This window comes from Gossypium hirsutum, chromosome A04 (genome assembly GCF_007990345.1).
Source record: "Gossypium hirsutum isolate 1008001.06 chromosome A04, Gossypium_hirsutum_v2.1, whole genome shotgun sequence".
NCBI classification, from domain to species: domain Eukaryota; kingdom Viridiplantae; phylum Streptophyta; class Magnoliopsida; order Malvales; family Malvaceae; genus Gossypium; species Gossypium hirsutum.
This window is the reverse complement of record NC_053427.1, coordinates 6,014,913-6,087,001: the sequence shown is the minus strand read 5'-3', so window position 1 is coordinate 6,087,001 and position 72,089 is coordinate 6,014,913. Positions and strand designations below refer to the sequence as shown.

General features: G+C 33.4%; 4 protein-coding genes and 1 non-coding gene across 5 annotated transcripts; 1 reads left to right on the top strand and 4 right to left on the bottom strand.

Annotated features, from left to right (window-relative positions):
• Window positions 1-1,388: 1,388 nt before the first annotated feature.
• On the bottom strand, window positions 1,389-5,504 carry LOC107948633 (nuclear/nucleolar GTPase 2). The gene is made up of 11 exons (XM_016883257.2): window positions 5,174-5,504; window positions 4,732-4,865; window positions 4,469-4,598; window positions 4,202-4,362; window positions 3,779-3,880; window positions 3,556-3,660; window positions 3,115-3,243; window positions 2,643-2,783; window positions 2,452-2,552; window positions 2,094-2,151; window positions 1,389-1,996 (listed from the first exon to the last, which is right to left on the bottom strand). The coding sequence occupies exons 1-11, from the start codon at window positions 5,403-5,405 to the stop codon at window positions 1,622-1,624; spliced, it is 1,668 nt and encodes a 555-aa protein (XP_016738746.1). The 5' UTR covers window positions 5,406-5,504; the 3' UTR covers window positions 1,389-1,621.
• Window positions 5,505-18,448: 12,944 nt separating this feature from the next.
• On the bottom strand, window positions 18,449-19,861 carry LOC121227889 (uncharacterized). Its single transcript, XM_041110810.1, has 2 exons — window positions 19,567-19,861; window positions 18,449-19,476 (listed from the first exon to the last, which is right to left on the bottom strand). The coding sequence occupies exons 1-2, from the start codon at window positions 19,826-19,828 to the stop codon at window positions 19,265-19,267; spliced, it is 474 nt and encodes a 157-aa protein (XP_040966744.1). The 5' UTR covers window positions 19,829-19,861; the 3' UTR covers window positions 18,449-19,264.
• An 18,326-nt stretch (window positions 19,862-38,187) lies between these two features.
• LOC121228574 (small nucleolar RNA R71) lies at window positions 38,188-38,294 on the bottom strand. The gene has a single exon (XR_005926150.1). It is a non-coding gene; the product is annotated as a small nucleolar RNA R71 (small nucleolar RNA).
• A 2,175-nt stretch (window positions 38,295-40,469) lies between these two features.
• LOC107948634 (probable E3 ubiquitin-protein ligase HERC3) lies at window positions 40,470-45,810 on the top strand. The gene is made up of 6 exons (XM_016883258.2): window positions 40,470-41,441; window positions 42,089-42,298; window positions 43,316-43,426; window positions 44,045-44,413; window positions 44,499-44,606; window positions 45,211-45,810. Exons 1-6 carry the CDS (start codon window positions 41,100-41,102, stop codon window positions 45,550-45,552), a joined length of 1,482 nt encoding a protein of 493 aa, XP_016738747.1. The 5' UTR covers window positions 40,470-41,099; the 3' UTR covers window positions 45,553-45,810.
• A 3,934-nt stretch (window positions 45,811-49,744) lies between these two features.
• On the bottom strand, window positions 49,745-51,319 carry LOC121227888 (CBS domain-containing protein CBSX5). The gene is made up of 2 exons (XM_041110809.1): window positions 50,870-51,319; window positions 49,745-50,782 (listed from the first exon to the last, which is right to left on the bottom strand). The coding sequence occupies exons 1-2, from the start codon at window positions 51,187-51,189 to the stop codon at window positions 49,951-49,953; spliced, it is 1,152 nt and encodes a 383-aa protein (XP_040966743.1). The 5' UTR covers window positions 51,190-51,319; the 3' UTR covers window positions 49,745-49,950.
• Between the last annotated feature and the right edge of the window lie 20,770 nt (window positions 51,320-72,089).

The following is a 72,089-nucleotide window of genomic DNA, read 5'->3' as shown; positions in this document are numbered from 1 at the left end:
CAAGAATCCTTAGCTTCCAGATCACATAAGAAAAACAACCAACAATAACCTTTAATACTTAAAAGGAAAAAAACAAAAGAAGTAAAGAATTACTTTGAAGGAAGAGGAACCTCTCACGAACTTTTCTCACACACATATACATATATAATCCACTTCCGTTTAGTAGAACTTGACAAATATCCTGAAATTTCATAATATACCCTTCATAATGGCCTATAAAATCCGAAGGAAACATAAATGAAAATCTTTTCCATGTCATTTGTCCAATCAGTTTAGTTAGTTTATAACCAAATCTAGTTATTAAGACTTACCCTTCACGGTATTTAAACAAACTAAGCGTAATACACCTTTGACGGTTACTTATACAAAGCTTACTTTTCCCTTTTTTATTGTTAACTCTTTCATTTACTGAAGAACACGTCAAAGACTAAGTCCTAATATACTTCCTTGGGTGGATACTCAATTCACCCAAAATATTAATTTGCCAAATTTGGTGAACTAACTTCTGTAGTGCGCCAGAACAAACATCTTCTCATCTACGTGCCTAAAATTCAAGTTATCCAAATTTGGGGTGTGACATGCTGATTTACACGATTAGTTAGTTCAATTTGTGTACAAGCTAACAATTGCAAGTTTCAACAAAAATATAGTGGGAGTTGTTAGCATTTGGGAAACTAATGACTTAAAAGATGTAATGGTTTCTTATTGCTATAGATCAGATTGCTTTCTACGTTTTTTTTTAGATTGATTCTCTTCTTGTTCTCTGTTTTCTCTCTTTGCAAAAACACCAACACTCAATGTTTCAACAAACAATAGTCACTACTTCTGAGATTTTCTTTTTTTCTCTCTGAATTTAGCAATGGAACATAAATTAGAGGTTCTTTTCATCTCATTAATGGTTGTCTTTTTCTTTTTTTTCTTTTTTTTTTTTTGCTTCCTCGAATTAGGTTCTTTTACTTCGATGTCCAATTTAAGTTCATGTTCAGGAAGACAAGAATCAAGAAAATGTTCAGGAAGACAAGAATCCGGAGCAGGCCACCGTATTTGAACAGGTGAAGTAGAAACTAAGTTAGCTTTGAGTTAGCTTTGTTTTAGAAGCTCATTCATTGGCTATCTTGTACCCAGATTTTCATTTTCTCTAAAATACTGGCTTTCGGCCCTTTGCTTCTGACATTGTTTTTGACATATTCAAACAAGATTACAGGACAAGATAGCTCCCGAACATGGTACTTTAGCATACATTGTATATTGTTTAATGTTTACTTGGGTTGCTGAAATTCATGAGCAATAGCAAATTGAACCACAAAGTTCAGAGGACGATGAAGATAAGCGTTTAACACTTCAGGCCCTAATACGTACAAATATACAATCACAAATGGACGCTAGAGAATCGAACCATTCTCAATTACTTCATTTTTTTTATTGAGATAAAACAAATTGCTCATAATAAAATATTAAGAAATTTTCTTTTCTTGAATTACAACGAAAAAACATAAATTTAATTTAACTTGGTCAAATGTTTTTCATATTAAGAAGGGAAAAGAAAAACATATTCCAGTTAAAATGACCAAGCCCTAACTACCAAAAATCGAGCCTTCCATCTTTTTCCAAAACAAAATGTCTATGCTTCATCTGAGCTACTACCTTCAATCTCATCATCATCATCATCATCATCGCAGGCTCCATCTTCACCAACCATATCACTATCAGGTACCTGGTTGGTTGCGTCACCGGTGAGTTCATTGTCACTGAAGAGATCAGTTTTAACAGGTACACTTTTCTGCTGCTGGAACAACATTACATTTGCAATGGCTTTAAGTGCAGCGTCAGCCTGATTATTATCAGCCACGGCATCCTTGTCTATCCCATGCACAGTGGGTTCATCTGACGAATCATCAGCTTCTTGTTTCGGAGGAGGAACAAAGAAGGGTATTCTACCTCTCTGCCAGTCATGAAGGATCATCTTCGCACAAGTAGTCAAATCAGGTTCTCCACCCTACATACAAGCCATTTACAATGCGCGAAATTTAATCTTACTTTATATACTACAGTTATTACTAAATGAGGATTGAAACTTTAGATTAAAAACATACCTTCAAAAGTTTACCAGTTGATTGGCATAGCTGAACTAAGAAGTCATTTTCATCTTCCCTGATAACAGCAAAACAACAAACATAGCACAAATAAATTGCAACGTCATTGTTGTATGACTATCATCTTAACAGTAGTAAATGGGCACAACACTTAACGAAAATGCCCCAAGGTAGGCCGTCATACTTTTAGAAGGCTTTAAGACGCCTCAGATAAAAGAAAAAAGGTGGATAAAGCAATAGTTAACCTTTTTTTTCACCATATGTGATTAAACAAACTGCATTTAAATCAAATATCAAACAAACAACAATGGGCTCCATACTAAGAATCTATGGAACTAATGACTACAAAGTTACTCACCAGTCCTTTATCTTGTATGCCCTTTCCAAGTGCTCTTTTTTGACACGCTTTAAAACTTCTCCAATGTGTTCAGCAGCATCCTCTAGATTCGTGACGCGTACCTAGAAAAACCAAGAGTTTGATGCTAAGAATCCGTGACATGAATGTAGATGGAAGACACAAACAACAGCAATTAGATGCAAGGAACATACCACACCCTTCAGCACAATATCTGTTTCTGAGTCACTATTCTGGTAAACAACTCCAGGACAGTCAATTAAGTAAATCCTTTTAGTGAGTGTTATATACTGCCAAACCTTAGTCTCCCCTGGGATGGGAGCAACCTTACAGACCTTCAGAAAATTGAAGAAAACGAATTAAAAAAGCAGAGAGCATTATTTACTCCAATTACCAATTACAAACCATTGACATGAATGCCTGACAGATTAAAGTTCTTATTGTACCAAAATAGAAACATGATCAATGTTCTCGATTAAGGGGCAATGACAGCAAAAGGTCAGGTACAATACAAATCTAAAAATAAGGAACCTAAAATAAATGTATGCATAAGAACACGTGAATACAAAATACATTACATTTTAATATTACCATAATACCGAACTACCAGAACTTAAAGTATAGTGTGCACGAAACAAAGAACGAAAAAGGAGAAAGAAAACTTACATTTTTTGTGCGGAGTGTGTTGATAACTGAAGACTTGCCAACGTTAGGATAACCAATAAATCCAACAGATATTGCTTGCTTGTCACTTTTTAAGCGGGCAAATTGTCTTAGTACCGATAAAAGAGAACCCTACATTTGATGGAAACAGATTTTGATAGAAATTCTAAAACAAAAATCTAAACAATGAATAAACACAGGTAAACATCAAATCAACTAAATATACTGCAATGAACAAATTTCTAAGGAATTACAGGTAAGAATTTCATATTCTGATTAAAAATTGCAACATCATAACATAAAAAGCCACACATAAGTTGGAGGGGCCATAATGCCATAAATTAGCAGCATGAGACATAAATAAGGAAACAAAGGAGATGAAGGTGTAAACACTTTCTATCTATATCCTAAATGTAACAACAATATGAAATGAATTAGAGTTACCTTGCCAAAAGACTTGTTAACACTAGCATGGAATGCTAGAGTTGGATATTCTTTAGATAGAGCTCTAAGCCACCCCTTCGTAGCCCAAGCAGGAACAAGATCACACTGAAAATAGGTATTACCAGCATTTACAAGCAGTTTTGCAGAAAACATCATGGAGTAAAATATAATAATAACAATAACAACAATATTAGAGAAACTTCAACATGAAAATGCAACTTACCTTGTTTAACAGAAGAATCATGTGTTTATGACTGCAATGCTCTTTCAAATGCCTCTCTAAATGATGACATCTGGTGCCCTGTGGGTCCCTAGCATCCAAAACCTGTAATACAAAAGAAAATTAGAAAACGAAGGCTACTACTGTTTCCTCTTAAAAGAGGGGGCAGAAGTTATGTATTGCCTCACAAAGATACATTCAAAATTTTGAAAGGAACATATCTTTACGTCCAGGTCTATTTTAAAAGTGTTTGACATGTGCCTGACATATGTATGTAGGGAAATGAATTCGAGTAACGTAAGTAAAATTTCCTGAATTTTAGGTGATAAAAATAGTTCCAAAAATTCAACAGAAGTATCAAGGAAGAAGAGAAAGTGGGTAAAAGAATTGTTGTTTCTAAGCAACAGAAGATGGACATAGACTGACCTGGACAACAACATCTGATGAGTCTATTACTTTGTAGAGTTCACCCCATATTCGTTTACTTTGACCCTTCTCAAACATAGTGTGCCGAACTAAGTCACGGAACCCATCTGCCTCACCCGCTTCTGCAGAAGTAGAAGCACCATGCTTCTGCTCAAATGCATCTGCGGAGTTGATAAAACAAAATGTGAAACACATAGCTTAAACTACAGTAAGATGCACTTTAAGACTAAAATCCTCATAATAAAAATATTAAAAGTAATAATTTACCTTGAGAACCATCTGCTTTCTTAAGTAAAGACTCATAATCTACAGCTAGGAGCTTTGGGCGCTTCCTCTTTGTCTTAGGTCCAAATGCATTCTCGAAAGGCTCTGTGTCCAGAAGATGAGCTCTAGCTTGCTTCATATACATACATTTTAATCAACAGTACAATAGAATTAGAAGTATCGTTTTTTTTTCAGTTTTAACTTAAAAGTCATAGCAAATTCTGAAATCCAAATGCCAAAAGGGTTCACTTCCAAAGAATTCATACCTTAGCATGGTCCTTTAAGAGAGATAAGGGCAATTTCTTCTCCTTCAAAATGACATTGTAATTGCTTGACATCCGGCTTTGGAGCTCTTCTCGAAAAAATTCTAGCTCCTTTTGATTCACAACTCGAGTATTCCCTGCAAAAAAGAAAAGATATTTACACTAAGTAAGCTTCATACAATACCAAAAAAATAGTAATAAAAATAAAACCAAGCCCATTAAATGAAGTTAAGACTTCAGTTAAGGCTCTTTTCTGCATTGCTTTCTCATTCTTATTAGCTTTATTTGATTAACATGATCAAACAATATACAAAAGTTTTCAATTATTCAAAAACATAATTTTCTTATATTCCCAATTTCTAAGAAAAAAACCATATAAGTTAACAAAATTAACAGCTAAAGGGAACTAACTTAAATTAAAAAAAAAAAGTGAGCTTAAGCTTACCGAACCATCGGCGATCAGGTTGGATACGTGTATTCGGTAGGTCTTTAGACTGAAACTCATGACTCAAGATTTTCCCTTTAGCGTTACGCTTGGGCCGTGTGTTGTACATCTTAAGGCGGCGCACCGTGGCGGCGGTTCTTGAATTGTTCTTGCCATCGCTCCGGTTCACGTCTAGCGAGTGCTTAGGTTTACCCGACACGTTTACTTTCCTCTCCGTGTTCTTCTTCGCCATTTTACGATATACTTGAGGGTTTAGTGTGTTTGGCTGCCAAGAAAGTGTCGGAAAGTGGAAAAACGGAAGTATAAGATTTTCTAGGGTTTTGAGAGGCAACACGGAAATTAGACTTTTATATAGTTGGATCTTTTTTAATTGGGTCGGTTGGGTCGGGTTAATGATTCCTTGGGTAAATTCTATAAATAGTCACCCAACTATGAGCATATTTCTATTCTAGTCACTCAAGCTTAAAATTTTCTATTTTTGTCACTAAAGTTTGGACAAATATTTTGCACCTCAGGCTAGGTCAGAGCAAATTCAATTTGAATAATAAAAATCTTAAATTTAAATTTAATTATAATTAAATATATATTGAATGTTTTATTAATTTTTGAATAGTAAAATGGACTTTTTAGGCTAGTCAAGCTCGACCAAAAAGGGCTTGAGCTTGAAATTTTTTAGAATTGGGCTACAAATCAGCCCGACCTATGGAAACTTTTACTAACGTTATCGAAATTTCATATTTTGATCACTCCTCTATTAAATCATTGTCGAAATATTGGCATAACCTTTTTTTAATACTCAAATATTTACAAATCCTATCAATTAGGTCTTAAATATAATAAATTTAATCATCTATTTTACACATTCTATCAATTTAGTCTTGACTCTTAAAATTTAAAAATAAAGACTATTTAAAAGTTCAATTTTTTTATAAAAACCAGCTAAGATTATGCAAAAATACATTCAATGTAACACCCCTTACCCGTATCTGATGCTGGGACAAGGTACGAGGCATTACCAAACTTAAACAAAAATAGACATGTAAAACCGGGCCATAAAATTTCATCCAATCTAAAACCAATCAAATAAATTTAAATTGTCCCTATTATGGACTTACGAGGCCCAAAACATATATTATTGGCGGTTCGAGACCAAACCGAGAACATACTGAAATTTTAAGAAAATTTCTAGGTTTATGCCGCACACACTTGTGTGGAGGCATTGCACACACCCGTGTGCTTGGGGACACACCCATTGAGTTATTGGATTTATTTTCTATTTCGAACCTACAGGGGCTTTCACACGGCTTGGCACAAGCCCGTGTGGTTTTTAGCGAGCATTCTGTTTATGACGTCATCATACAATTTTAAGGCACACGGCCAAGCATACGCCCGTGATCAGAGGCCGTGTCTTCCACACGGTTGAGACACACGGCCGTGTCTCTTCCCGTGTGTTTACTACCATGCATTTTAACCTAAAATTCAAGGTGCAGGGGACACACAGCTGAACGACACGCCCGTAGGGCTGTCCATGTGTCACATACGGTCTAGACACACGCCCGTGTGTCTACCCGTGTGGACCACTTAGAGGTTATTCTCCAAGCCTTTAGTCACCCGTAAACAATCATTCACTCCCATATGTTCAATTGCGTACTCCATGATATACTTTGGACACTTAGACATGCGATGTTATAGTATCACTATGACTCTTTTTATACTAATCCATTAATATTCACACAACATTATCTTTTAGTCATTCCACACCAATTTCATGGTTCACCACATTCCTTATTATTAATCCATTACGTTTGTTGAATCATGCATTCATATACAAGCAGATAAACAACTATCTACCAAACAAACACATCGACAACACATATACATCTTAACATGCATGCAATGGTAACTTAGGGATACATCCCAATCATTAATATGGACCAACTCACATGGCCATATACAAAAGAATTGATGCCCAAATGAGCCATTATATTTGGCTACTTCAACATGACACATATACACAAAATAGACAAATTTCCTATACATGCCATGGCCAAAATAATTAAACCCTTTTATACCAAAATTTATTGAAAATAGTGTGATCCGAGCTCCAACATCCCTCGATCCTTCAAACTAGCTTGACGTATCTAAAGGGAAGGAAAAAGAGAGGAGAGTAAGCTATAAAGTTTAGTAAGTACACGTATAAATAATCTACATTTTTCAATTATTGATAATCTAAGCACACATACTTATACATTTTGATGCCTTTCATCATGTCATATATATATACATATACTTACCTCATTCACATGCACATGCTTATCCAAATACATATCTTTTCATGATATCATCATATACTAAGTTCCCATAGAGTTTTAGTACATACCTGTGCCATCTTACATAAATATGGCTTACTTAAATTTTATTTTCGAAATTCATATTACGTTACCCGTTCAACACTTGGAATACGAATCGGACACATGGAAGAAATGCACTGAAGTGCCTGAGCGTATTCTTGGCTACCTGACAGAATGTGCACCGAAGTGCCTCATATCACAGAATCACATGCCTCTCTCAACGGGGGCTACTCGTAGAGCTAAAGAGTATCCAAACACTACTCAGGATACCCAGCACCCGGACCCTAGCATGTATCACATATCAATTGAGCTCATGAAACACATAACTATCGTAATGACATGTCACTTGTATCCTCAACTATTCTTAAGGTTCAAACGGGATTTTAGACATCCAGACCTTTACCGAGTGTACTCGCATAATTGATTTCTTTCACACGGCCAACGTTTCATATTCATATAGCAAGGCATCAAAACATGTTATACTATTAACATAGCCAAATAAGCATACAAATATCAATAAATCATTTAATAATAATACTTAATGTATTTATTTGCATATGTACTTACCTCGATACAAAATATTAGAAATCGAGCCTAAACTTTGTAAACCGTATTCTTTCCCCGATCAGGGCCCGTATCTCGATTCTCTTGATCTATAATACCAAATTTAGCTCGTTTAATACACACATTACTCAAAACGATCCAAAATTCATACTTGGGTAAAATTACTATTTGACCCTCATACTTTAATATATTTACAATTTAGTCCCTAGGCTCGGATAATGCAATGTATGGGATTTCTTGGTTACCCAAGCCTAGCTGAACATTTTTCATGTTCATAACAACCCACATTTTCCTTCATTTCAGATTTTTCTACCCTTTTCTACGACTTTTACAAAATAATCCTTAAAGCCCTTTTCATGAAAAACTACTTAGTAAAAGTTGTTTACCATCCTTTAAACTCTCATATCCCTCTATAAATCATCAAAACATAAGCTTCTCATGCATGATTAAATTTCTAAACATGAACCCTAGCATTAAATATGGGTAGAAATAGAGAGAGCAAGTTACAAGGATTTCAAAAATACAAAGAACATTAAAAATAGGGCTTGGGAGCATTTACTATTGAGCTTGGAAAGCTTGAAAACCCTAGCTATGAAGAACCCTAAAATTTTGGCAGCAACATGGAGAAAATGAGCTGATTTTTTTGCTTCTTTTCCCATTTTATTTCATTAATATACCAAATGACTAAAATGCCCCTATTGCCTTTCTTTCAAAATTTTTCATACAAGCCTATTTTTGTCCAAAAACTTAAAATTTAGGTAAATTGCTCTTTAAGACCTCCTAATTAATAATCCAAAGCAATTTCATACAAATTAATTCTAGAACACAAATTTTGCAACTTATTCAATTTGGTCCCTAATTTCCAATTGGACACCTTATACTTAGAATTTCTTCATGAAACTTTAGCACATGTATATATTTATATTCTAAACCTTGTAACAATCATAAAATCAATATTTTAACATTGGATTTGTGGTCCCAAAACCACTATTTTGACTAGGCCCTATTTTGGGATGTTACATTTCTCCCCCCTTAAGGACTTTCGTCCTCGAAAGGCTTTCCAGTAAACAGGTTCGGATATTGACTTCTCATAGTCTCCTCTGGTTCCCAAGTGGCTTCTTAAGCCCAATGCCTATGCCATAATACCTTCACAAGGGTAATACTTTTGTTCATTAGTTTTTTAACTTCCCTGGCCAAAATCTTATCCAGTTCCTTACCGTAAGTCATGTCTGGTTGAATTTCAACCTCTGTCGGGTTAATCACATACGAGGGGTCTGATCTATATCTACGTAACATGGATACATGGAACACGTCATGGATCTTTTCCAACTCCACTGGCAAAGCTAAGGCAACCAATCCTATTCTTTTGGTAACCTCATAAGGCCCAATAAAACGAGGAGTTAATTTGCCTTTTCTACCGAATCTTAAAACCTTTTTCCAGGGTGATACCTTTAAGAATACCTTGTCACCCACTTGATACTTAATTTCTTTTCTTTTCAAATTCGCATACGATTTCTGTCTATCCGACGCCGCTTTCAAACAATCTTGAATCACCTTAACCTTATCCTTAGTTTCTTTGATCAAATCAACTCCGAAAATTTTACTTTCTTTAAGCTCTGTCCAATACAAAGGAGTTCGACATTTTCGGCCATATAATGCCCCATAAGGTGCCATCTTTAAACTGGACTGATAATTGTTATTATAAGCAAATTCGACCAAAGTTAGATAATTTTCCTAACTACCTTGAAACTCAAGAACACAACATCTAAGCATATCTTCAAGTGTCTGGATTATTCTCTCGGATTGTCCATCAGTCTGTGGATGAAAAGCAGTACTAAAATTTAGTTTCGTTTCCAAAGTCACTTGTTACTTTTCCAAAATCGCGACGTAAATCTCGAATCTCTATCCGAAATAATCGACAATGGCAGACCATGAAGCCTAACAATATCTGAAATATACAAATCGGCTAACTTATCTAGAGAATAATAGGCCAATTTAGTCAATCTGTCGACTATCACCCAAATAACATCTTTCTTTCTCAAAGTCACTGGTAACCTAGTCACGAAATCTATAGTGATTTGATCCCCTTTCCATTCAGGAACTATAATAGGCTGGAGAAGACTGGAGGGTACTTGATGTTCAACTTTAACTGTTGACAAATTAAACATCTTGTCACAAGTTCTGAGATATCTCTTTTCATGCCAATTTACCAATAAACTTTCTTCAAGTCATTGTACATCTTCGTACTTCCCGGATGGACTGACATACAACTGCTATGTGCCTCGTGTAAAATAGTCTGGATCAACTCGGTATCCTTTGGAACATAGATTCTTCCCCGAAATCTCAAGCATCCCTCAGAGTCAATCTGGAAGTTGGGTTCACTGGTTGATTCACACTGAACTTTCTTAGCTTGTAATTTTTCATCAGATTTTTTAGCTTCACAAATCTGACAGAGAAGAGTCAGCCTAGTTCTCAATTTAGCTAAAATGGAACGATCATTACGTAAGGTCATCTGTATATTCATTACCCTCAAAGCGAATAGAGATTTTCTGCTCAAAGCGTCGGCGACCACGTTCACTTTTCCCGGATGATAATCAATTATAAGCTCATAATCTTTCAATAATTCCAACCATCTCCGTTTTCTTAAATTCAAATATTTTTTAGTCATCAAGTACTTGAGGCTCTTATGATCGATGTAGACATGACATTTTTCCCCGAATAAATAATGACGCCAAATCTTCAAAGCAAACACTATGGCGTCCAATTCCAAATTATAAGTTGGATAATTCTTCTCACAAGGTTTCGGCTGTCTCGAAGCATAGGCTACAACTTTTCCTTCTTGCATAAGCACACATCCTAGTCTATTTAAGGACGCATCGCTGTAGATTACAAATTATTTCTCTGGTTCCAGTTGTACTAGCACTAGTGCCTCGATTAATAGCATTTTCAACTTTTCAAAGCTGTGTTGGCACTTTTCTATCCACTCAAACTTAACATCCTTTTGCAATAGCCTCGTCATAGGAGTGGCTATCATAGAAAATCCCTTTATAAACCTTCGGTAATAATCGATTAAGCTCAAAAATCTCCTAACTTCGGTTACATTCCTTGGAGGCTTCCATTCAAAAATGGAAAAAATCTTACTAGGATCAACCCGAATACCATCATTGGAAACAATGTGGCCTAAGAATCCAACTTCCAGAAGCCAAAACTCACTTTTACTAAACTTGGCATATAATTGCTTATCCCTCAAAGTCCGGAAAACGATCTTTAAATGTTCAGCATGTTCCGACTCATCTTTAGAGTAAATCAAATGTCATCTATAAACACCACAACAAACTTATCCAAGTACGGACGAAATATTCTATTCATTAAATCCATGAACACAGCCGAAGCATTCGTCAATCCGAAAGGCATAACCAAGAATTTGTAGTGACTATACCTTAACTGGCAGCTGGTAATAATCGGACCTCAAGTCTATCTTGGAAAACCATATGGCTCTTTTTAGTTGATCGAACAAATCATCAATTCTTGGCAATGGATATTTTTTCTTAGTCGTTACCTTATTGAGTTGCCAGTAATCAATACATAATCTCATAGATCCATCCTTCTTCTTTACGAATAACACGGAAGCACTCCAAAGCGAAAAACTGGGTCTTGCAAAACCTTTGTCAACCAATTATTGCAACTATAACTTTAATTCTTTTAACTCCGTTGGAGCCATTTTATATGGAGTGATAGAGATTGGTGCAGTTCCTGGCATTAACTCAATACCAAATTCAACTTCCTTAACCGGGGGTAAACCTGGCAATTCTTCTAGGAACACATCCGCAAACTCACATACAACAGGCACCGATTCGACTTTCAACTCAGATTCCTTTGTATTCAGCACATAAGCCAGATATGCTTTATATCAATTCCTCATACATTTCTGAGCGGTCATCAAAGAAATTACGATTGGTAAGCCATTAAGTTCATCTGATTCGACTCGAAGAACTTCACCATTTTCATGTCTCAATTCCATAACTTTCCATTTACAATCCACTATAGCACCATAAAGTGTCAACCAATCTATTCCCAAAATAACATCAAATTCATCAAATTGCAACAACATCAAGTCGGCCGAAAAATAAAGGCCTCTAATCATCAAAGGGAATTTCATGCATACTTTATCGACTAAGACATGCTTGCCTAATGGGTATGACACTCTAATCACCTGTAGACTTCACAGGTAAATTCATGCTAGATGTCAATTTCATGCATACATAAGAATGTGTAGAGTCTGGATCTATCAAAGCAATAACATCAGTGTCATAAAGAGAAAATATACCAATGATCACGTCAGGCGACGATACTTCTTCACGTGCTTATATGGCATAGGCCCTAGCCGGAGCTCTAGCCTCAAATCGTACTGCCGTCTCTCATGTCATATTTTTGCTGTCAGCTCCAGTACCGACACTTTTCGAGTGTCTCACCTTTGAATTTGAACCACTCTGTCTTGCATTTTGAAACCTCTCGCCCATCTCAGGACAATCCTTAATAAAGTGGTCTTGAGAACCACATCTATAACACGTTCCATCATTCTTCCTACATGAGCCCAGATGACATCTTCTGCAGTATTTGCACTCGGGTCGATGAGGTTTAGCGTCTCCTACACTAGCTATAGGTGTAGCCTGAGTCCTAAAACCCGAACTTTGCTTCTTACGATTTTCATGGGACTGTTCTATCGATGCATAAGAACTAGAATACACATCTTTAAATTTCTTAGACCGAGTTGGGGCCGATCTGCTCATCATTCTCTTTCGCTTATCTTTAGCTTCTAACTCATCTTTTTTCTTCTCCTTTGTCAATTCTTTAGCCTTACATGCTCATTCAACAAGTATTACAAATTCCTTTAGTTCAAGGATACCTACTAACACCCTGTTATCCTCATTAAGTTCGTCCTCAAACCTCCTACACATCTTAGCCTCAGTGGGCACAGACTCTCAGGCATACTTGTTAAGCTAGAAGAACTCTCGCTCATACTCGGTAACCGACATGCGACCCTACTTAAGTTTAAGAAATTCCTTATGTTTCTGGTCGATAAACCTTTGACTAATATACTTCTTCTGGAATTCCTCTTGAAAGAAGTTCCAAGTAAGTCAAAGTCTTCCACCAATGGTAGGTATCATCCTTTAACAATGAAATAGCACACTTCAAACACTCTTCAGGTGTACAAGACAGTTCCTCGAACACCTGAATAGAATTCTCGAGCCAAAAACCGGCTCTCTCAGCATCATCCTTAGTGTTAGCTCTAAACTCCTCTACTCCTTGTTTCTGAATCTTATCCATAGGAGTTTTAGAAAATCTCATAAAATCTATACCTCGAGGCATCATGAGTACAAGTTGAGGGTTCGGAAGGGGTGGAAGAGGTTGCGTTTGAGCAGTTGAGTTTGCACGGACGAACTCAACATACCAATCATTCATCATTTGGAAGAAGGCCTCTCTAGCCTCCCCCATTTGGCTTACAGTTTTGGGTCTACTCTCTTCAGGCACCGTCCCTTGAGCAGGGGTTGGTGCATTTCTTTCTACGTCATCTGCTACAGCTCGATCGGGATCTATTACTATATGAAAAACACAGTTTTAATACTGTTAGGAGTCGTCACACTATCATAATTTACGCATGGCATGTATAGCTAGACTCAGACACATGCTACGTAGTCCAAGAACTGGCTAAATTGTAGCTCTGATACCAATAAATGTAACACTCCTTACTCGTACCCGATGCTGGGACAGGGTATGAGGCATTACCAGACTTAAACAAAAATAGACATGCAAAATTGGGCCATAAAATTTCATCCAATCTAAAACCAATCAAATAAAGTTAAATTGTCCATATTATGGACCTACGATGCCCAAAACATATATTATTGGCAGTCCAGGACTAAACTGAGAACTTACGAAAATTCTAAGAAAATTTCTAGGTTTTAGCCTCACACGCTCGTGTGGAGGCATTGCACACGCCCATGTGCTTGGGGACACGCCCATTGAGTTATTGGATTTATTTTCCATTTTGAACATACAGGGGCTTTCACACGGCCGAGCACACGCCCGTGTCCCTCACGCGGCCTGGCACAAGCCCGTGTGGTAGCCCGTGTGATTTTTAGTGAGCATTCTATTTATGACGTCGTCATATTATTTTAAGGTACACGGCCAAGAACACGCCCATGATCAAAGGTCGTGTCCTTCATACGGTTGAGACACACGGTCGTGTCTCTTCCCGTATGTTTACTATCATGCATTTTAACCTAAAATTCAAGGTGCAGGGGACACACAGCTGAACGACACGCCCGTAGGGCTGTCCATGTGTCACACACGGTCTAGACACACGCCCGTATGTCTACCCGTGTGGACCACTTAGAGGTTATTCTCCAAGCCTTTAGTCACCCGTAAACAATCATGCACTCCCATATGTTCAATTGCGTACTCCATGATATACTTTGGACACTTAGACATGCGATGTTATAATATCACTATGACTCTTTTTATACTAATCCATTAATATTCACACAACATTATCTTTTAGTCATTCCACACCAATTTCATGGTTTACCACATTCCTTATTATTAATCCATTACGGTTGTTGAATCATGCATCCATATACAAGCAGATAAACAACTATCTACCAAACAAACACATCGACAACACATATACATCTTAACATGCATGCAATGGTAACTTAGGGATACATCCCAATCATTAATATGGACCAACTCACATGGCCATATACAAAAGAATTGATGCCCAAATGAGCCATTATATTTGGCTACTTCAACATGACACATATACACAAAATAGACAAATTTCCTATACATGCCATGGCCAAAATAATTAAACCCTTTTATACCAAAATTTCTTGAAAATAGTGTGATCCGAGCTCCAACATCCCCCGATCCTTCGAACTAGCTTGACGTATCTAAAGGGAAGGAAAAAGAGAGGAGAGTAAGCTATAAAGCTTAGTAAGTACACGTATAAATAATCTACATTTTTAAATTATTGATAATCTAAGCACACATACTTATACATTTTGATGCCTTTCATCATGTCATATATATATAAATAGATATATAATTACCTCCCATATTCACATGCACATGCTTATCCAAATATATATCTTTTCATGATATCATCATATACTAAGTTCTCATAAAGTTTTAGTACATAACTGTGCCATCTTGCATACATATGGCTTACTTAAATTTTATTTTTGAAATTCATATTACGTTACCTGTTAAACACTTGGAATACGAATCGGACACACAAAAGAAATGCATCGAACTGCCTAAGCGTAACCTTGACTACCTAACAGAATATGCACCGAAGTGCCTTATATCACAGAATCACATGCCGCTCTCAACGGGGGCTACTCTTAGAGCTAAAGAGTATCCGAACACTACTTAGGATACCCAGCACCCGGACCTAGCATATATCACATATCAATTGAGCTCATGAAGCACATAACTATTGTAGTGGCATGTCACTTGTATCCTCAACTATTCCTAAGGTTTAAACAGGATTTTAGACTTCCAGACCTTTACCGAGTGTACTCATATAATTGGTTTCTTTCACATGGCCAACATCTCATATTCATATAGCAAGGCATCAAAACATGTTATATTATCAACATAGCCAAATAAGCATACAAATATCAATAAATCATTTTATAATAATTAATGTATTTATTTGCATATGTACTTACCTCGATACAAAATATTAGAAATCGAGCCTAAACCTCGTAAAGCTTGATTCTTTTGATCTATAATATCAAATTTAGCTCGTTTAATACATACATTACTCAATACGATCCAAAATTCATACTTGGATAAAATTACTATTTTACCCTTATACTTTCATATATTTTCAATTTAGTCCCTAGGCTCGGATAATGCAATGTATGAGATTTCTTGGTTACCCAAGCCTAGCCGAACATTTTTCATGTTCAAAAAAGCCCACATTTTCCTTCATTTCACATTTTTCTACCATTTTCTATGACTTTTACAAAATAATCCTTAAAGTCCTTTTCATGAAAAACTACTTAGTAAAAGTTGTTTACCATCCTTTAAACTCTCATATCCCTCCATAAATCATCAAAACATAAGCTTTTCATGCATGGGTAAATTTCTAAACATGAACCCTAGCATGAAATATGGGTAGAAATAGAGAGAGCAAGTTACTAGGATTTCAAAAATACGAAGAACATTAAAAATGGGGCTTGGGAGTACTTACTATTGAGCTTGGAAAGCTTGAAAACCCTAGCTATAGAGAACCATAAAATTTCGGCAGCAACATGGAGAAAATGAGCTGATTTTTTTTGGCTTATTTTCCCATTTTATTTCATTAATATACCAAATGACCAAAATGCCCCTAATGCATTTCCTTCAAAATTTTCCATACAAGCCTATTTATGTCCAAAAACTTATAAATTGGGAAAATTTATCTTTAATACCTCCTAATTAATAATCCAAAGCAATTTCATACAAATTACTTCTAGAACACAAATTTTGCAACTTATTCAATTTGGTCCCTAATTTTCAATTGGACACCTTATACTTAGAATTTCTTCATGAAACTTTAGCAAATGTATATATTCATATTCTAAACCTTGTAACAATCATAAAATCAATATTTTAACGTTGGATTTGTGGTCCTGAAACCATTATTCTGACTAGGCCCTATTTTGGGAGGTTACATTCAAAATTATGAAAAAAAAATATTTAAATGAATATATATTTTCTCATTTCCTAATAGGAAATTTACTTATTAAAATAATAATTTTATAAATAAAACAATTAAATGGAAAAAAATAATGAAGAAGACTTAAATATATTTAACTTTTCCCTTTTTTTTTTCAAGATTAATGACCAATATGTTTAGGTTGGATTAAAAACTAAACTCGAGGATAAAAATGGTAAGAATCAATGCCTTTAGGTTGTTAACCAGAATAAGTTTGTTGCGTTTGAGGTTGTGTTTGAGGGGGGCATGACTGGAGATATATAGGTGAGAATGAGGTCTTGGAGACTCAATAGGTGAAAGATCATGTTGGCAACTCCATAATCAATTACTAATTCAAGATGGCATGATAGTGAAGGATATGGAAATCGAAGAGTTCGAAATAAAGGTTATTGGTGCCTGTGGTTGTGAGCAAAGGAAGTGCCCAGTGTTCAACAAATTTGGTGAGGACTAAGAAATAAGGTCAAATGTATGATGAATAAATTATTATTTAAAAAATGGAAATGTTGTTTGTGGGGATTTTTTTAAAATATTTTATTTTATTTATAAAATTAATATTTTAATAAATAAATTTCATGTTAGAAAAAAAAAGAAAATTGGGTTCTTATCTATCTATAATTTTTTATGTATTTTTATCGAAAAATGAAGTTCTAAATACTTTTAAATTTTTTACTTTTTCAGAATCAAGACTACATTGATAAATTGTGTAAAGTTGAGAATTAAATTTGCTGAATTTTTAGTATTGAGACCAAATTGATAGAATATATAAACATTAGAGGGATAAATTTGTTATTATGCTAATATAAAACACCACATCAACATTACATTAGTGATTTAATGAATGAGTGACCAAAATATTAAATTATGATAACATTAGGGACTAAAATAAAAAATTTTAAACCTAAGTGACTAAAACAAAAACATGCTAATAGTTGGGTGACTATTTATATAGTTTACCCTTTTTCTTTATGGGAAGGAAGGGTAAGTGAAAAAAGGGCATAATGAAAAATTTAGTCTTCAATATTTACATTTTTTGTCAATTTAGATCTTATTCTTTTTTTAGCTAAATTTGGTCATTGACCTTTCAAAAAGAGTCAATTCGTTTTTAATAAATATTTACTAAAACATTAAAATTTTTTTAACAATGTAAGCATCAAATGCAAAACTAGAAATTTGGTAACGGAGGCAAAAGTGAAAATTTAGTTTAAAATAGACTTAAATTAAATACTTTACAATTGAAAAGGGCTAAAACTGATATTTTACCACTTAGTTAAGGGGAGGGGGCAAGCCCACTTTTTGCCCCCTCTAGCCACACCCTTAGTTAACATGACAACTCGTATGGTAGTTCACGTGTTCTTCATAATAACATGACATTATTTATCTTATATATTATATCAACAAATAATTTAAAATTAGAAAATATTCAAAATAATAAAAAAAACCAAAAGTATGAAGTATATGCGGATTGTCATACGAGCTACCAGTATAAGAATTTAATGTTGTTGTCAGTATTTCCATTAAAAAAATTAACAATTCAACTTTTGGGTCAAACTTAACTAAAATAATAATAATGGTCAAATTGACAAAAGATGTGAACATTAAAAGCTAAATTTATCATTAAAAATTAGCTAAAGGGTACACTTTAACAAAAATATCTATTAACGAAAAATGCCCTCAATTAAACCCCTAAATTAAAAAAAAATTATATCAATTAAACCCCTTTATTGATGGTTTCCATCTTTTTCAATGATTATCATAAAGTACTCAGAAGTATTCTTGATGGTTGTAGGAGTCATGGTGCATAGCATATACAGAGTGGCAGCAAGGGATTCTAGCCAACATCCATTCTCTGCTTGTACAAGTCATCAACTTCAAGTCAACAATGTGCTGGTTGTCTTGATGGCTCACCTCAAATCTCTCATCACCATTCCATATCAGCCTACTGTGGGTGGATTGCTCTATATTTTTCTACAACTTCTCAAGAACCCTTAGTGCTATGTTTGTTCTCCATTTTGCTTCCCCGAGTCCTCTTAAGATGCATCATTTATATCACCAGTATTCTGATATCTTCCAACATTGTTATAATTGAATTGCACCTTGCATCCAAAAGCCACCCATTGAAAGTTTTTGCCAAGTTATTGTCTGCTCTTGTTGGTACCCTTGAAGTAGGCCTTAGACCAATGCTCAATTGGTGTTTCTAGAAGATCATTACTTCAATTATGACCCATTCTTCAACTCTTCATCCAATTGTTCAACAAATATTGCCCTAACACACTTCCAAAATTGGAATTTTCTATTTATCTCTTTCCATTTCTTGTGCCAATTTGTCTGGCACACATTCTATGCTCGAGTTCTGGGAAAAATTCATTGAGTATAGGCAGCAGACCTTACTATAGGCATATAACACAACTAAGTAAATTCATTTGGATGATCTAAATCCACCATCAGATTTTCTAAAAACCATTTCCATGACTGTTTGCCCTCCCCTTCAACTGCCCATGCCACAGGGAACATTTGATTGTTGCCATCCCTGCCAACAACAGCTAGTAGTTCCCTTTTGCAAACTGAGTTCAAGAAGCAACCATCAATCACAATGAATGGTTTGTAACCCTCCTTCCAACCTTGCAAAATAAAAAAAAATGTTACACCAACTAATGGTACATACATTCTTACTAAACCAAAAAATAGATTCAGCAAAGTAAATACCATACCTTGTTTCAAACCAGCTAAGCAGGCATACAACCTGTAAAATATTGCTTTGCCATCATTGTCTCTGTATACTTGAATTGAGACAGTGCTACCAGGGTTACTAGAAATCAATTCAACAGCATACCCCCACAGATTGACATATTTATCTATGTAAAACCCCTTCTTCTCCTTAAGAACCCCTTTCCGACCTCTCTGACATATGTTATAAGTAGCATAAACTCTTAATTCATTTTTGCAAATCTCCTTTAGCGTGGCCACTATCATTCTTGGATCGGCTAGGATTTTGTCCTTCAACACTTTTTGGATATACTTGCAAGAGATAATGTTGTTCTTATTACTCCTAACACACTCAAGGACATGATTGTAACTTTTAACCATATAGCAGTCATACTTATTGTCGAAGCTAGTAAATAACCTCCAAGGACAACCATCCCTACAACCAACCCTTGTCCTTTTAGGTTCATTCTTAAATGAACCTCAACTAAACCCCTTTTGCAATAGCATATTTTTTAACAGCCTCCTTGAATTACTCATTATCTTTAAATCTCAGACCTAATTCCCACAAAGGGATAACACAGTTAGGATCATATCTATGTCATAGTGATTTGTTCCCTAGTAAGCTCCACATAATTCATCATCAGATTGGTTATCACTATCCCCATATTCCCCCGGATCTTCACTGTCTATATAGTCACTTTCATGCCCCTCTAGCTTGCCCTCATTTTCCTTGATCATATCATCATCAACCATGTCCACTCCCACTTTTCTCTCTCCGTGAACACCTTCATTAGCATCATCCTCATTACTATCTCCACTATCACCTTCAGTATTATCCTCAAAAATTTGCTTTTCTTGTCTAACAACTTTCTTCCTAATGGCTTCTACTTTCTCATCCATATCACTGCCTACGTGTACATCAACTAAGAATGCCTCTTCTTTTGAACCAGCTTCACTACTAGAACCACAAATCTCTACACTTGCACCCTCACCAACAGCATCTAATCCAATACCAGCATCATCTACACCATCAGTAGTAACACTTACACCTTCACCAACGGTATCTACACCCTCAGTATCAACACTTAAACCTTGTTAAGAAATGGCTTACATGCAGCTAAGTCTGTTTTTTGGTGCATGCTTGTTGCAGCACGACAGCATGCTGACTTTGGTTATTTTTTTGTTACTTAGTTACATTTGAACTAAGTAAGATTTTTGTTGTGATTAGGTGCTGATTGACTTGATTAAATCAGCTTATCTATGTGTACAAATTTAGTTTTATGAGTTTCAAGATGTATTAGTGGTGTTAGGTAAGTATTAGGCGATAGTTTTTTTCTTTTCTCTCAAGCTGTTCGCTTGTATATATGTAAGCTTCAGTTGACATCTATGGATGAATTTTTTCAGCCATTTTTCTTCTCTGTTTTGGTCGAAAACAAGCACTTGTTCTTCTTTTGATTAAAAAAAACACCAACAAACCCTCCCCAACTGGTTCTGACTCTAAACCAACACCCCTTAAACCCTCAATAGGTTCTAAACCATTAATACCAACATCCATACCCTCAACAACCCCAATATTGCCCCCAATCAAGTTTTCACTACCCTCACTAACCTCTTTATTGTTATGACTCTGTTGGGTTATCTTGGGACTGTGGAACGTCAAGCATATGGTCAACATAAAGCTCTATAGAACACCTATTGTTTAACAGATCAATCACATCCCTAATTGTGTTTTCATCATGTATCAGCACTAAACCATCCCCATCAAACTTAGTCCCAAGATAATTGTATTAAACAAATAATTACACATATATCCAAAGCATACAATATTAGTCAACTCAAGAAAAAAACAAAACCATGGAAACTCACAAGAAGACAGAAAAAAAAAGTGATGTTCAATACTTTACTGCCTTTTTTTAATCCACCCAAAACAAAAAATCTACACATTTTCAGACATATCAGTACAGAGAAACATGATTTAGTACTTCATTAAACGTGAAAAGGGAATCTGGGGCCAACCAAGTAGGGACCATGACTAAACAGTAAAGCATGCAACCCTAAACCAATAGTGATTTTTTTTTTCAGAAATCCAGATTTAATGAATAAATTTAAGGTTTCAATTTTTTTTAAAAGGTTTCAATCTTTCATACATTTGTTTACTGAGTTAATTTTTTTAGATAATTATGTTTATTTTCTTTAAATTAAGAGTTATTTTTTAAATTTAATGTATTTTTTAAATATAATTATCTTATTGGATTATCTAAGTAATAAATTATATCTCATTAAAAATATTTTACATATGAAATTTCACATCATACCCGTTAACTTTTTAACTGTATTTTAACTAAACCTATTAGAAACAACATATTGAAAAAAAAAACAAAAGTTGATGGCAAAAAACGGCTCATAAATATAATTAAAGCTATTTTGATAAAATATACAAACAGTAGGCTAAATTTGTGATTAAGCCTCTTTTTTTTTTAATCTATTGATTCAATTTACTTTTACAACCATTAATTTGTTTTTTACTGTTTCAAACCCATAGGAATTAATCAGCCACTTACTTTTTTTTTCAATTTGGCTTACTTTGTTCTTAAAAATAAAAGAAAATGCCAAGTGAATAATCTAGTTGGAACTTTTTTCTTTTTAAAAAAAAATTGTTGGCACCCGTTAAATGACACGTTAAGTATGATTTAATGATAGTAAAGATTTAATTGATAAAATTTTTAATTTGGAAATTTAATTGAATGTGTTTTTAGTTAAAGGGTTTAATTAAAAAAAATTTCAAAAATTGAGGGATTTATATACTTTAGCTTTAAAAATAAAAATTTAGATTTACAAATAGTTTTATCAGATTCTTTAAAATAGAAATTTTTTTGTTCATTAAAAATACAAATACTTTATTTGTATCCCTTGTGCCTCCCAAAATTTGAAGTTTGTCCATGAACAACCCAACCATCAGATTCTTTGGAGTTGCTTTGGGTTACTTTGGTTTGATCAGATTCTGAAGCTTCAATCGGAAGTATTAATGGTAATGTTAATCAGCTTAAAAGTTAATATATAAATTAACTAATTCAACTATAATCAAAATTAGACAAATCCAAATAAATTAATTATGTGCTGAAAACAATGAGAGTAACACGAGGATAAACTTAAATTCATTGAAATTTGAAGGTTAGTTTGAAATTTGGGAGTTTTTGGCTAAAATATTAGGGTTAAAAAATGGGTTTGGAATTTGTGTTTGTGGAAATTATCGAGTAATTGAAAATCAAAAGGAGAACCCTAAATTTTGTGAACAATGCGGAGTTGAATTTGTTGATTCTTGGATATGAAGATATCAAATGAGATACATAAGGCTGGCATGTCCAGTAACTCATGTATGGCATTTGAAACGTTTTCTTAGTTATATCGCCAATATTTTAGGCAAACCTCTTAAAGAATTAGAGGGTCTAGTATATTGTGATGTATGATTTGATCAAAATTATTATTTTACAAATTAGGAATGAAAAATTGTCATCCCATTCAATCGAATTGGGATGCTCTGGATCTGACATGTCTCTTGGGAAGGGTAACAAGAAACTCAGAATTATGGGCATATTCAATACTCCCAAATAAAAAGGGAATTGGTTTATGGTTGAGTCAGTAAAAATAAATAACTAGGAATGAGAAAAAAATAGACCCATTTAAAATATGAGTCCAGCTCGGGCTTGAACATTTAATTCCCAAGCCGACTAGACCCATTTTATAGTTTGTAATATATTATATTATGTTATTTTTATATAATATTATGTAATTTATAACATAAAAGATTTAAATATATAGTTATATATAACACTTTAACGTAAACATTAAGAAAACATTAAGTTACCTATATATAAAATTGTAATAAATGAAAATTATATAAATTTTAAATTTTAAATTAAAAATAATATAATATATTATTTAAAAATTTTAAAAATAATATGGATGGACTCAAAATGGGCTTGGGTTAGCCATTTATAAATATGAACGAGCTTGGACAAAATTTTAGGTGTATATTTTGGGTCGCAGAGGACTTGGACAAGTATAGAGTATATTAATATCATGCTTAAATTTGGCCTGAATTCAATTCAGCCCAACCAATGAACACCTCTAAACGAGGAAAACTATATATATAGCATCAATATATGCGGTGCATTATTTAAAATTATTATCTCCAATTTTTGTTAAAAATTAAATTATATATTATATATACAAATATATCACAATTACGTTCATACAAATATATTTATATGCAAATATAAATTTTAAAATTATTAGATAGGTTCAAAAATTTGATTTAATAAATAAAAATTTTAAATGTAATTATAAAAAAAATTAAAATGATTAAGATAAAAAAAAGTTGGTTTAAGATATCAAAACTTTGTACCAACCAGTACAGATCAATAGAAACCGCTATTGATCAAAATAGACTGAAGCATTCTAAAATGGCTAAAACACCTGTGAATTTTGACCGAGACAAAACATTGACTATTTAGTACCAAATTGGGACTAAAACAATATGTATCAGTCGATATGATACCGACTACCATGATTACATACACTTTAAGAAGCAAAATACACATCTCCAAGGAAGAATAAAGTGAAAATACAATAGATCTTTCATTTTCTTACATTCTTTCTTTTACATAGTATTTAGTGCCTCATTGTAAGCTATATGTATAAGTTTTATTCTATCCTTTAGTGAGCTTACGTGTTGTAAATACTTACTTTGGAGAGGTTTTCTTTGTTTATTTCAGATCACCAGTTTGTAATTTGAAGGGTTTTTAATTTAGCCTTAAAAGCTAAGGTGATTTTACCTTAGTCATTATAAAAGATAGGAGGAGAGGTTTCTATCTAAGCGTTGAAAAAATAGGAAGTCGTAAAGGTTATATCTTATTATTGAAAGGTAACAATTTAATATAGTGAATTAGAAAAATCCTTGACAAATGCAAGTAAGGTAAAGGATGTAACCAATTGAGACCATTTTTCTTTTTAATAAATTAATTGTGTAAATCTTTTCTACCCTTTCACTCTTAACAAAAGAATTCACCTCCTATTAGTAAAATTTGATCCATCAAAGTCAACAACTCCTATGCTATAGACTATTTCAATGCCAAGCAACTAAATGCATTCTAATATATTGTTGGGGATAAACCCGATTAAACAACGAGCAAGAAAAATAATAAAGAAATTAAAAAGATCGAACCCAAAATTTACGTGAAAAAATTCCTCAAATGAGGATAAAAAACCACGAGAAAAATGAGATTTCACTATAATAAAAAAAACACAAGAGATAAAGAGAATTTAAAAAAAAATTGGAACACATGAGGAAAAACTCTATAAAACAAAGAACGAAATTCTCTCAATCTAAATATTTTCTGTTGTATCTAATCTAGAGTAACTATGTTTATTTATAGCCTAAAATTCATAGTACAATATGACTAGAATACTTTTAGATTAATCTGAGTTTAAATAGGGGACTGAAGTAGAGTTTAACTGGGAGAGGAAAAGTTGAAAACTTGGACCTGATGTCACGTAGTCGGGACATTGCTTCACTGCTCATCCGGATGTCAAGGCAGTCTTATCGTCGTGACGAGCTTTTATTTCTCGTCGGGACGATACCCACTGTTTGGGCCAAATAGAGTCATTCTCCCACATATACATATCAAAGGTATAGAAAGTGTTTACCAACAAGTGTTGGGTATAGTAGTAAGATATATTGTAATCTCAAGGAAGGACACATGTTCAAACCTTAGAAACATATTTTTGGGAGGGGCAACCATAAATCTTGAACATGGTGTGATTTGATAAAAGATCAAGAAATTGACGTTTATTTTATAATAAGATAATCTTTTGTAGTAATAACTATCATATATAAACTTAATAACAAATAATACCTAATTAAACTTGATTTAAATTACATATATTATGTATATGAGAGTGGATAATTAAACTTAATTTAAATTACATATATTATGTATATGAGAGTGAATAGTGATACATTAGAGTTTGATGGGACCAAAAATGAATAATTTTTTTGGAGACAAAATACAATTTTATTATTATACTAATTTATAATTTCTTAAAAAATTAAAGAGTCCATATAAGAAATTTTTCATTTTTTTGGAAAGAGGCGAAGGCCAATCTATCTTCCTCCTTTCAACCCCAGTGGATGGGAATAAAGCCAAGCATGAGCAAAAAATATAAAATAATTAAAACATTCCTATTAAAAAAAATACTCATATTATATACTATAAAATATTTATTATTAAATATTTATCAATTGTAATAATATTTATTATTAAAATAAAATCGTAATAATAAATGATTTATCAAAATAATAAATTTATTAATTATAATAATTATTTGTAATATTATTAAATATAAATAATTAAATATGTATGCTTAATAATGTTCTAACATTATAATATTTGAATATTAATATTTTAATATTTTAAAATTTAAAAAATTATAATAATATTAGACTTGATTCAAATTAATTTTTATATAAAATGAAATTATTCATAAAAGAAATTTTTTTATAAAAGATTGTTTATGCTTTTTAAAAGGGTGGCCTGATGGTTTACCCTTTATGCTGAAAAGTATTATGAAAAAGTGATTCAAAAAAGTGTTATTGAAAATTTTGATAATGTTTACTATTGTTATCCATAAATGTTTTTGGAGAGATAAAATATTTATTTTAGACATGATGTTATAAAGTAAAAGATTTAATAAATAGATAAAAATGTAAATTTATTGAAAATCACATTTTTCAGAAGCTAAAAAATTTGGCTTAAATTCCCAGTTTAAAACTAAGATTTGATTTGAAAAGTTGTTTATTTATTGAGGGCTAGTCTAGCATTAAGGTTAAAAAATGCGTCTGACAAATACTTTTAATAAGATAAATTTCAATTTTAGATATGATGTTATAAAATAGAAGATTTGAATGTTTAAGGAGAGGATAAAAATGTAACATTATTAGAAATCACTTTTCCAAAAATCAAAAGCTAAAAATTTTAGCTTATGGACTTGGGTTAAAATCTCAATGTTTAGTTTGAAAAACTGCATGTTTATTAAAATATTTTGATTTAAAATCAAGGTTTGAATACTTTTTTAGAAACTTTAAATATTTTTAATTTAAAATTATTGTTTAAATTCAAAAGTAATTTTGAACATTTTAATGATAAACAACGTGGTTACTTCCATCTTAAGAAACCAAATTATTTATTTTAAATAAATTTCATTGAGAATAAAGGCTTGGTGTGATTTCAAAAATTTAAAATTAGTAATTTTGGTTTTGTTCTTGCTTTTATTTTAATTGCTTATAAGAATCTATACTAGCAAATCGCAGTGGTCTTGGGTATATTACTATACTCGTTTTCAAGAATATATTTTTGTGAACACATACTTAAAACATAAGAAATTGTACCATAATTATGCTTGGATTGCATCCTAATGAAGTGGACAAAAGCTAACCAACCCTATGCCTTAGTATTAAACTAATCCAAGCTTGCACCGAATATACCGTAAATATAAGAAAACAATATGAGAGAGAGAGATTTTATGAAGCATCATCTTTTTAATTCATATATTAAAAAAATTGAGTAATCCATACATCACAATATGCCAAAAATTCTAGATTTACAGACTGTCTCATAATGCTAATGATTTGGAAAAGAATCTACTTGTTTATATGCAAATATTAAACTCAATTTTATACATTTCTGAAATATTTTATATCTTTTTGTGCACAACTTTTCTAAATTTCCATTCTCTTCTGCTGCTCCTGTTTTCCCCCTTCCTCATCTCTTTGAACGTAATTTTTCTATGTTTTCTATTTGTTAAAGTTTTTTTTATGTTTATGAAAAAGGAAAATGTGAAAGTTGAAACTAAAATAAAACTTGCTTCACATATTCTCACCCTATAATTACAAACCCTCATCGTCCATCACTGGTTTAACGAACTAATTTGGATCTCTCAATGACCTAGTCTACAAACTTGCCTCACTCGAAGACCTCGCCAGTCGTGACTTATGGCAGTCCACCCTCAATAAAGTTTCCCGAACCCATTCCCTTAATCTCCTAACCAACCCCCACAACCATCTTATCTATCTTACCTAGAACATTCTCGCCCTCTCAAAACTAAGTTGTTTCACAAATTCTTCAAACAAGCTCTAAACTTTCAATGACTAAAACAACCATCATACGAAACTTACCCTCAACTTTACCCAAACCAGTTTGGTTCCATGCTCCATTTCTCTCTTCAGTTCATCCATGCTCGGCTTCCAATCAAGCTTGCTTGGGAATATCTAAGAAGGTTTAGATTATTGTTTGTTGGATTTTATTTGTCAAAAAATAAAAGAAAAGGAAGAGAATAATCTACAATTCTACATTATTCTGTAAAAGTTTGGAAACGGAAAAAATTGTTTTGAATATAAAGATTTTAATTTATGTTTAGATTTGATTAATGATATGATTTTTTATATTGATTAGTTAGATCTAATTTTAGTTTCAAAATTAGGTTATATTCAAATTGAGATTTGATTAAGAATGATTGATATTCAGTTTTGAGGGAAATTCAATTTAGAAATCATTTGAAAGAAACAAAGACTTGGCTTATTTGGTGGCCAAAGATTATGTTTCTGTAATGAAAAATATGAGGCAAGGAAAATAAAAGGGAAGAAAAAAATGAAAATAAAGAAATAAAAAGAAACAAATTAAATTGTTCAAAAAAAAAAGTGTAGGGATTAATTTTAACAAATGAAAAACGTAGAAAAATTACGTTAAAAAAAATAGAGAATGGAGAAAAACAGAGGGAGAAGAAGAAGAGAACATAAAATAAAGGAAAGAAAAAGAAAAGTTCGAAGAACATAAAAGAAAAAAAATTTAAATTTCTCAAAACTGAAAAAAATATAGTGATCAAATGTATAATTTAACCTAAAATTTTTGTTTGAAATGATGATTTAACGTACCACGTCAGCTTACTGTTATATTGTTAACGACAATTAACGTTCAGTGACTAAAACGTAACATTTCAAACATAAGTAACTAAAATGAAACACGAGACAAACAAAAGTGACTATTTTAATAGTTTACCCTAAAAATAAATCGATATTGTTAATGTGTTGAAGTCATTTACTTCTCTCCCTTTCTCTTGATCCTTCTCATTATTTCCAGAAAAAATAAAGCTTATCATCATCCATCATTATCTAAACTTGTCCATTAATTAAAATAAAATATGTATAAAACGACTTGTATTAAGTTGACTTAGGAAAGGTATAAATAGGTTATAGACTTCTCATTATATGTATAAGAGTTAGAAAGGAAACAAGTAACTGAATTGTTAGCTTTCCTAAAGCTTTGGTATCATTGCTCCTTTAGACATCCAAGTTAGTTTTGTCTTATTTTCAATTTAACCTCTCCATTCTTTTGCCTAAGTTATTTATATTTGCTCCATTAATTGCTTCAACAAGTGGCCTCAAAGCTAGTTAATTGATGGTTCGAGACTGTTGCATATATCAACTAGCTTGATTATAGAAGAATTTCTCTTCAAGTTCACGATTAGGGATTGCTCATAAGAGGAGGTGCAATTTATTTTGTAGTTTGGGGTTGTAATACCTTTTTGGTCTAGGACCAAACATAATGAAGATAGCACAATATGTATAAATCCATAATAGCGGATTTTGGTGTTCATGCTAGCACAATCCAAAAGCTCAATGAGAGCAATTATAACATGTGGAGCTTTCAAATGAAGTTGTATTTGAAAAAGAAAGAACTGTAGAGCATAGTTGATGGAAATGAAGTTGAACCACCAACCAAAGCTAAGGCGATGTTCAATTTAACCATTACAATGGAAGACGAATACCTACAACATGTTCGAGATGCCAAGACTTCGAAGGAAACGTTGTAACACCCCCTACTACCCGTATCCGTAGCTGGAATAGGGTACGAGGTATTACCGGAACTTACAGAATCAATTTCCATTTACCCGAACCAAGTACTATTTATTTATCGAAAATTATTATTACGTCCCTCAGATGGGCTTCCAAAGCCCAAATTATGCATCGGGACCAGGCCGGAACCAAATCAGAATCACAGGGAATTTTTCGCAAAATCCCAAAATTATACTTACTTTAGCCATGCCAATAGCTAGGTTACAAACATCCATTTCCATGTAAACATTGGTATTTAGTATATACATGCTATTCTTTCAAAACAAGTCATTTTCATATACCAAAAGATATGGATTGATAGTGTGATAAGGCTCCGACTAATCTCCGACCTTCGAGCTCCTGAGCACTACAAAACAGGGAAAAGGAGAACGGGGTAAGCACATGGTGCTTAGTAAGTTCATGCAACAAGAATTATACTTACCATACTTATACATCCATCATTTAACAATACAAGCACACATCCACTTTACATAAACATATACCTATCACATGCAAATTCAACTTTTGTATTAGTTAAGCAACATAATATAAATTCAATACAAAGATATATGATTAATGAGCTCATCAAATTCCATAATTTTCATGTTCTTCCATTTCTCATATTTATCCCGTTAAATTTCTTGGAATTTCGGTGGATATTCAGTAGTACACTTTTACAATTCCAGGTTCGTCAATTCGTACACATATGGGTATACCCTTTTTCCAGAGAGCACACTCTCGCAAACCTCATTTCTTATAGCGGGATTACCAAACCAGGCTAAATCCCCTGTATCATATGCTCAAAAAGTATTGTCAGGATTACCAGTCCAGACTAAATCCCCTACAATGACAATTACTCTAATGAGCTTAATTTGGATTACCCGTCCAGGCTAAATCTATTTCACACATATTCTTAGGGAGGGCTATATCATTATGATCACCCGTCCGGGCTAGATCCTTTGTACCGTCAATTCCATTTTCAGTGATCCATCAAAGTCTATTTTATTCAACCGGAATTTATTTCCCCTTTTTATCGAGAATTATTAAATTCTCATCAAATATCATACAATGAACATCCAAACCATATTCACATCAATAAACATACATTCCAAGTATTTAAGAATATAATTCAAGTTACACAAACTTACCCGTAACAATTTGTAGTAGTTGTAGAGATATCAGGGACTATTCGGCAACTTTTTCCTTCCCTTGTTTATCTTCAATTTCTTGATCTATAATATAAAATTTTCCATTTATCAGTATCTAATTTTAATCTAATTTATTTCACAATTTATACCTCTTAATTTTTGAAATTGCATATTTACCCCAAATTTTATAGTTTTTACAATTTGGTCCCTACTCAATTAACCATCCAATTAAGCTGATTTTTCCTCAATTAACACTTTGGAAATCAGAATTTCAGCATCAAATCTTCATTTCAAAATTTTTCACAATTAAGTCCTAAAAATCAATTTCTACTAAAAACATTTAGTAAATCCATCTTTTGATAAAATTAAAACTTCAAATCCATGTTTATTCATCATAAACTTCTAGTACTCAACCATGGAAACTTTCAATTTCATCCATAAAATAAAAAACTAATGAATTTAATAGTAGGACCTAGTTGTAAAGGTCTTAAAAATATAAAAATTACAAGAAAAAGGCAAGAATTAACTTACTTGATGCAAAAATTATGAAATACCAAATTAAAGAACCCCTCCTATGGCGTTTTGGTTGATGAGAATGAAGAAAAATCAAAAGAAATCTAGATATTTCCACTTTAGTCTTAACTTTATTTAGTTAATTATGCAATATTCTAATTTTGCCCTTAAATCATCAATTTTCTTGCTGATTTCATGCCCTTGTCGTCCAGCCCAAACAAATTTGGGTCTAATTGCCTTTTAAATCCTTTCTCATTAGACATTTAAGCTATTTAATCATTCTAGCAACTTTTACACCTTTTTCAATTTAGTTCTTTTTATTTAATTGACTACCCAAACGTTAAAATTTTCTAATGAAATTTTAATACCACAATATCAACATTTCATAAATATTTATAAAAATATTCTTGACTCATTTTTACGAGATCGAGGTCTCGATACCTAGTTTTTACCCAATTTCTTCAATAATTTTTTTAATTTTTTAATTAACCACTAAATTAGTAAAATTTTTCTATCAATATTTTCATACGACTTTCCTATCATATTAATATTCATGCAATAATTTTTGAAATAAATATTATTTTTAAATCAAATTTGTGGTTACAAAACCACTGTTCCGATAACCCTGAATTTAGGCCATTACAAGTGTGGGATACTGTAGCAACATTGTTCATGTAACACCTCATATCTAACCCGATCACTGAGTTTGAGTTATGGAATACCACATTCATTGTCAGAGAAACTACAAATACAATTCCAATCAATTTAACACATTTATACAAGTTCTTGAGATTAATACATCAATACAACATAAAATATGATCCTATTAGGGGTTTATACGAGCTTATGAAAGCTCTTATGATAACCCAAGACCATTTGAAGACATAAATGCAAAGTTTTCAAAGTTTACCAAGTTGGCATCGCGACCTTGAAGGTGTTATGTCATGACATCAAGGATAGGAACTTAGCGTCGCGACTTCAATAGTGCAATGTCGCTACTTCGAAAATAGTAGGCTGACATCGCGACTTCAGTAGAGGACGTCGCAATTTTGAAGGCTAATGTTCCGACATCCAAAGGGTTTTGTCACAACATTGAAGGTAGATGTAATACCCTAATTTTTTTTTCTAAATTTTGAATTGCTAAATTGTGTCAAGTGATTTAATTCATTTCAATTGTTAAGTGCCTTGGATGTGTGCTTTAGGTCCTAAGTTTGATTCCCTTCTCTTTGGAAATTTTCCATTAATTTTGAAACTATGTCTGACTTGGTTCATAATGGTTATCCTTAATTTTTATAAGATTGCTATTAAGAATGAACTTGCTCATTCAATAGTAAGGTATCAGCTTACCCTTAGGTCTCGTGTTTGAATCTTGTATGTGTAAATTGAAATTAATTTTTGTTTCCTTTATGTTGTGCAGCCAGAACAGTAGTAGGTGGGTAAAATTCGAATTCTTAGCAACTAGATAAGTTAATAACAAATATGATATTAAGGGAGAAAAGGTCCCTAAAATCTCTCATCTTTTGTACCTTTCACTTCTCCACTTTTTCTGATTTTCCAAATTTTGTTTTTCTCATGTTAGTTCCTTGTTACAGCAAAAGAAATTTTTTTCTCTGTTGATCTCTTAGCCAATTTTTCCTCTATTCAACTTCTGAAATTCTACTTTTTCTCGCTATGATCCTACTTCTCCTTTTTCTTTTTTTTTCTTTCTTCTATCTTTTCTCCTTTTATTCGATTTCCATAGTTTGTCGAATTGTTGATTGTGTTCTTATTCTTCCTTCTTCCTTGTTGTTTCTAGTGTTACGTTCTCGGTAAGTAAGATTGTCTCTCATTCAATGTTTTTTTTTTGTTTAGATGTTTTGCTATTCTTTTTCAAGGTTGGTAAGTGTTGGTGAGTTAAGTGGATTTTTAATTGGATTTAATGTTGAATTTAAATGTTTTTGTGCTGATAGTAGTTTATTGTGGGGTGTACAACGATCCTTCGGCAAGTTAAGTACTATTTAAAGCTGTTGTTTTCCTTCGAGGGTAAGTGTTCAGATGTTCAAATTAAGGCTGGTTTCGTTTTGTTATAAGGACCGATTGCTCAGGTCATCATTGTATGTGTGTTAATTAATTGGTTCGTTTCGGATTTCATATGCAGATTCCATGTTTGTTACTGTTGAGATGTCGTACATGAAACATTCAAGTGTGTGATCGAACTCTATAAGTTTCAAATGTATCTTTATCACGAAAATTCGAAAACAGTGGAAAAAATGAATCTATCAACATCACAAGGCCGTGTGTTTGGCTGTGTGCCAGACTGTGTAAGCTACACGACCATGTTTCAAGCTATGTAAGTGGAAACACGATAATATATAGACTTTTTCAGCACCTTTTGAGTACTAATTCATACAGTTTCTAAGTAATTTTTGTTAAATTTCATACTTTAATTGTAAAATAATTAATTAACACTTGATTTATGAAACATGTTGAATTTTAATTATTTTTATAATAAATTTGTAGAATTTGATCTATTTTCGACAGTTTTGCACAAAGGGTGAAAAATTGGTTGAACAATCACCTTGAGAAGATTGGACCATCGAAGCACTTTTCGTATCAATTGACCTAAGAGTATGACTGATTAATTTCCAGCCATGGACAACCCGAATTATATTTTTTGAACACATTTAATAATTATTTTTGATCCAACACAAATTGGGTTAAAATTGAATTATAGTCTAATTTAGAGAAACGAGCCCAAATGTGCTAAGTGAAGATGACTGATCCACTAAGAAAATAGTAGCTCAAACTGTCCAAATTAGTTGACCCAATCATCTTATTTTAGCTTATTTTTACACTTGAAAATCAGTCCTTGAACTTTTCCTAAATGTCATTCAAACCCCTCCACTTTTCATGCATTCTATTTTTAGCCACAAGCTAAAAATAACAAATTCAAACTCAACCACTCCTTCCACTAGCATGGCCGACCATAGGATGAGAGCTTGATTGCTATTTTTAGCTAATTTTAGCCGACATCTTCCACTATAAAAAACCTGTAACACCCCAAACCTGGCCTAGACGTTATGGCCGAATCTGGCGGTGTCACATGAGAGTGTTTTTAGAAAATCTTAGTAAGTTAAAAATCGTTCAGCTCATTATCGTTACTTAAGTCGTGAAATCTCCAAACCGATTATTAGGTGAACACATTTCATTATCGCGGAAGCTAAAACATCATTAACTCATTAATCAATAGTTTAATAGTTTAAAATCCTGAAATAAACTTAAAAATAGTTCAAGTTCAAAGACATTTTAATCCCAGAAATTAATATTTAAAATAAATCAGACAAATAGAATGTTACTCAAAAATCCATAAATGTCCAACAGTGGTCACCATCGAGCCCTCCGTCGCACCGATCCATCTACTGCTGAGGACTACCTGACAGACAAGTAAACAAAGGGTTGAGTTTTCGCAAACTCAGTGTGTACATCCCCACAAACAGCATGCATACAAAAAGATAACAGAATACAGATAGTTCGACCTTAGCCATAGAGGTATCGCATGTATAACAAATCAGATATCAGAAAACATGCCCACCAACCCTACACACTATCTCCAACCAACCCAACACACCATGTGGGGATAGAATCAACCCACTCAACCCTACACACCAAACATGGGGATATAATCAACCCATCCAACCCTACACACCAAAAGGTACCGTAAAATAGTACATAATAGATATATGCAGCGTAGCTACCAGATAACAGGCTAATCGCCTCTCAGACTTCCTTCTCTTTACAACAATCCCAACCCAATGCAATGCAACATACATATCATGACATGCTTATATGCAGATATTAGATCTTATAAAAATCGTGGCAGAACAGATATACGGAATCAGACAGATACACATGCTTATAATAACATGCTTTTGCATATAATTTAGTAATCAATCAAAGTATGGGGTTTAAGTAACGCTTACAGCCTCTACAGTTAGGTCACAGTCGATTTAGGCGACCCGTGTAACCTTACAGAGCATTTCAAACAAATTGGGCTCACACGCCCGTGTGCCCTGCCCGTGTAGGCCCACACGCTCGTGTAGGTCACACGGCCCAACTTGGCTTTCCCTGTATGGATCACACGGCCTGGGCCAGATTCCCACACTCTTGTGTGGCCCACACGGCCCATTTGCCTGAGCCCGTACCTCGCACATAGCCTAAAGCCATCACACGCCCGTGTCCGTTGTGCTCGTGTGGCACGTGCATAGTCTGGCTCACCGAACACACGATTGTGTATTGTCACACGGCCTCCACACGAGCAATCCATACGCCCATGTGGCATCGACAGTAGCATTTTTAGCTTTCGTCAAAACGCGATTTCGAATCGATTGGAGTACACACACCTGGTTTGATTTCGCTGCTAATCCAACCACAAGCACTCCAAGACCTAAAATTGACAATACCGAACCCAAAATAAATCACTTAAATCGATATCCTTAAGTACTTCCAAATCCCGAAAGAGAGGTCTACTTACCTTCAATGAAGAACGATGTTTCCTTACTGTTTAGAACTCAATTATTTATCTATAGAGCATTGGATATTCCCTAAACAACAACCAAAATCCCTCTTAAACAATCTCTAAAGGAAATCACGAAACTTAATTAAAGTGATACTTACCGAAACGACAGAACGGCTAGTAATACGCCTAAGCTTATAAAAAAAAAGAAGAAAAACAAAGGGAAGGAGGAAAAAGAGAGGAATTTTCGGCAGTAAGGGGTTTTGCGAAAAAGAAAAGGGCAGAGAGTAAGAACTTTTGTTAAAAAGAAAGGAATAAGCCCTAATTATCCCTAAACCCCAATTCAAATTTTTGATAAAGCCCAACTCTTAGCCAAATCTAGCAGCAAAAATAATTCCAGTGCTACTACAGGGAATCAAACTCCAACCCCTAAGCGTAATCCCTTACCACTTAACCACTAGACCAGCAGGTCCATTCTGTTAGGTTTTTACCAACAATTCCTTATAAGCCCACTGACTTAAAGTCAGGCTCTATTCAAATAAAAACCCAAAATTTGGTCAAAGTTAAAGCTTGAACTTAGGACCTCCCAAACACACCTCAGAGCACATGACCACTTAAACCAACACGTTTAAAGCCAAAAATAACACAGACCTAGTTGTTCTGTTATTTCTATACTCAACAATTACAAAATTCAAAATTAAAGAAATTTGGGGCGTTACAATTCTACCCCTCCACTTCCTTATTTTTCATCCTTCACTTCACACATCTCTCTCTCACATCTTTTCTCTAATCTTTCTTTTTCTTTTCCCTTTTAGTTTCTTTCAAAGTTTTTCTTCCTTTGTCGATTTTCCCTCTTGAAAAAGAGATAGCATGCTCCTTGAAGAAGTAGCAATCAAGTGTTCATGAAGGCCTTAGATCAACAGAACGAGCAGAGAAGAGAGGAGCACACTAGTTTGGCTTCGAAAAATCACTGGGATTTGGTTTTCTAGTTTCTTTCCCTTAATCTTTTTAGTTTATGTTGTGATTATGATAATGTATATTTGTTATATTGATGTTCTTGCATTAATTAAAATGACTTAAATTTCATTCGTGTTAGATTAATTGCATTTTGTCCACTTGAATTATTAAAAATGTGTTTGAGTTGTTATTAGGCCTTAGTAAATTGTTCAATTAAATAAAATCATGCCTATGTTATGCTTGCATTTTAATTGTAAGGTAACAATTGAATTAATTATTAAATGGATTGAAATTATTATAATTAATTGACACAATGTTTAATTGGTGCATGTTTAATCTTCTAAGGTAGTTGAGGGTTAAATTAGTGATGATATTAAGCAATACTTTAGCCTTGCATAATTTGTAAGATTATTTTTATTAAATTGTTTCAATTTAAGAATATATTGTTACCTCACTTTATCTTATACTTGCTTGTGAAAATTTGATTAATTGTTTGAATTGACATAGAAATATGTTTAAGAGATTAATGGATTTAGTAAGTATGTGCATTAGTTAACAAGATACCAAGTTGCCGTGAAATTATTCGTAACAACATGAGTATAGTTTTAATTATTCTAAGTTAAAGAATGAAATTGATCCAGTACATTTATGTCATATTGATTAAACATTAGTTTTTAGAAATCGTGCATTGAAATTTTATTTTCTTAGTTAATCACTTAGTTAAATTAGTTTTATTTTTAGATCACCTTTTCGAAGCAACATATTTTTCATCACAAATTGTTTAATTTTACATTTCATAAATATTCACTTGCACAGTCCTTGTAGGTACGATAACTCGACATTACTTGTCACTTTATTCCTTGTTAATGATTGTGTACACTTGCACATTTCTATTGTCCTAAGTTTTTGGCGCCGTTGCCGGGACTGTTTTAAAAGACATTATTTGTGAAATTGTTAATTTTACATTTTGGTCTATTTTTCTGTTCAAATTTAATTTATTTATTTTTTCTTTGATTATTTCAGGTGTTTATGAGTATTGATAGAAGTATCGACTTACTCCCTATAGATCCTGAAATTGAAAGGACTTTTTGACAAAAAAGAAGAAAAACAGCTTAAAGAAGGACCGAAGAGATGAACTTCGAAAACCACAACCAATGAAATGGATGCTCAAAATCTTACCCTTGTTGCTGATGATAAGGATAGAGCTCTAAGACAGTATGTCATACCATTATTTCATGAGCTTAATCTGGGTATTAGGAAACCCGAAATTAAGGCACAACGGTTCGAGCTGAAGCTAGTTATGTTCCAGATGTTTCAAATAGTGGGACAATTCAGTGGAATGCCTACTGAAGATCCTCACCTTCACTTCAGATTGTTTATGGAGGTGAGTGATTCCTTCAAGTTAGCCGGAGTACACGAAGATGCACTAAGATTAAAGCTATTCCCATATTCACTAAGGAACAAAGCTTGAGCCTGGTTGAACTCATTGCCACCAGATTCCATTACCATATGGCAATAGCTAGTAGAATGCTTCCTTATGAAATATTTCCCACCTAATAAGAATGCTAAGTTGTGGAATGAAATCACTACTTTCCGACAGATGGATGACAAGTCCTTGTATAAGGCGTGGGAAATATTTAAAGAATTGTTACGAAAATGCCCTCATCATCTCACACGAGGATGGTAGTAAACGCTTCTACCAATGTTGCTCTCCTTTCTAAGTCTTATAATGAGACTTATAAAATCATTGAGAGAATTGCCAACAACAATTACCAATGGCCAACTAATTGAGCAACTTCAAGACGAGTTGTAGGAGTACATAAAGTAAATGCCCTCACATCACTTGTAGCTCAAGTATTTTCGATATCCTCAATGCTTAAAAAATTTACCACTAATGGGTTTAACAATGTTGCAGCTCAGCCGCCTAATCAATTCGAGAATATAGCCTGTGCCTATTGTGGGGAAGGGCACTTGTTCGAAGACTTCTTATCAAACCCAAAATCTATTTATTTCATGGGTAGCCAGAACCAGAATTGAAGAATTGAATTGAAGAACTTAGATAATTGAACTTGAGGTTCATCAAACACAAGCCAATTTTTCAACAAGATTTCAAACAAAAGAACTTGGAGAATTGAAGCACTTCTTAAGGCTTGAGATAGAACAGACCAAGAAAGGCCTATTCCTAAGTCAACAAAACTATATACAAGATCTCGTAACAAAATACAAGGTGTAGAATTGGAAGTCGATTTCAACACCAACGGAGACGAATGCCAAACTTTCTGTAGTTGAAGGAAAATAGTTAAATTAACGCTACTGAATATAACCTTTGCAGTTGGAATAGTTAGTCACTTTATGCAGAAGCCAAAAAAACCTCATTTAGAAGTTGTTTATCGAATAATGAGGTATGCCAAAGGCACACTTGACTACGGCTTATATTATAGGAGCAAGACGTGTGAATTAGTATGACACAGTGATGCAGATTAAGCTGGAAATCATGATATATAACTATCAACCATTAATTAGGCTTTCAATTTGGGATTCATTACCATCTCTTAATGTGACAAGAGACAACCTAACTTTTTTTTTCTCTCTCCTGATCCTTCTCATTGTCTCTAGAAAAAAAATCAAACTTATCATCATCCATCATTATTTAAACTTATCCATTAATTAAAACAATAATATATGTATAAACCGACTTGCATTATGCCGACTTAGGGAAGGTATAAATAAAAAATAATTATATGAAACTGGGATACCATATTAGTTGTATCCCTTTCCAACAATTTAATGTCATTTTAACATTTTCATTCTAAATTTTAACATATCATGTTTTATTTGATTTTTTTTCAAGATAATAATAATGAAATTTAAGATGAAAATGCCGTAAACTTTTCATTATATATACGTGAATTAGAAACAATTAAATGAATTGATAGCTTTCTTAAAGCTTTGGTATTATTGCTTCTTTAAACATTCGATCTAATTTTATCTTCTATTCAATTTAATCCCTCATTTCTTTTGCATAAATTATTTTATATTTGCTCCCTCAATTACTTCAACCGTTAAAAACCACATTAGACAACCACAAACTTTCACTACAAACTATAAAACCAACATAAAAAAAATTAAAAACATTATAAATAATGGAATTGTGGTTTCCACGTCGCAAGTTTTGAGGATTCACGTGTCAATCAATCTTCGGACAAAATAGAAGGGTAGAACGACAGGTAGTGGAAATCCACGACCAAACACAAAAAACGGACCAAAGCTTCCGATTCGTAGATTTTGTGCTGTAAACCAGAAGACAAATACCTAGCTGCATCGCTTTTGACGTTAGTTAGCCAATCCTCATTCGACACGTCATCTAAAAGAAAAACTTTCTCATCCGTGTTGAGATGTTATTGACTCTCTTCACATGGTTATCTTAGGATTGATTCTATCAAACAAATTTGTAAACTTTAATAATTTAGAGTTAATGATGCCATCCCCTTATGTATCAAGTTAAGAAACAGGCTTACAACTACGTTTTGTCTAATTTAAGAACATAAAATCATTTTTATAATCTTCCCACCAATTATAAGCATTACATAAGAAAAATTATATAGAGACAAAACTCATATAAAGTATATAAGTTTCAACTTTTATTTAAATAATATTTTAAATCAACTCGATTTAAATAAATTTGATTTAAATTTGTGACCCAATTCGACTAAATCAAATTTATTTGAGTTGTTATTATTATTTTTAAAATTAGACTGAATTAACTAATCGAGTAAATTGAACCAAGAATCAATTGAAGTATTAATCCAAAATAAAAGATTAAATTCGAATAAATCGAGTTGATTGATTAAACCAAAAACCGATAATGCATGGTTGTTGGACTATAGATTCAATGCGGAAAACCTTGGTTGGCAGTATCTTTTCCTTCATGCCTTCTTTACATCTCCTTTTTCATTTTTAAATTTAATTATTTTACAAATAACGTACTTTTCAGCTCAATTTTCCACTTCCAATTTTTCGGTGGAAAAAGAAAAAGAAAAAGCAAGAAAGGAAAAATCCTTCTTTTGGTAGTGATCGATCTTCACTGATTTCCTTAACTTATTTTTTTCTTTAATTGTTTCTTTCTTCAATCCAATCTCAAACTTTTGAAATTCTGGTAATCCTCTGTTTTTTAAATCCATTTTCTGCAGATTAATTTAAAAAAAATTCTGAATTTCTCATTCTCTTGACAACGAAAATCAACGGTGATCTAGTGATCCGATCCATCCCATCTGATGATTAGTTTCCAATCAAAGCATCAATCGCAATTGAATTTCTCAATTCTCCTTCCTTCCGATGCTTTCTTTATAATTTGTTTTAATTGCTTAAGATTTCGCCTCAAAATTTGATAAATTTTCTTTTTCTCTTGTTTCTTTTTCTTAGAAATCGAAACCCTAAATCCGTTACATTTCCAGTTAAAAGAAAATCAAAAAATTTTCAATGGCTGATCGGAGTAGGCTATTTTCGATTGACGATCTGCCGTCGCATCTAATTTTGGAAATTTTAACGTCCGGTAAACGGTTAAGTGCCGTTGACCTAGTGTCGCTGGAGCTGACTTCGAGAACATTCGGAGGGTGTCACGGTGTTTATCCCACGAAATGCAGGTCGCTGGTTGATTTAGCCGCGTTTCAATTGTGCATGACGAATGGGATATATATAGGGATGAGTTGTAGTAGTCAAAGGGACATTTTTGAACGGTGTGATGGAAATTGGAAGCGACTTTTGAGGTTTTTGCAATCAGTAGAGCAATCGTCGGACATGGTCCAAACCTCTGCAGGCAATGTAACTATTTCTTTTTTTTTTTAAATATATTAATTTTGATCATTTTGCTTTTAGAATTAATAATTTTTTGTACTTTTGCCTGTTAACTTGAGAAATGGCTGAGAATTTAGTTGGGATTTAGTTTCTGTTTGGTTTCTTATGGTTTGCTCTTTTTGGTGTGTTCGGATATAATAGAAATACTAGTTCTGAAGGAAGTTAAAGTTACATTACAGTTTTTTGAATATTAAAATGCCTGGTTTTTAGTTTTTTATGGAGAATTATGATTTAAATGGTTAGCATAGATGGTTTAAAGCAATTTCCGGGGCAACATAAAGGAAATAGCAGAAAGTAAGTGATAGAAGCAACAATTGTACAAATGCTTAAATTACAACTTAAGTTGAAATTTGGCTGAACTCTACCTGCTTTCACTGTGGATTATTCAGTATTAATTTGGTTGCATTTTTGCTGGCTTTAGTAATTAGTTGTTTGATGGTTCCTTATCATTCATTTTTTTGCTACACAAAGAGGTTCGTTTCTTTTTTTTCATGTCGATACTTGATTGCATCTTTCAAATCTCTTATGTTTCTGTCTCCATCTCTTATATATCTTATATTGCCATTAAATGAGTTCTGGTTGCTCAACACTTATTATCAAGTTTGATCTACCAGATGCAGATAACAACTGGAAGGTATCACACATTGCTAATTAGGAATTCATCAGTGTACTCTTGTGGTTCCAGTTTGTGTGGTGTCCTTGGACATGGTCCTGAAACAACACAGTGTGTAGCATTTACGAGGATTAACTTCCCTTCTCTAGCTAATGTGATCCAGGTGTCAGCCTCTCAGAATCATGCTGCATTTGTTTTGCAGTCTGGAGAGGTTTGTTGCTCACCTTTATTCAGTTTGCCATGTTTTTCAGTTGGCCAATAGCATACACAGGGTACATTTCATAAACGAGCCACATATATTCTTTCCCTGGCAGCTGATGTCAGTTCTTTGTAATTGCATATGGATGTTAGTGCTTGATGTGGTTTTGAATGTTTGATCCAGCCACAACCTCTGAGAAAGTCAAATATTACATGACTGGAAATGATGATAACATAATATACTGTGAATTTGTGATAACGTCAAATATTCTTAACAGCTCTGTTTTTTATTGCTTAAGATGGGCACCTTTTAGTTTATTCATTGCTGGATAGATCAATTCCTAGTATCTTGATTCGGCTGGATTTGGTAATAAGTTTATGAAAATGTGAACCCTAAGGGAAGGGTTCATAGCGGTTGCAACCTCTGTGTGGTCTTCATATATTAAATTCAGGCAGAAGCAAGCTGAACCTAGCCTAGAAAGCAGAATGTATAAATTTACAAGTCTGGTTTGGTTATATTTAGCTCTTTTAGAGTATGATAGCCATCTATGAGCCTGCACTGATGGCTCTGATGCCTGATTAGTTGAGCAGGCCTTTGGTTGAACTTGGTTTGCTCTGGTGAAAAGCTTGAAATTGGCATACTTGAGCCAAACTCCAAAGCTTTGTTGAATGAGCTCAAGTGAGTTTTAATCTGTCTTGGCATGATGAATTCAGGTGAGTTTTAATCTGGCTCAGGTGAGTTCTAATCTGCTTGGCATGATGAACCAAGCTCATGTTACTTGAGTGTTATACAGAACTATAAACCTATTTTCTCATATTAGAGATGCCTCAGTTGATTATGCTTTACTGATCCATGCCTTTCAATGTATATAAAGTTCCATAGTTTTGGCTAATTTTATATGTTTTTCACCCACTTTACTTTGTGGTCACAATTTTGTGAATTCATGCTTATTGTTTCAACATTTAAGGATGTAGGTGATCAGTATACCAAGTGGTTTCCATATTCATAGTGGCACCAATACTTATGCAGGTTTTCACATGTGGAGACAATTCATCTTTTTGTTGTGGCCATAGAGATACAGGCCGCCCCATCTTTAGACCAAGGCTCATTGAAGCAATGAAGGGGATTCCTTGTAAACAGGTGTAGTGTATATCACCCTCATCGTATAGCGTAACATGTAAATAATAGTTTTGCTCGAGAGTTTTAGCAGCTTGTACTATGGGTTCTACAATAAGTGGTTCTTAAACTTCTTTCTATGTTAGTATTAGTATCTTATCAATATTGGTTGTATTTTGTTGTTGCTTCTATCATTGATGCTCTGTCATCTTCATTATCTTCCCGTGTCATTTTGAGGAGGAGATAGTAAAAGTTTTCACCATAATAGCCTTACGTTATTGCTACCATGCCGATGTTTGCTGTCATCATTATAACTATTGAGCTTCATACACTGATTATTTTCATGAATCCTGTCAAGTATGATGCTTAGATTTGCATTTTGTTTAGAAGAAGTCAGTATGTAGTACTTTGTTAAAATGCTGTTTATGTTTGTTGGTGATAAAGGTTTAAGCCATCAAAAACCATGTGTTTTGTGATAGATTAAGACTAAATTTAATGTTCAAGGTCAGAGCAGAGAGAGCTTTTGCAATAAAGCAAAAATTTAGTATAACCTAAAGAGTTGATTTTGAAGATTGACTGTTATTATTGTCATGGCAAGAATTTGGTAAGAAGTTGCCGCATCTTCTTTTATCATGGTTGCAGGTTGCTGCTGGACTGAATTTTACTGTGTTTCTTACAAGACAAGGGCTTGTTTATACATGTGGAACTAACACACATGGGCAGTTGGGTCATGGTGACACTCAAGACCGACCAACCCCCAAAACGGTTGAACTGCTTGAGAGAGTCGGCTCTGTAGTTCAGATTGCTGCTGGCCCAAGCTATGTTTTAACTGTAACTGACAATGGAGTAGTCTACTCATTTGGTTCTGGTTCTAATTTTTGCCTTGGCCATGGGGAGCAGCAAAATGAATTCCAGCCACGTGCAATCCAGACATTTAAGAGAAAGGGCGTTCATGTTCTTCGTGTCTCCGCTGGTGATGAGCATGTTGTGGCAGTTGATTCGAGTGGATATGTGAGTCTCTCCATTGGAGTTGAACTTTGTGGTTGTTTATTATGCTCTTTTTTTATGGTTTTACAATTTTCCATGCTTTTTGCAGGTTTATACCTGGGGAAAAGGTTACTGTGGTGAATTAGGCCATGGAGATGAGATCGATAAGACTCTTCCTGAACACTTGATTAGCCTTAAGGGACAGCTTGCTGTGCAGGTTAATTTTCTCCATCCTTATAACATTTTTATGCTTCATTTGGTAGGAGCATTTTTTTTCAACATGTATTAGTACATGAGTTAGCAATAAATTAATTTCACTTGGTAACTTTTAGCCACTCACATGACTTGTTTTCAGCAAAGGGAAGGAAAATCTTTTATTTTGAGAGGTCATTTTTTTTTAACTAGGGTTTACTCATCCTTCCAATTTCAAGCTTAAATTTGTACTGATAACCAAACGAGGCGTTAGAGTAATGTGTTTGAGTGAATCTGAATATACTGTTTAATTCTACTTGTGAAGATGACCCATATCAAACTCAAGCACACTGTTCTCTTCATGAGTTCAAGATATGTGCTGATAATATTTAATTGTGAGTGTATCGCAAAGCTTGCTGACATGCCTTGAAGCGTATTGAAGCTAACATGGATGCTTGTAACCTCCAGCCTTCAGTATGCATGCATTTCTATTCATGACTATATTTGTCACGAAAAGAATCCAGTTGATTTACCAATAGCTGTGGCCGGGGGTTAGTTAGTAGAGTGTTGGACTCTTAGATTTAGTAATAGCAGAAAAGAAGAATGATGATGGTTACCATTCGATGTAGGTTTGTGCAAGAAAGAGGAAAACATTTGTTCTGGTTGATGGTGGTGCTGTCTATGGCTTTGGGTGGATGGGATTTGGCAGCTTGGGTTTCCCAGACAGGGGCGTATCTGACAAAATTATGAGACCTAGACTCCTTGATTGCTTGAGAAATCACCGTGTTTCACAGGTTAGCACAGGTCTGTACCACACTGTGGTGGTAACTCATCGGGGGAGGATGTTCGGGTTTGGAGACAACGAACGAGCACAACTTGGTCATGACACACTGAGAGGTTGCCTTGAACCTACAGAGATTTTTATTCATGAAATGGAAGATGAAGCAACTCTTCTTTCAGAAAGCAGATGAAATGCAATGAATTGCGTCTGCTTTTATGGAGATCAGTGACGACCGTCTTGTGTTCCTACTTGAGAGGTGAAACACCGTTTATCCCTCATTAAAATTCTTGTAGAATTGTATGAATTTTTAACTCCGCATTCTGGATGCTGACTGTTATATTTTATAAAGTTTCATATGTAGGCCGTGATAGTTGCTTTTCCCCTGCTTCTATCCATGTTTGTTGTTAAGTTTTACTTATTCGAGTTCAGAAGATTGCTTTGTTCTTTATTTCCCAATTCTTCTCTTGCAATCTGCAAATAATCATAATTCTCTGGTATGAACTCAAGATTTATGGTGAATACAATTGTGAATCTTCCATGCATACTTAAATTGCTTCAGGTCTTATTTCTATATATGATTTTGAAAATTTAATCTCAATTTTGCTTGGAATATTGACTATATATATTCAGTCTTTTACTATGTCATGATTAAATTTTGGTTCTGTATGAAACAAAACAACCAAAAACAGGTTGTTTGATTCATGCATAGTCATTTTCATTTACCCTTGGGTTCTCATTTTGTGTACACATGCAAATTTGATATGATGGTACAATCATCCTAATATATTACAAAGTAAGGAGGAAAATAAAGAGAGTATACCTGTAGCTATCCTTTTCATATTCAGAATATTTTCTGCATGATAAAAAAAAAACCACCGGCTGCATTGATAAGACTAGGCTTTGCAAGACATGGAAATTGATTGGAGTATCAGTTTATAAAAAGGTAAAAAACTGGTTGATATACAAATTGGTATAGACTATTTAAATTGAATTTTATAATTTTATAATAATTTATTTAATTTGAATCAGAAGAACTAATTAAATTAAAAATTAATGATTTGAATAATTCATCCTTCAATCTAATTAAAAAAATTGTTGCTTTCTTCCCACCATTTCCCTTTCTTTCAGAGACAGATTGTAAAGAAAGAACGAAAGAAATATGTTGACCAACAGATATACGTATTAGTTGGAAGATGATTGTCATCATCTTTTATATCTTACAAAATCTGACAGTAAGATAACTTGCGTAAAAAAAGCTTGTTAGATTGATGAACCCTAGAGAAGTGTCAAATGGTAGCATATGATTTGTAGATTCAACCTCGAAATCACCATCTTTGAAACTGTTACTGATTAACTCATTAATTGCTTATCCGGTTTCTAAAGTGAGTGTCCACTGTGGGTGTATAATATATATACCATACTGCTCGTTGTTCCAGGTCATATGTTTGAACGAGGAACAGAAGATATATCTAAAATCTGAGAAGAAACACAGTTATATTCTGTCTTTAGATTGTGATAATTCAACTACTTCTTTAGGACCACCATAAAACGATGGTACTGTCATTCACATGCTATGTGAGTCTCGAGCTGGGACGGTCACGAGCCACCGATGTCTCCATCCGACGATGATACAAGACTGCTGTCCGTGGAAAGTAGATTAAGACATAATTCCACATCTTAAAACAGTGGAGATATTTGTTTCATCTTTCACCATTTTTAGCCTCATTTTAGTTGTCTCTTATTGTTTCTGCTGATCACCGACTGCTCCATAGGTGTTTATTTTACATATGCCAAAAAAAGAGATTTTTAAAATAGGAAATAAATAAATAAAACATTTTGCTTCTAAAATTAAAAAGCCCATAATGATAAATTTAGTTTTCTACTGTTACATTTTTTTTTATCAAATTGACTTTTATTTTATTTTAGTTAAATTTGACCATTAACCTTTCAAAAGGACTTAAATTACCTTTTTAAATGATTGATTAAAATATTAATTTTTTAACGATGTTGGTCTGGTGACTCGTATGACAATCCATGTGTATTTTATGTCGATATGACACTATTTGTTTTATATGACACGTCAACAAATAATTTAAAAATTATGAAAATATTAAAAAAATAAAACTAAATTATAAAAAGTTCATAAAAAATTAGCATGAGGTACACATAAATTATCATGTGGATAGCTATGTTTAAAAATTTAACATTTTAATTGGTATTTTCATTAAAAATTTAACGTTTTAGTCAGAATTTTTATTAAAAATGATAGTCAAATTCGACTCTTATTAAAAAGTTGTGAATCAAATTTAGCTCAAAAAAGTAAATGCAATAAAATATATTAAACATTAAGGATTTAATTTGTTATTATGCTAATTAAGAAACTTGACATTTAATGTACACATAATAATCATATATATATCCGATGATTATTTATATCATTATAAGATCTAAAGGCATGTTGCACTCTCAAAGGAAGAACATGATTTGAACTCTGGAGACGATATTATTAAAAGAAATAGTCACAAATTCTGAACATAAATCATGAAATAGATAAAAAGTATAAATAAAAAAAAATCTCATATGTAATGTATTTAAGTTAGTTGGTACAAATATTATGCTAGTTGGAATCAAATTGTGCTGACTTCTGGTTGGTACCAAGAATATTTTTCTATTGTAAGATCATTAAATAAAGAAAATATACTTTTTCAAGGATCGGGGATTTGGACCAAAATTTTTGTAAATTTATCCTTATTATTATTTAATAATAAAAAATTAAAATTTAATTACATAATATTTGTTTAAACCATTTTTATTTAAGAATTTGAAAAAAGATTAATTCAATTATAAAATTATCGATAATTTATTATTTTTATATAATAACAAATATTGTTTTAAGAGTTTTTTTATATTTTTAAAATCTAGAAAATATATAGAGATGATTAGTAATTTCTATTATCTCAAATTTACTATTTCATATCTTATAATCTAATTTAACTATTAATTCTTTTTCATTAATTTTTTCTTTAATAAAATGGGTTATAAGGTAAGATCAATTTTTTTAAAAAATTAGGCCATCACTTAATTTATAGACAAATTCTACAAGAAATCACATGTTAAAATTCCTAACTCAAACCTATTAAATATCAAAATTTCCCCTAGAAGGCTAGTAGGGTGTGAATTACCACAAGGCTAGTAGGAAACTTTTCGTCGTAAAGAAGTGTTATTGTGGATATCTTACTTTCCTCCAAGTATAATATATATATATTAAAAATAATATCCAATTTATCAGTTTTATATATTATCGATGAATAATAATATATATTAAATTTTATGTGATAGTTTGATGGTTAAAAATATTCATCGATTTAGATGTGTTTTAAGTTTGAGCCAAGTTATTGATATTAGTTGTTTTAGTTTTACTTTATTATTGTAATTAATCAAAATAATAATATTTTATCATTAAATAAAATAAAAAATTAATTAAATTTTCAATTAAATTTTAATAATTTTTTAATTTAAAATTAGAAAATTTGAATTTAGAATTAAAGAGTTTAAGATCACCTTTCACTTTTTTTTTTTGAACAAATGTCATTGTCAAACCCCACAATGAATGGGAAGAGCATTCACACGTCTCATTTGTTTGAAGCTTAATCTGAATCCATGCCAACCCCCCATACTGCAAGCTCAAAAGCTGCTTCTTAAAGGCCAATTTTTGTATATATATATTCACTTTCCTTTATACAAAATTGCTGGCAACATCATGAACTGTCATCATGAACAACTTCAATATTACTATTCCACTTCAAGTCTTTAAAATGATTCCAAACTGGATAAAAACAACTCCAGTTGTGCTCACATGTTGATTTCAAAGTTTAAAGTGAATGTAAATGTTGGTATTCATTAATTATTGTTGTAATAATCACGAAATTAAATAAAAGGGTAAGAGTTTTTTTATTTAATTAATAGTCGAGAATTCAATTTATTTATGGCTAGCATTTAAAGGTTGGTGGGGTTAGTTCCACTTTCTTAATATTTTTTATTTTCGTACTTATGATTAAAGTCTATAATTTTTTTTAATAATATGATTTTTAAAATTTGTATCTGTATTTTATTTTTAAAAATTTAATGTGATTTATAAATGCACTCAAATCTTGAGTAATATACTTGAGATTTTAAATTCCTACAACTACCATTCAAACACACATGGGGAAGAATCTTTTAACCAGAATCATGAAAGAAAAGGCTGAATCCTTTTGCATTTTGCTTTTTGTTGTTTGATATAATCTTAAAAAAGAAAGAGAAAAGATGAGATAAGCTCACAAATATATTATATATATAAAAGATAAAAAGGGACTTAAAATCATACTATCAGAAATGAAATATACCAAACTCCAAATCATCTCAATTCTCACATGACAGTAACAAACAAAACAAAAAAAATTCCAGTATTCCCACAAATATTTTTTATTTTTTTATTCTTCCTCTACCAGCCTCAACTGAGTTCTCTCAGCATTGTTAGCATCGACAGAGATGATCAGCCAAAAATTATTAAGAAAACAAAAAAAACTTTCTCATCTCATTTTCCTTTTCAGGCCATGGTTTCAAAACTTTCCCGGACAACTTTTAACATATCAGAAAAAGTAACAATCCCAACCAAGCTACAATCTTCTTCTATAACCCAAACATAATTCACCCTATGAGCAATAGCTTGAATCATCACAGCAACAAGTGAACTCTTTGGATGACAAACAATTGCCTCTGATCTCCTTACCATCCTGGCTGAATAACTCATTGATCTACTTATCCTTCCAGGCCTTGAAAATGGTGAAACTTGAACCGCCATTGAAGATGATGAATATTCCTCATCTGATGAAGATGATGATGAAAACCCACCACAAGACATTGAAACTGTGAAATGTTGAAGCATCCCATTCATGTTTTTCTCTTTTAACTTTGCTGAAACAACCTTGACAAGCTCTTCTGGTAGACCTCCACAGTCAATGTAAGCCATTAAGTCCATAGATGACAAGGTCTTGAGTGCTGCAGCTACTGTCTCATCACAACAGGCTAAAGTGAAAGGTGAAATCTCACCTATTAGGATCCTCTCACTGTCAACAACAGCCACTGAGGTTTGTTCCACCAAAGCTCTAGAGATAGCTCCAATGGCAGCTGAGGCAGGTGAGTGATACTCAATGGTGAGGGTATTGGGGCTGATTATGTTAAGTGTGTCAATGGAGAAAGAAGAGATTGGTGAAAAAAGACCAATGAAGCTTAATAAGAATCTGATAATATCTTCTTGTGTTAACCAACAAAATGGCTTTTGTTGCTGTTTTGATCTCTTGTTGTTGAACACCCTGGTTTTGATTGGTACCACAAGGTTTTGTGCTCCTTCAAGTATAAGATCAATTGCTTCTAACAAGCTGAAAATTATGAAAATTGATAAAACAAAACTTAGATAAAACTTTGAAGAAAAAAAAGCTAGAAATCATGTGTGTATATAAATATACCTGCAAGATGGTTCCACATGGATAATAAGACCAGGGATCTTAGGTAAAAGTACAGAAACTGGTTGTTTCAAAGCAATAGAAGGTGATACGAAATTTTCATCTTTGCAAAGATAACAAATCACATCCACAATGCAAACTTTGCCTACACATCTACTACAGCACTCATCATCATCACAATTCCAGATACTAACAAAGTTGTCATCAGAGGTTTTCAAGACCTCAAGAGCTTCAGCAATGGTGGATGTGATGGAAAGTGACCTTAGTGCTGGCTTCCCAAGACACAGGTCAGACAACTCATGTGACAATAGACTTACTGCCATGCAAAAAGGAAAAGTACGGAAATTTTGAGTAACTTAAAGTGGGGTATAAAGGGTTGCTTCTTCTTTCTTTCTTTTGCTGGTTTTTGAGAGAAAGATGATGAAACTGGAGATTGTGTAGGAGATTATATATAAGAGAGGTGATTTGTAAAATGAAGGGGCAAGGGGGAAGGGGAAGGGCAAAAGAGAAAATGTGGGTCCAAGTTATTTTGTTTTATAATTTTAAAGTAAATAAACAAGAAATTATTCATGTTACAGTTGCCATAGGTAAAAGTATTGTGTAGGTAGTATATTAGAAATTAGATTATATTATGTTTTATTTATTAAAAAATATATATTAATTTATATACATTATATTAAAGAGTAGATTGATATTTTTATCAAAAAATCTATTTATTTCTATTGTTAGAAATTAATTTCTGTACGTCAACATAAGATGTACGTATCATATATAAAATAATCACTATTTAATTATTTTAATTACCTTAATTTTTATTAAAAATGATCAATTTATTCTTTAATCTAATATACTCTTTTTTAACTAAATAAAATAAAATTTTTACTTGTTTTTAGGTCATCTTCAAATGTGTAAATTTACATTTTATGGTACAGGTTAGGTTTACATTATGGTAATTGTCATTTCCTTCTGGACATCATTACGTTCTTACAATGGAAGCTTTTTATATTTATGTTTCATCAGTTTTGTATTTCATATATTTTGATATTAATTTTAAAAATTAAAGATAAATATTAAAATTATATATAAATTCTGATTTAATATATAATTTGATAAATAAATTTTAATTTGAAGCAATTATACATATGAAACTTTAATTGTGGTTCAAATGTATACGTGAAACTCTAATTTTGATTCAATTATATATATTTAAAATATATATTAATTTATTTTTATATAGGTTAAATATAATTATTTATATATGCAATATATAAATAAATAAAATAATGTTATATCAATAATTATATTAATAATTTATGAAAATTGAATCAAATCGAATTTCATATATATATTCTATATTTTTCCCTAAAAATTGATATTAAATTTATTAGTAATATATTTTAATATAATTTACCATCGGTTAAATCGAATGTATCAAACTTGGTTATCAAGTAAACTAACTCCATAATAATAAATATAACCCCTAACGTTTATCTAATTTGTCATTTGGGTCTTAATTCTTTTTCTTTTATCACTTTAGCTCTTAACCTTTAAATTTGAATTAAATTACATTTTCTCAAATGGAAAAGTTAACTGAACTGCTAAAGGTTTAACGACATTAACGTAATAATTCATATGACATTCCATATGTACCTAATAAAAATAAAAACTCAACAAATTTTAAAAAAAAGTCATATTTTTAAAATAAAATTATCCACATTGACAACGAAATACATATAGACTATCACGCGGGCTAGCACATTAGTACGGTTAAAAAATTAACAATTTTGTTAGCTTTTCTACCCAGCAAAAAACAATATAACTAAAATTTGAATGTTGAGGGCCAAAGTAATTGAAAAAAAAAATAGTACTAAAATGATAAAATAGATAAAATTAAGAATTGCACTTGTTATATGCCTAAACTAAATAATTACAACCTTAGTTTGGTTGGTGGATTTTCATTCTTAATGTATTGGCATAAATAATTACTAATTTTACAACCATAATTTTTTATTAACAATAAATTACTAATTTATGATGAGTTATCCAATCTGGTTAATTGGTCAAATGTGTTTATCTCTTCTCAAATTGCAGGAATTACTTATCAATAATTAATCTACAACTTTGAATAAAATATGCTTCCCTTCTTATAATTCTTTTTATTCCAAATTTATGCATGGCTCATGTTGTTCTTGCATCATCCTTGCTTAATTTATGAATTCTTTTCCTAATTAGAGAAAGAAAGAGAGAGATGAAATTAATATTTTATTTCTAGCTAAAAATTAAAAAAAAACTGAAATATATAAATTAAAGAAGTGTAATGTCTATTTTTATTCCAAATTTGTGCATGAGGCATGTTGTTCCTACATCATATATCCATGCTTAATTTATGAAATATTTTCTTAATTAGAGGGTAAAAAAAGAGATGAATTAATATTTTATTTTAAGATAAAAATAAAAAAATAATTGAAATATACAAATAAAAAGGTACAATGTCTTTTTTTTTGTAAAATAATTAAAATAAGCAAATGATTTATTCATAAATAAAGTGTCTCTAGTGTTATCTTCTTTTAAAGCTTCTTGAATAATCACAGGAGGGTCGTTAAACATATGCAAGTCTTCATCATTCGAAAAAATCATTTTTGCTATTGCATCCACTATCTTATTAGACTCTTTAGGAACTAAAAAACCATTTCTCTTCATTTGATAAAATCTATTGAATTCTCCTAACTAGTGTAGAATTTGAGCCTTCAAGTTTACTGCCACAAATAGCTTTAACAACCTCAAGATTATCATATTGGATGGTTGTAGAAGCCCAAATTGCCCGGGCCCGATTATATCAAAACCCAACCAAACCTCTAAACCCACTAAAACCCTTAACCCATGACCCATTTACATCTACCCAAACCCATTACAAAACCCAAATATTAAACCCAATTCAAAAGCCCATTAAGCCCTCCCAAAAAAAAACCTAACCAAAAAAAAAAGAAAAACCTAACCCAAAAAGAAAAAGAAAAACCTAACCCCCCAAAAAAACCAAGAAACCCTAGCCACCTAACCACTTTCCCACTTGCCCCATTTTTCCTCCCATTTTTGATATCCATTGTCTACCACCACCACCTACAAAATAGAAAAAGAAATAATAGAAAATCATGTAAAAGATGGCTATAAAAAGCCATTCAAAAATCATGTAAGAGGGGGATTTTACAAAGATTGAAAAAAAAACACAAAAATCTCTTCAAATTTTGAACACAAAAGAAACATCAATAAAAAGGTTACATCTTTTTCTTTTTTCCTCTTCTTTCGAATCTTTTTTTTCTTTTTTTGTGTTGTTTTTTTCTTTCTTTATATATACATATATTGTTAAAAAAAATTTACCTTTTCCGGCCACCGTGGGCGGTGGCCGGCGGTGGCCGACGACGGGCGGCGACCGACGATCGACCGGTGACCGGCCCCCCTTGGCTGGATTTCCTTTCCCCCCTCCCTTCTCTCTTCTTTCCCCCTTCTTTTTTTTAGGTATTTTATATATATTATGTATATATTTTTTAATGCCATTAGTTATATATTTCTTATGTATATATTCTTAAATACTATTATATACATATATATATTTTAAATACCATATTGTGTATATATTATTATTACAAATTATTACTATTGCTAGTATTATTATAACTATTATTATATTAGTGTATATTTTATGTACATATGTATATATATATATTTGCACATATCATTATTTTATATTATTGTTGTAAATTTTTTATGTATATATTTTTTATGTACGTTTCCTAATATTTTCTTTTATTGTAGATATTATTATTATTATTATTATTACATACTTTTATTATATGCATATATATATATATATGTATTTTTACGTACATATTATTATTTTATATTATTATTACCAAATATATCATTTTTCCTATTTTATTATTAGTACGTGATTTGTTTTTATTTTGTAAATATCATTATTATTGTTATTCTAATATTCTAGTATTCCATGTTAATATTTTTCATTAATGATATTATTTTTTTGCGTCCTTTATCTATTTTTAATTTCTCACTTTAGGAATATTTTTTCTCATGTTTTAATTAATTTCAAAATAAGGCAATGTACCGATTTAATATTAAGCCATCGATTTCATCGCTATGTTGGGTGAAATTCGTCGGCTTGTGTTAAAAAATGGGACACCCTTTCTAAAAAAAAATCGAAAACTAAAAATTCTCATTTTCAATTGGATCACGATTAAATATTATATTGAACTCGTATTTTTGAAAATCAAGTCAACACATGTTTATGAGATACCAATTTTGGGCGTCGCGAGGGTGCTAATACCTTCCTCGCGCGTAACTGACTCCCGAACCCCAATTTTTCTCTGGACTTTCATGTAGACCTAAATTTGGCCTTCTTTTTGTTTTAAAATAATTTTATTCGGTGTCCGATCACACCTATAAAAAAGGATCGGTGGCGACTCCCTTTGTTAATAAAATCGAAAGTTGGTTTTCAAATGTTTAATAAATCGCCACAATTAGCGACCAAGCGAAACTAACTAAAATTTTTTTTACGTCGCTACAGCTGGCGACTCCACTGGGGACCTCCATTTTTGAGAGTCGAGTTGAATTAAACGCGTGTTGTCAAAATTTTCAAATTTCCGTGTTCAAATTAATATTTAATCATGATCCTTAAGTTTTGTTTTCGAAAAAATCATACATACGTATCTCCTAATTTGTTTTATCTTTCGTTTTAGTTTTGTAGTTTTAAAATAAATGGAAGGATTGCAAGTTTCTCCCACACACCGTGCACTTGCATTTTGCATAACATAAGCTCTCTACCCGGGCTCTGTCCGTTTAAGTGAAAGTAAACGCTATGCCTTCGTGAGTTAACTCGTCCCTCCGTACAGGCTAGTGTATACTTTCGGGTTACATATGACTTATGCTTTCGTGAGTTAACTTGTCCCTCCGCATAGGCATAAGTAAATGTAATCCCTCGAATTGAACTCGTGAGCTTGTGATGGGTTATGACCGAGGCTTCGTGCTAATCTTAGCAGATGATAGTACGAGCAATTCGAGTTCCTGTCTAGAACCAAAACCGCATATAGTGAACCATACGAGCCACCCAACTAGAGCCATGCCGAACCTCCGCTCGTTTAGTAGTCACCGAAATAAGTACACGGGAAAAGCACATCTTACCTTCTATTTCTTTTACATTTGTGCTTTCTAAGCAAGGGAATCGAGTCCACTGGACCAAGTAGCTTAATTTGTTAGATTTTCCACAGTTTTTCTCTGTTTATATGTGTTGCGCTAACCAAGGTCGTTTGTCTGTATTTTTATTTTTCATCATGCATCGAAGGCATCTTGTTAGGAAGGTGTTGATTAGAGATTGGTTGCCAAAAACGGGTTTCTAATGGAGGAGTCAATTATACGAGTGACCGAAACATTGTGTAATACTCCTTTGATTAAGGAAATGCCTAAATAGGGGCTATCTTGAAATTAACACCAAATTTTTGCATATTCATTCATGACTGACATTCATTTGACATTCATGCATTCATTCATGCATTCATTCATACATTGCATCTCCGATACTCGGTCAATGAAGATAAAATATATAATTCGCAGTTGTAATACCACAAGACTGGAACCACGTCATCCGTATAAAACGCGCCGACAAGCTAGAGTAATGGAGGCTGAATTCAATGAGAGAATTGAAAGGATGGAAAGGGCTCAAAAGGAATTATAAGAGCAACTGGCCAAATCGCAATAAGAAACGAGAGACCTAATGGTGAGATCTCGAGAGGAATCACTCGAGCAAAGAGATCAGATGGCCAAAATGATGGAGATGATGGCAACTTTGGTCAAAGGAAAAGGACCCGTGCAGAACCCCGATGTTATGGAACCTCAGTCAAGAATTCACCACGATCAGGATCCACTCTATCCCCCGAGATTCACTCCACCACCCGCATATACAACACAAAGAGGGTATACTTAAGGGGAACCCACAGTCTTGGAACAACGACCTATGCCACCTGCTCCACCCACTAATCTGGGGCAAGGAATATTCGTGTCGAACCTAGGGGCAAGCCCTGCTGATCCACTAGTTCCAGATCTGGACAACCCAGCAGAGGTAGCCAAGTTGAAATTGGATAATCATGATGCAAAATATAGAAGTTTAGAGGAAAGACTCAAAGCAATAGAAGGCACTGAAGTCTTCTCCGCACTAGGTGCCAAAGAACTCAGTTTGGTACCTGATCTAATCTTGCCTCCGAAATTCAAGGCGCCTGATTTTGAAAAGTATGATGGGACAAGATGCCCAAAAGCACATCTCATCATGTTCTGTCGAAAAATGACCGGTTATGTGAACAAGGATAAGCTACTTATACATTGCTTTCAAGATAGTCTAACAGGGTCAGCTCTTCGGTGGTACAACCAACTCAGTAGACAAAAGATTCGAAAAATGACTTGGCGTCAGCATTTTACGAGCAGTACAAGCATGTGTCGGATATGGTGCCAGACCGGATGACCTTGCAAATGATGGAGAAAAAGCCATCAGAAACCTTCAGACAGTATGTGCAGAGATGGAGAGAAGTCTCGGCCCAAGTGGAACCCCCACTAACAAAAACGGAGATAACCGTTCTCTTTATCAACACCTTAAATACGCCATTTTATGACAAATTAGTGGGAAGTGCCACGAAAGAGTTTGCGGATATTGTAATATCTGGTGAGCTCATTGAGAATGCCGTCAAGAGCGGTAGAATGGAAGGTCAAGAAAGTTCAAGAAGGGCAGTGCCCATGAAAAAGAAAGAACCAAAAGCCCACATGGTGAGAATGGGAAGCCGTTATGCCCCTAACCCATATCCAAACCAACCCCGACCTCGAAATTATCCACCTCCGAATTTCTATTACCCTCCTCAAACCCCTTACTACCAAACACCGCCTCCTTACCCTTCTTACCCCGTTTGCTCCACAAGTAACTCGAGACCAACCGCCACATTCCCATAAAATACAATACCCGTCCAAGGTCAACCCAAAAACGAGCAGAGGCCAGCAAAACCCAATTCTGAGAGACCATAATTTACCCCTATTCCTGTGTCATATGGGGAACTGTACCCAAAATTTTTGGAGAAGCAATTGATATCCCCGCATTATATGGTACCATTGAGGCCCCCATACCCGAAATGGTACGACCCAAACGCTAGTTGTGCATACCATGCGGGAAACCAAGGGCACTCTACGGAAAACTGCCTGGCCTTCAAAAGGAGAGTTCAAGGACTTATCGATGCAGGTATTCTGCGATTTGATGGCACTGGCGGTACATCCGGGAACCCATTCCCAAACCACGCCGAAAGAGATGTGAGCGCAGTAGGAGAGGAGGACAAACGACAAAGTAGAAGATGGGTTTCTGAAATAAGAACACCTCTGTAGAAAATCTTGGAGGTGCTAGTTGAAAAGGGTTCGCTTTGTCATCTTAACAGAGTATTTGAGGGAAGGAATACAAAAGATCCAAGTTTTTGCGAATTCCATAGTATTGAGGGGCACGACATTCAATCCTGCAAAGAGTTCAGGAGATTACTGCAAAATATGATGGACAATAAGGAGATTAGGATTTTTTATAAAGGCAAAGAGGCCAATGAGAAAGAAGTATGTACCTCCGACAATCAATCTCAGGTTGTCCGTATAGCGCCGACCGACCGTTAATAATTTATTATGACACGAAGAAGGAACCAGTGAAACCAAAAGTGATAATCGAGGTACCATCTCCTTTCCCCTATAAGGACAATAAAGCAGTACCATGAAAATATGGCGTTAATATCGTCACACCTGAAGATGAAAAACCCAAAGCCATGACTGGAAGCGTTGGGGAAGTAGGTCATTTCACTCGTAGCGGAAGATGTTATTCAAAGAGGTCGAATCAGTAAAGAACAGTGACTTGAAACAGAAAGGAAAAGCACCGATGCATGTGACCGAAGAGGAGCATGAAACTGTGCCTGAACAAGAAGCTAAAAAGCTTGTGGACGAGGAGGAAGCACAGGAATTCTTAAAATTTATCAAGCACAGTGAGTACAACGTGGTAGAACAATTGAGTAAGCAGTCAGCGCGAATCTTGGTATTATCTTTGCTGTTGAATTCAGAGCCACACCGGAACGCTCTGCTGAAAGTGTTAAATCAAGCTTATGTGGCAAACAATGTATCCGTTGAAAAACTAGATAGGTGGGTGAACAAACTGAATGCTGATAATTTCATTTCTTTTAATGATGATGAAATACCGCCCAATGGTAGAGGCTCAGTGAAAGCATTGCATATCACAACCCGTTGTAAGGGCTATATAATACCGAATGTGCTCATCGACAATGGATCGGCACTCAATGTCATGCCTTTAGCCACACTTTCCAAGATTCCGATGGATTTGTCCTATCTAAGGCCTTGCCATTCTACAGTAAGGGCATTCGATGGAACAAGACGAGAAGTTATGAGAAAAATTGAGATCCCTTTAGAAGTGGGTCCCTACATATACGATGTTGAGTTTCAAGTCATGGACATTACACCATCATACAATTGTCTCTTGGGAAGACCTTGGATTCATTTTGCTGGAGTGGTCTCATCATCCCTTCATCAAAAGGTGAAATTCATCATGGATGGCTGTTTGGTCACTGTCGAGGGAGAAGAAGACATTGTAGCATCTATTTCTGCCGACGTACCATATATTGAAGTGAGTAAAGATGCTATAGAATGTTCCTTCCGATCTCTTGAATTTGTCAATGCCACATTTGTCGCTGAGGGAAACAGAATTCCCGAGCCAAAACTGTCGAGAAATACCAAGATGGGTGTCAAGTTGACTGTAGGAAAGGGAGCCCGAGCAAGGAAAGGTTTGGGAAGGTACCTGTAAGGAATAGTCAGGGCCCTAAAGCCAGTGCACCACAAGGCTCGATACGGTTTGGGGTTCCAGCCGAACATGCGTCAAAGAAGAAAACAGTGGAAGAAGGATCAGGAGAGAAGGATCGCGAGAACTTTGGGCCGAGAACCAGAATGGGAGCCTATGGAATTCCCTCCTTTGTCAAGAACATTTACGTCTGCGGGAATGATATACCCGAGGCAGGACAATGCACAAGGCACAATGTTAATGATCGAAAAGGGTTTTCAGAACATCAGTATAAATGTCATTGACAAAGGAGCTGACACAAGTAAAGATGTCTCAAGGATACGCCTTTGTCCCCCTGGTTTCATGTTGAACAATTGGACTGCCAGGACCTTCTTGTAGTTTATAAGTCTTCAGAGTAATGCTCAAACATTAACCCTCTATTGTGTCCTTAGATATAATAGAACTCTTTTGTAAGAGCTTGCATTCACTCTTTATCATTTAAATGAATATCAATGAAGATGCATTTTATCACGATCTTTCGCATTATCACTAATTTCATAATTATCTCCTCATTTCATAGCCTATCTGTACATTTGCCTCATACCATGCCAAAACATTTCGTTTGTTGGTTCCAATACTTGGATGCCCCTCTATAGCTTCCTTTTCCATTCAACTTTCAGGTGCTCAGATATTGACGACATGAATAAGCCCATTACGAATCTTGAAATTGATTTTGAAAAGGCTGCTTGCTTAGGAGAATTTGAAGCCGAAGAAAATGCTGAAGATTATGTCTCGTCTCCTGAATTGTTAAGAATGGTGGAACAAGAGGATAAATAGATTTTGCCTCATCAAGAATCTGTTGAAACAATAAATCTGGGAACTGAAGAAAGGAATCAAGAAGTGAAGATTGGGACTTCTATTTCAGGGGGCACCAGGCATAATTTGATTGCTTTGCTCCGCGAGTACAAAGATGTATTCGCATGGTCATATCAGGACATGCCAGGATTAGATAAAGATGTAGCGGTCCATAAGCTTCCATTAAAGCCAGAATGCAAGCCCATTCAACAAAAGCTAAGACGGGTGAGGCCTGAGATGTTGTTGAAGATAAAAGAGGAAGTTAAGAAGCAATTTGATGCTGGTTTCCTACAAGCCTCCGAATATCCAGAATGGGTGGCTAACATAGTCCCGGTGCCAAAGATAGACGGTAAAGGACGAATGTGCATGGATTATCGTGACCTAAATCGAGCAAGTCCTAAAGATAATTTTCCCTTACCACACATTGATACGTTGGTGGATAACACAGCAAAACATTCATTATTTTCTTTCATGGATGGATTCTCGGGGTATAATCAGATTAAGATGGCCCCTGAGGATATGGAGAAAACTACCTTCGTAACAATGTGTGGAACATTCTGCTACAAGGTGATGCCATTTAGGTTAAAGAATGCTGGAGCAACATATCAGAGGGCTATGGTGACATTATTTCATGACATGATGCATAAAGAAATAGAGGTCTACGTCGATGACATGATTGCTAAATCCCGAGGGGAAGAAGAGCATGTAGTGAACCTCAAGAAGTTGTTCGAAAGGCTGAGAAAGTTTCAGCTAAAGCTTAATCCAGCCAAATGTACATTTAGGGCTACCTCGAGAAAGTTGCTAGGCTTCATTGTCAGTGAAAGAGGTATCGAAGTTGATCCAGATAAAATAAAAGCCATCCAAGAATTACCACCTCTGCGCACGCAAAAGGAAGTTAGAGGATTTTTAGGGAGATTAAACTACACCGCCCGATTTATCGCTCAACTTACCAACCAATGCGACCCAATCTTTCGGCTTCTTCGAAAACATAACCCGGGAGAATGGAATGAGGAATGCCAAGTGACCTTTGATAAGATAAAACAATATTTGTCCAGTCCTCCAGTGCTAGTACTGCCAACCCTTAGAAAACCCTTAATTTTGTACCTGACCGTGTTTGAAAACTCAATGGGTTGCGTACTGGGGCAACATGATGAGTCAGGGAGAAAAGAAAAGGCGATCTACTACCTCAGCAAAAAGTTCACTGAATATGAGGCAAAATATTCGTCCGTTGAGAAATATTGTTGTCCTCTGGTTTGGGTAGCTCGGAGACTCAGACAATATATGTTGTATCACACGACATGGCTAATTTCAAAGCTAGATCCAATAAAATACATGATGGAATCGCCGGCACTATCAGGAAGAATGGCACGATGGCAGCTCCTCCTTTCGAAATATGACATTGCCTATGTAAGTCAGAAGTCAATAAAAGGGAGCGCAATAGCTGACTTCTTAGCAACTCGAACGACAGAGGAATATGAGCCTTTAAGATTCAATTTCCCAGACAAAGACTTAATGTGCATCACAAAAATAGAATCCGAGTCATCAAAAGAGAAGTCATAGAAGATGTGCTTTGATGGTGCGTCAAATGCTTTAGGGCATGGAATTGGAGCAATCCTGGTATCACCAGACGGGAATCATTATCCGTTCACTGCAAGACTGAACTTCTTCTGTACCAATAATATCGCAGAATATGAGGCCTGTATCATGGGGCTTCGTGCAGCTATCGAATGAAACATCGAGATCTTGGAGGTGTACGGGGACTCAGCCCTAGTGATTTACCAAATTCGTGGAAAATGGGAAGTGAGGGACTCAAAATTGATTAAGTACAGCGATTTAGTGGCTGGATTGATCAAGGAATTCAAAGAAATAACTTTTCATTACTTCCCACGAGAAGAGAACCAACTGGCTGATGCCCTAGCCACTTTGGCTTCAATGTTCAAAGCAAGTAGAGAAGCAGAAATAATGCCCCTCAAAATGAGCATATACGAGGTCCCTACACACTGTTGTAGCATTGAGAAAGAAGTAGACGGACGGCCTTGGTTCCATGATATCTTAGAATATATCAAGAATCAAAGGTATCCCGAACAAGTGAATGAGAACGATAAAAGAACAATTAGAAGAATGGCAGCGGGATTTGTTCTTGATGGGGATATCCTGTATAAAAGAGGAAAGGATCAGATGCTTTTGAGATGTGTGGATGATGTTGAAACCAGAAAAATACTTGAAGAGGTCCATGAGGGAATTTGCGGAACGCATGCCAATGGTTTCAATATGGCCAGAAAGATCATGAGACTCGGTTATTATTGGCTGACAATGGAAAGTGACTGCATCAATTTTGCCAGAAAATGCCACAAATGTCAAATCTACGGTGATAAAATTCATGTAGCCCCTTCACCCCTTCATGTCATGACTTCTCCGTGGCCTTTTTCTATGTGAGGCATGGATGTCATAGGGCCAATTTCTCCAAAAGCTTCAAATGGACATTGATTCATTTTTGTGGTTATCGATTACTTCACAAAATGGATTGAAGCCGCTTCATTTGCCAATGTGACGAAGACTGCAGTGTGCAAGTTTTTTAAAAAGGAAATCATTTGCCGATATGGTTTGCCTGAAAGAATCATCTCAGATAATGCCACGAATCTGAACAATAAGATGATGAAAGAAGTGTGCGAGCAGTTCCAAATAAAGCATCATAATTCCTCGCCCTATCGCCCAAAGATGAACGGGGCTGTTGAAGCAGCTAACAAGAACATTAAGAGGATCACTGGGAAAGTGACTGAGACATATAAAGATTGGCACGAGAAACTTCCATTTGCTTTGTTTGCATATCGCACATCTGTGCGAACATCTACGGGAGCAACTCCTTTCTCTCTAGTCTATGGAATGGAAGCTGTGCTACCTATCGAGGTTGAGATCCCCTCTCTGCGAGTATTGATGGAATCAAAGTTAGAAGAAGCAGAATGGGTTCGAGCTCGATATGATCAGTTGAACCTCATTGAAGAAAAACGTCTAAGGGCAATTTGTCATGGGCAAATGTACCAAAAGAGAATGATCGCAGCCCATGACAAGAAGGTACGACCAAGAGAGTTCCATGAAGGAGAACTCGTTCTGAGAAAGATTCTCCCAATACAAAAAGACCTGCGAGGAAAATGGGCACCAAATTGGGAAGGACCATACGTTGTAAAAAAGGCATTCTCAGGAGGAGCTTTAATCCTTACCGAGATGGATGGGAAGGAGTTACTGAATCCGGTGAATTCGGATGCGGTGAAGAAATATTATGCTTAAGATGAAAACCCGTAAAGGGCATCTAAAAAAAAAGGGCGAAAACCCAAAAAGGGCGTCTTGATTAGTACAAAAAGATTAGGATGAAAACCCGATAGGGCGTCCTAATGAAACAAACCTGGCGGTCGAACGATAGGTCAAGTAGTGAGACTACAGTATTTGAAGCATTTCTGAAAGCTCGAAATCTTCTACGCAAGAAGCCGCGCTCGAAAAGATTTTTGATTGAGGAACGAGGAAGAGTTCATGTGTTGAATATCTAGAGCATTTGTATCCGTTGAATACGATCCTTTCTTTCTTTTTGACATTTTTTACTCTCATTGTTTAACTTGCTTTGTTTGCCACATTTGAAATAGATGAATATGAAATATCATTTTTGTCCCTATCTGACCTTTTTCATGCATCTCATTATGTGTTTATTTACATGATAAATGGTGAAATGACATACTCTAAACAAAAGAAATGTTAAGCATTACCTGGATGAAAATTTGATAAGCACAAGAGTCTCAAAGTAAGAACAAAGTTCAATCGGGGGCAGAAGAGTGATATCTGAGAAATGTCGATTACTCGTGAAGCTTGAAGACAGGTATAAGGACTGAAGAGAAAGTCGAGAATCAAAGCAATGAACACAGATCCTCAACAATCGTGGCTAAATAGACATACGACAAACATGCTTAAGGAGCACTGCATAACCGAGTAGGCATAAAAGCATTTAAGACAAACATGTGCATATCATGATAACATCATACATGGCATATACAGGTACTCCAGTAGAGCAAGAAATCTTGAATAAGAGTCGCACTAAATCAAAGGAAAAGACATCTGAGTTCCACCAGTTGACATCTTTTGGTATTTTGATGTTTTTATTTCTGTTTCAAAAAAAATCAACTCATACTGCGAGAGGTGAGTTGAGCCTCAGGACACGCTGAGGTAATTTCAATTTCTGTTGTCAAAAAAATCAACTCATATTGCGAGAGGTGAGTTGAGCCTCGGGAGACGCTGAGGTAATTTCAATTTCTGTTTTCAAAAATCAACTCATATTGCGAGAGGTGAGTTGAGCCTCGGGACACGCTGAGGTAATTTCAATTTTTGTTTTCAAAATTCAACTCATATTGCGAGAAATGAGTTGAGCCTCAAGACACGTTGAGGTATTTTTAATTTTTGTCTTTCAAAAAAATCAACTCATACTGCGAGAGGTGAGTTGAGCCTCAGGACACGCTGAGGTAATTTCAATTTCTGTTGTTAAAAAAATCAACTCATATTGCGAGAAATGAGTTGAGCCTCAGGACACGCTGAGGTAATTTCAATTTCTGTTTTCAAAATTCAACTCATATTGCGAGAAATGAGTTGAACCTCAAGACATGCTGAGGTATTTTCAATTTTTTGTTTTTCAAAAAAATCAACTCATATTGCGAGAGGTGAGTTGAGCCTCGGGACACGCTGAGGTAATTTCAATTTCTGTTTTCAAAAATCAACTCATATTGCGAGAGGTGAGTTGAGCCTCGGGACACGCTGAGGTAATTTCAATTTCTGTTTTCAAAAATCAACTCATATTGCGAGAGGTGAGTTGAGCTTCAAATCACACATGTGGTATTTTTTCAATTTATATTGCGAAAGGTGAGTTAAGCCTCGAGTCACATGTCGAGGTATTTTCAAAATCTGCTTTTCAAGATAAGTTTCAAAAATCAACTCATATTGCGAGAGGTGAGTTGAGCCTTGGCTCACACGCTGAGTTATTTTCAATTTCTGTTTTTAATGTCTGTTTTTAGAGAGTCAATTCATATTGCGAAAAATGAGTTGAGCTCAGGATCACATGCCGAGTAAAGAATAAAGACTGGAATTAATCGAAGACACATATTTTATATCCCTGAAGTTACAGTGAAGCTAATTGAAGTTACAGTGGAGCTGATCGAGGATATCAGATCTTGCCTTTCTAAAGTGGCAGAAGAGAAGACCAAAACCTTATCTCATTGAAGCGATAGAAGAGCTTATTGAAGTTGTAGATCTTATCTTTCTGAAGTTACAGTGAAGCGGATCGAAGCCACAAATCTCATATCCTTGAAGTTACATTGGAACAAATTGAAGCTACAAGGCATATCTCCGAATTTGCAATGGATTGAACCAAAGCTACAAGATGCGGTGGACTGAAAAGGGACTAACTAAACAAGAAGAGTTCTAAAGCAAGTCAAGACCTAGCTAGACCGGGCAAGTTTGGTTTTCCTTGAAAGTCTTTGCTCTATTATCGTTGCACGACAATGAGCAAAGAGGGGCAGCTGTAGAAGCCCAAATTGCCCGGGCCCGATTATATCAAAACCCAACCAAACCTCTAAACCCACTAAAACCCTTAACCCATGACCCATTTACATCTACCCAAACCCATTACAAAACCCAAATATTAAACCCAATTCAAAAGCCCATTAAGCCCTCCCAAAAAAAAAACCTAACCAAAAAAAAAAAAGAAAAAACCTAACCCAAAAGAAAAAGAAAAACGTAACCCCCCAAAAAAAACCAAGAAACCCTAGCCACCTAACCACTTTCCCACTTGCCCCATTTTTCCTCCCATTTTTGATATCCATTGTCTACCACCACCACCTACAAAATAGAAAAAGAAATAATAGAAAATCATGTAAAAGATGGCTATAAAAAGCCATTCAAAAATCATGTAAGAGGGGGATTTTACAAAGATTGAAAAAAAAAACACAAAAATCTCTTCAAATTTTGAACACAAAAGAAACATCAATAAAAAGGTTACATCTTTTTCTTTTTTCCTCTTCTTTCGAATCTTTTTTTTCTTTTTTTTGTGTTGTTTTTTTCTTTCTTTATATATACATATATTGTTAAAAAAATTTACCTTTTCCGGCCACCGCCCACGGTGGCCGGCGGTGGCCGACGACGGGCGGCGATCGACGATCGACCGGTGACCGGCCCCCCTTGGCCGGATTTCCTTTCCCCCCTCCCTTCTCTCTTCTTTCCCCCTTCTTTTTTTTAGGTATTTTATATATATTATGTATATATTTTTTAATGCCATTAGTTATATATTTCTTATGTATATATTCTTAAATACTATTATATACATATATATATATATCTTAAATACCATATTGTGTATATATTATTATTACAAATTATTACTATTGCTAGTATTATTATAACTATTATTATATTAGTGTATATTTTATGTACATATGTATATATATATATTTGCACATATCATTATTTTATATTATTGTTGTAAATTTTTTATGTATATATTTTTTATGTACGTTTCCTAATATTTTCTTTTATTGTAGATATTATTATTATTACATACTTTTATTATATGCATATATATATATATGTATTTTTACGTACATATTATTATTTTATATTATTATTACCAAATATATCATTTTTCCTATTTTATTATTAGTACGTGATTTGTTTTTATTTTGTAAATATCATTATTATTGTTATTCTAATATTCTAGTATTCCATGTTAATATTTTTCATTAATGATATTATTTTTTTGCGTCCTTTATCTATTTTTAATTTCTCACTTTAGGAATATTTTTTCTCATGTTTTAATTAATTTCAAAAATAAGGCAATGTACCGATTTAATATTAAGCCATCGATTTCATCGCTATGTTGGGTGAAATTCGTCGGCTTGTGTTAAAAAACGGGACACCCTTTCTAAAAAAAAATCGAAAACTAAAAATTCTCATTTTTCAATCGGATCACGATTAAATATTATATTGAACTCGTATTTTTGAAAATCAAGTCAACACATGTTTATGAGATACCAATTTTGGGCGTCGCGAGGGTGCTAATACCTTCCTCGCGCGTAACTGACTCTCGAACCCCAATTTTTCTCTGGACTTTCATGTAGACCTAATTTGGCCTTCTTTTTGTTTTAAAATAATTTTATTCGGTGTCCGATCACACCTATAAAAAAGGATCGGTGGCGACTCCCTTTGTTAATAAAATCGAAAGTTGGTTTTCAAATGTTTAATAAATCGCCACAATTAGCGACCAAGCGAAACTAACTAAAATTTTTTTTACGTCGCTACAATGGTAATCATAACCTTGTTATTGAAGTAGAAGTAAACCATCCAATTTGCCCTATAGCTCAGCAATAAAGACCGAATACTTTCTCAAAAAGCGATTATATCTCAAAATCTACTTCTCTTTTCCATCTCATATTACTCCACTTGCAACAAAAAAACTAGATGTAGTCTGTTCAATATCTTTGATTTATGGCATTTTACCCTAAGCTTATGCTTTTAATTATATGGTTTTGTAATAATTTGTAGTAACAATTTGCTTTTAAGAACCCTAATTTAATTGAATATATTCATTTAATTTAATTGAATATATTCATTCAATTGCTTATAAGAGATAAATTACAAAAAGTTATCCTTTAGGAAGGAAAGAGAGTGAAACATGTGATGGCATTGATTAATTTTAATTATTGTGATTCAGCTCCTTTTTACTCTTAAGTTGAAACAACAATAATTAAATATAATGCTAAAATTAACATGTGCATAGACTGGGGATTGGGGACCAAAAAGCAGAAGAAAGAAAACTTCTCTATTGTAACAAAATAATACCCAATATTGTATTTAGGCACATTTATTTTGAAATATTAATTTCTATTTATATTTTTGTGGGTATTAATTTTATGAATTGTAGTCGATTGAGTCTTAATTCGATTGACATGGACATTATTGCTAGTGCAGGAGAATGTGCACTGAAGCGCATTATCTTCCTATTTATGGGTTAGGGAGGGATTATGGGTAGTTCTAGACATTATGTTAAAAATAACAAATACGATCAAAACCTATAATGAAATTATTACAAAAATTATGAATTTTAATTAATAAATTCTTTTGTTATGTAATTTTCAAAATTTTAATTCAAGATGTCTTTTTAGTAGTTATTACGTACCATATAATTTAAGGGTTAGTATTTCATACATTGGTAATGAAATCTTTTAATTCTACAAAACTAATTAAAAGACTATCACGTGTCTTTTTTCTTTTATATATTTACTTTTTTAATATTTTATTACACTCTATATGACATTTATTATCGTCCAACCTTACTTATACAGTTTAAAAAATTTATTGGTGATGTACCAAAGCATTTTTTTCTCATAATTTAAACAGTCAATTCTCATTTATATTTTTGTTTTGTCGTACTCACAATATAAATGAAATATTATGTAATAAACATATAAAAAAATGTTAAGAAATTCAAGTAAGGCTTTAATTAAAATGATATAGTTAAGAAATAGGTATAAAAACATAATTTATAAAATTATATATAAAACTTTCTCAAAATAATATTCGTTACTTTTTAAAAATAATAAATTTTTAATAATTTTACAATTAAATTGAAAAACAGATAAATGAATCAAACACTTAAAATATAATATATATATATATAAATATATTCTAATTAATAGCATCAAGTAAAATATATTCTTTTGATAGTAACTTTCAAATTAAAACAAAATTTTTTTTAGTGAAAAAATAAGCAATTAATGAGCATAAATTAATTCCCAAAGAAAGATATGTTCTTTTGCAAAAGGTATGGTCATGCTCATTTTTGTAATTAAAGACATTCAGCCTTTCATCTATGAGATATTTTTCTTTTTAGCAAAAATAAAATTAGTTTTTTTAAAAGAAATTTGTTGGGAAAATTTTTATTAAAAAAATAAAAAATTATTATTATTTTTAAAGTAATGTGGTTTTAGTTTATTTTTTTAGTGTTGTTTTGATTTTAGTTGAAATGGATTTTGTTTTCTTAAAAGGGTTTTAATTTATTTTTTTTTAAAAATATTTAGATTCAATATAGTATCAAGGTTGAAAAATATCTAACTTAAATCATGATTTCAAACCACAAGCAATGATAAACAATAAGTTTTTCAAACTAAATCATGATCTTGTTGTTGCAGCTAAGAAGTATTTTTGAAAATTGTTGTAAAAAAGTATATATTGTTAATTTAAAGTGTTTGGTATTATTATCAAAAATTGAAATGAAAAATTAAAATGTTCATTTTGGACATGATGTTAAAAATTAAAAAAATACATTAAATTAGTTAATATTTAAATAATCTAATATAATTATACATAATATATATATTTTAAATACTTTTTAATAATTAATTATTTATTTGTAAATTTAATTCTACATGAAATATTTTAAAATTTTAAATATAATAAATAATATTTAAATAATTTAATATAATTATACATAAAATATAAATTAATTCAAAAATTTTAATATATTTTAAATAATTATATAAATAAGAGTATTTTGATGAATTATACTTCAAAACGTAAAAAACCAAAAGCACCTAAACTCCAACATTTGTCTTTGGATGAAAAAACACTTTTCGCTACACTTTTAACCTAAAATCCAGATATTTGTGATTGCTTCTGGGGTGAAAAAGTGTTTTTCCACCCCCAACAGCAATCCCAAATGTCAAAAAACTAAAATTTTAGCTTTTGCCAAATTGTTTTGGTTGAAATTATTATTTTTATCATCGTTAAAGAAGTCCAACATATCTTCTATTTTAGAGTATCATATTTAAAATAGATATTTTATTTTTTAAAAATATTTTTTGAAAGCAATGACAAACACAGTCAAACTTTTTAAAAACACTTTTTCTACAATATCTTTCTAAAAGTATTTTTCAACTTCAATAGTAAACTGAACTTTAGCTTTATTGTGCTGTGGCACATATATGTAAATTACCTACACAAATGTGTCGTTAGATCTATTAGAAACAACTAATGGAGGGCTTTGTCAAAATAGATCAATGTGATTAAAAATGTGAAATTTGTATCCTGAGATGATGAGGAAAATGATAGGTCACTTGAGATCTAGATTTCATGCATCACTAATGTGGTGAGGTTTTTTGTGAGCCTTTAGCAGTGTCTAAATGGTTGACTGGAGTTTGTTGTTAGTCAATTTGATAGTGATGAGGCTATAATGTAAGATAGTTGATCAATGTGATGCATCTCTAATTAACTTTTAAAACTTTAATATAGTAATTATTATCAATTTGTATCTCTCCTCTATTAAATTATTCTTGAAGAAAATGATATTTGTGGACTATAATCATTGTCCTGTTATGCATTCAGTATCACTTTTTTGTTCTTATTAATCAAGTTATCTTTTATTTAAAAAAGGGTTTTCTTTTTAAATAGCAATGGTATATATGTGTGTATATATATATAAACTAAAATCAAATTCCTAGAATTGAATTTTGATCCTTAAACTCACCAATTGTCTCCTTCATAAGAATCTATATAACTTTTGTTTTGCTTGTTTTATCCAATAAAATTACTCAATATTAGAATTGAGAGGTTATACTAATGAAGCCCAAGATTGAGGTATTAACAAATTTGAGATTTCAAGTTTGAGTCTCATTTCATATAATTGAATTTATTCTTCTCTAGTTTTATTTTGATTATACTCAGTTAATTTTAGCTTAGCTGTTTACTTATTTATTTAATTTGATACTTATACTGATCGATTCTGATTGGAGTTAATATTATAGATATAACTTAAAAAAAGTTGAGGGGTTACCTTTGTTAATATTAGAATTGTTCCCCAGTTTCACTGAGGATTTTCAAATTTTTAATGAAAACTTATCAACTGATAATTATTCATTTAAATTCTTTTATCCTTAAATTGTAATAATATGGTTGTAAAAAAAAGATGAATATCTCGTTTCAGGTTTAGTTTAGTTCGTTTGTAAAATTAATTAACCGAGTGAAATATTGATCAAATATAAGTGTTAGAGTGCTTCGGAGTGCTTAGGCATAAAAAACGATACAGGTGTGTACCCGAAAACATAGAAAACGAGGTTTCAGTGAAAACCAAAAACTTTATTGTCGATGCTACACGAGCGTATGGTTGCCTGTGTGGTAGGCCGTGTGTCCTAACATGGGTATCTGATCAACGAGGCTAGGCCGTGCGCACCAGACACGGCCGTGTGATGGCTAAGTAGGCCATGTGCGAAACACGGGCTTGACCGATTTGGGCCGTGTGGGATTCTGGGCAGCCCTTGTGTTCCACACGGTCAAGGCCAATTTGGGCCGTGTGGGCCATACGGTCAAGGCCAATTTGGGCCATGTGGGCCACACAGGTATGTGGGCCCACACGGGCAAGCCACGTGGGCGTATGAGCCCATTTTACTAAGATGTTTTCTAAGGTTGCATGGGTCACTCAAGTCAACT

Bases quoted from the DNA above. Each gene is read 5' to 3' on its own strand.
- LOC121227889 (XM_041110810.1), bottom strand. From the start codon at position 19,828: ATGATAGTGGCCACGCTAAAGGAGATTTGCAAAAATGAATTAAGAGTT. The intron at 19,477-19,566 runs GTATGGTATTTA...TTATTTTGCAAG, and splicing joins CTTAGCTGGTTTGAAACAAG to GTTGGAAGGAGGGTTACAAA.
- LOC121227888 (XM_041110809.1), bottom strand. From the start codon at position 51,189: ATGGCAGTAAGTCTATTGTCACATGAGTTGTCTGACCTGTGTCTTGGG. The intron at 50,783-50,869 runs GTATATTTATAT...CATAATTTTCAG, and splicing joins CATGTGGAACCATCTTGCAG to CTTGTTAGAAGCAATTGATC.
- LOC107948633 (XM_016883257.2), bottom strand. From the start codon at position 5,405: ATGGCGAAGAAGAACACGGAGAGGAAAGTAAACGTGTCGGGTAAACCT. The intron at 4,866-5,173 runs GTAAGCTTAAGC...TCTTTTTTGCAG, and splicing joins ACCTGATCGCCGATGGTTCG to GGAATACTCGAGTTGTGAAT. The intron at 3,244-3,555 runs GTAACTCTAATT...CATCAAATGTAG, and splicing joins TTAACAAGTCTTTTGGCAAG to GGTTCTCTTTTATCGGTACT.
- LOC107948634 (XM_016883258.2), top strand. From the start codon at position 41,100: ATGGCTGATCGGAGTAGGCTATTTTCGATTGACGATCTGCCGTCGCAT. The intron at 42,299-43,315 runs GTTTGTTGCTCA...ATACTTATGCAG, and splicing joins TTGTTTTGCAGTCTGGAGAG to GTTTTCACATGTGGAGACAA. The intron at 44,414-44,498 runs GTGAGTCTCTCC...TGCTTTTTGCAG, and splicing joins CAGTTGATTCGAGTGGATAT to GTTTATACCTGGGGAAAAGG.